The sequence below is a fragment of the Anopheles moucheti genome, chromosome 2, assembly GCF_943734755.1.
Source record: "Anopheles moucheti chromosome 2, idAnoMoucSN_F20_07, whole genome shotgun sequence".
Lineage (NCBI taxonomy): Eukaryota > Metazoa > Arthropoda > Insecta > Diptera > Culicidae > Anopheles > Anopheles moucheti.
In genome coordinates, this window is record NC_069140.1 from 41,365,644 (window position 1) to 41,435,909 (window position 70,266).

The 70,266-nt window shown below is 42.8% G+C and overlaps 7 protein-coding genes across 8 annotated transcripts; 5 read left to right on the top strand and 2 right to left on the bottom strand.

The window, feature by feature from the left end:
* The first annotated feature begins 2,202 nt into the window (after window positions 1–2,202).
* On the top strand, window positions 2,203–7,946 carry LOC128297447 (shootin-1). Its single transcript, XM_053033084.1, has 6 exons — window positions 2,203–2,543; window positions 2,630–3,042; window positions 3,126–3,238; window positions 3,316–3,478; window positions 4,064–4,580; window positions 7,356–7,946. The coding sequence occupies exons 1-6, from the start codon at window positions 2,261–2,263 to the stop codon at window positions 7,700–7,702; spliced, it is 1,836 nt and encodes a 611-aa protein (XP_052889044.1). The 5' UTR covers window positions 2,203–2,260; the 3' UTR covers window positions 7,703–7,946.
* A 1,579-nt stretch (window positions 7,947–9,525) lies between these two features.
* On the top strand, window positions 9,526–12,079 carry LOC128298340 (uncharacterized). The gene is made up of 3 exons (XM_053034089.1): window positions 9,526–10,878; window positions 11,243–11,404; window positions 11,501–12,079. Exons 1-3 carry the CDS (start codon window positions 9,526–9,528, stop codon window positions 12,077–12,079), a joined length of 2,094 nt encoding a protein of 697 aa, XP_052890049.1.
* Window positions 12,080–26,870: 14,791 nt separating this feature from the next.
* Window positions 26,871–30,635, bottom strand: LOC128309989 (endoplasmic reticulum mannosyl-oligosaccharide 1,2-alpha-mannosidase). The gene is made up of 6 exons (XM_053046515.1): window positions 30,188–30,635; window positions 29,952–30,119; window positions 29,537–29,758; window positions 28,873–29,400; window positions 28,620–28,807; window positions 26,871–28,540 (listed from the first exon to the last, which is right to left on the bottom strand). Exons 1-6 carry the CDS (start codon window positions 30,281–30,283, stop codon window positions 27,892–27,894), a joined length of 1,851 nt encoding a protein of 616 aa, XP_052902475.1. The 5' UTR covers window positions 30,284–30,635; the 3' UTR covers window positions 26,871–27,891.
* A 298-nt stretch (window positions 30,636–30,933) lies between these two features.
* Window positions 30,934–31,917, top strand: LOC128310159 (probable peptidyl-tRNA hydrolase 2). The gene is made up of 2 exons (XM_053046727.1): window positions 30,934–31,129; window positions 31,224–31,917. The coding sequence occupies exons 1-2, from the start codon at window positions 30,983–30,985 to the stop codon at window positions 31,593–31,595; spliced, it is 519 nt and encodes a 172-aa protein (XP_052902687.1). The 5' UTR covers window positions 30,934–30,982; the 3' UTR covers window positions 31,596–31,917.
* On the bottom strand, window positions 31,839–39,649 carry LOC128310158 (transcription initiation factor TFIID subunit 1). 2 transcript variants are annotated; one of them, XM_053046725.1, is made up of 4 exons: window positions 36,599–39,649; window positions 34,197–36,534; window positions 32,791–33,255; window positions 31,839–32,607 (listed from the first exon to the last, which is right to left on the bottom strand). In XM_053046725.1, exons 1-4 carry the CDS (start codon window positions 39,647–39,649, stop codon window positions 31,994–31,996), a joined length of 6,468 nt encoding a protein of 2,155 aa, XP_052902685.1. In that variant the 3' UTR covers window positions 31,839–31,993. The 2 variants fall into 2 exon arrangements, with proteins under 2 accessions (XP_052902685.1, XP_052902686.1); XM_053046726.1 differs by lacking the exon at window positions 32,791–33,255.
* A 737-nt stretch (window positions 39,650–40,386) lies between these two features.
* LOC128298590 (uncharacterized) lies at window positions 40,387–41,317 on the top strand. The gene is made up of 3 exons (XM_053034359.1): window positions 40,387–40,537; window positions 40,597–40,840; window positions 40,919–41,317. The coding sequence occupies exons 1-3, from the start codon at window positions 40,405–40,407 to the stop codon at window positions 41,124–41,126; spliced, it is 585 nt and encodes a 194-aa protein (XP_052890319.1). The 5' UTR covers window positions 40,387–40,404; the 3' UTR covers window positions 41,127–41,317.
* Window positions 41,318–42,610: 1,293 nt separating this feature from the next.
* Window positions 42,611–48,424, top strand: LOC128298007 (uncharacterized). The gene is made up of 3 exons (XM_053033735.1): window positions 42,611–42,740; window positions 47,614–47,743; window positions 47,821–48,424. Exons 2-3 carry the CDS (start codon window positions 47,615–47,617, stop codon window positions 47,902–47,904), a joined length of 213 nt encoding a protein of 70 aa, XP_052889695.1. The 5' UTR covers window positions 42,611–42,740; window position 47,614; the 3' UTR covers window positions 47,905–48,424.
* Window positions 48,425–70,266: the final 21,842 nt, after the last annotated feature.

Below are 70,266 nucleotides of genomic sequence, written 5' to 3' on the forward strand. Positions count from 1 at the left end.
TAATATTTTAGCAAACATTAAATCGCGCCCGAAACCTTTACGACGACCCTTTTCGCTTGGTGTACCGTTTCGTTCAACAGCCCTTTAACCGGGCAACATAATTGGTTCCTTTCACTTTGGCATGTTTCTGTTATTAAAGCGGAAAAAAGCAGAAAACGTCGATTGAACAGTTGTGCGTCGTATATGAACGGTTGAACAAAAGGTAAAGTGCATTGTGAGAAAGATGCTTTTCGATAAAACGGATCATATTTTGCATTCTCACTGCGGTTAAGCAGAATGTTATCATCCATTGAGACGTAGGAAACACCGAAACAAGTTGCTTAGCAACCGTGCACATTCCGGTGCTTTGTGCGTATGTGTGTGTGTTGAATGCGATTTTGCATACAATGAGTCATTTGAAGAATTTATGGACGAAAGTAAATAAAATTGCTTGCGAAACGCCTTCCTGTAGTGATTTGAAGGCATACGGCGCATATATCTTTTGCTGTGTTGGTACAGTTCTTGGTAAACACATGTTGAAGAAAAGATAAAATTAATCAAGATCTGATCTACCACTGCGGATCACTTCGGACCTGGAGACAGTGTAGATCCTTAAATGTACATTGCGGAGATCAAAACGTGTTTGCTTGTAACGTGGGTTTACCGCAAACGTGTATTGATAGCGTCAAGAACGGTCGTTCCAGCTGAGATGGACCATTAAATGAAACCGGCCAACGGAAATGGTTTGTTGGTGGCCTGGTCTGGGCTGCCTTACCACAGGACACACACAGGCAAGCGATTTCTTGCATTGCAAACGATCGTGCGCTTTGAGGGGGTGGGCCGTCGTCGTGCGTGGGTTGAACCTATTCGCCTCAAATCGATCCACATTCGGTCATTGAATAATTGAGTAGTTGGAACTCACGGTAGGGGTTGCGGCTCTTTTGTCTTCTCGTTCTCATGGCACGCAAATATTACGCCCAAGAGAACTTGACCACCCATCCGCTGACGCACTTTCCCCCTTTTTAGTCCGGGGGCTGGACATTTGTTAAGTTTAATTTTTGGACTTTGCTTCCGCGACGTTAGTTGGACACCGTTATTGACATTGGACTATCGTTTTAGGGGAACGCGTGACTTCATCACAAATATTCTGCACGACTCGAAAATTGCTCGAAGAAATGTTGGAGTACCGTGGTGATTGATTCCCAACAATATCTTATCTATAATTTTATTGTTTGTTTTGATTTTGGTTTGTTTTGATACTTTTTTTTATTGCAACAACAGGAAGATCGCAGAAAAATGTTGATTCACATCGAAAGGTGCGAAACATAACAGAGCCAATAATTTTGATAACCATTACTCATACGATACTGGTTTTTGATCTGATGCCGATTATGGCCAGTGGTCGTCAATGTTTGTGCCATTTTGTAATCTTTAGTTTTCCATACAAAACAACCTGGTTGAACTGGTGTGGTCAATAAGTTAAACAAAACAAAAAATAAACTTATGGTCCAATTATCTAACTTAAGATATCACCATAAGATACATTTTAATTGAATTTATGATCATTTATGAACAACGCCCACATTGTTTATGTTCAATTCATCAAAACTAATTCATAGATGGGATCATATTGTCAATAAATAAATGTTTGATACAATGTCGTAAAACAGAACTTCGAGTTAATTAAACGAGGAAGAATAAAAAAGGGTAACATCCAAAATAGGTCACTTATGTACCAGAGCATACATTCAATAATGAAAGATCATCGCTAATATATTGAAAAATTGGAAAATGAAACCATAAAGAGAAGTTATAAAAATAGCGATGTCAAACTTAATCAAAGGTGAATAATTTTAAAAAAATGTCCAGTTATTAAAATTTATAGCTAAATTTAATTTTACAGTTTCCTTTCATCCAACACTCATTCTATTTTGCAAACTATAAACCGCTTATGTAAAAAAAAACTTGTATGACTCAGATTGTTACAGCTTTAATTAAATATTTCCATTACGTGCATAGCAAGGGCAGCTCTTTCAGCATTTCTTTAAATAGGCAATGTCTTTGTTTAACTTTACGATGCAAAATATTTCTGTCTGTCGTCTACCTCATTGTTTGTTGCACTTTTTCTACTCATTACTGGCGAAAATGATAATAATTTAATTTGTTAGTGAGTTCTGTGAGTTATTGTGCTGTGTCCAACTTAATTTCCATCTCTGCAGGTGTTTGAAGACGCGCAGCAAAGCAACTCCAATCCCCTGTTTTCAAGTGGACTCCCTCAACAATGGACAGTTCGCAATCATCACCCTCGAAGCGCAGCAGCATTCCGATACCGAAACGCAAAACATCGCTACACCTGTACATTGCCGGCGGTGGTTCATCATCCAACTCGTCGTCGAACGTCGGTTCGGCTTCGGCTTCGATAAACGACGATGAACCTTCGTTCACGCGCAGCATGCTCGGTTCATTCGTGCAGGCAGAATCACCACCCGGTGGAGGCGCCACACCGTCCGAGTACGTCCAGCTAAAGGAAACCCATAACCGGTTGATGGAAAAGTGCGAACAGTGTAAGTTTTATAGAAATCACCTATATCAATAACCGGAACATAGCGTTTTGATAAGAGCATCTCGTTCGAAAATGGCTTCTTTTCAGTGGCGAAGCGAAATGTTTTGCTGGAAAAGTCGAACGAACAGCTCAGCTATAACGTGAAACAGCTTGTTGGCGATTTGGAGAATTCGCAACGCGTAGTAACGGACTTTACGGAGAAAAACCGGCGTCTTAGGCGCAAGCTGTCCGAAATCATTCCAACACCAGCGCCCGGCGAAGAAAGCATCACCGTCGCCGATGCAGCAGAAAGTGACGAAGAACAACCTGCTGCTGCGACCGCTCGTGTGCTCCCGGGTGGTAGTGCAACGGGAGCCCAGGTGGTTGGTACTGAAGCGAGCGGCAAAGGCACGGAGGTAGACAGTCTGCTGAACGAGATGGAAAAGCTTAAATCCTATCTGAACAATGTCGAGCTGCAGCTGTACGAGGCGAACGAGAAAATCTCCGAATTGTTGGAAAATGTACGCTTTTCATGGGGTTTTAGTAATTAAAGTAGGCTGCATAGAATGCTTAATCTGTATTGTTTTCCATTATCCCCCATTAGAAGCAACAGTACGAGGAAACCAATCGAAAGCTGCGGGAGGAAAACGCCGAGTTGAATAAGGTTGCACGGCTCATGTCACGAAACATGCTGGAATCAATCGATACTAGTAAAAGGTACGGTCCTGGTGCAGTAAAAGAACGATACTTTTCTAACCGCAATAAGTAATGTTTATTGTTTTCCAAATTTTCAGACTCGAAAACACATTCATCAAGGTGCAACGTGAGCGTGATCAGCTGGTCCGTCAAAATCGGGACTCTGTCGATTCGAAAACGAGCACAAACGAAGAAATTCAGAAGATGCGTTCGGAAATAGAGCTACAGCGGAAAACATATGAGGCACAGTTTATCGAATATGTGAGTATCTTGTTTTGTAATAACGGTCCGACCGTGTAGTCAAATGTATATAAGTACGAATTTATGTAAGTATATTATTTTGCAAACGTTTGGCAAGAGAAGATACCGCCTACTATAACTCTGGTATACATTTTTACTTCACATTAAAACCATAAAACTGGTGATTGGAATCTAAATCAGTCTGTAATTAATATAACGGCTTGATTAGGCTGCAAGTGTTGTTAAAAAATCCTCTTTCGATGCGCACTGACACAGCTGGTGCTGGTGTACTGATACAGAGAGCTCTAAATTCGCTTCTCCGTAAAGCTTTGCCACCGGCGCATTCTATAGGCTGCAACCAAGGTCAAAATTTTGATATCGATGTTGTTCCCACATAGCAAGCGTAATGTTGTGATTTCGGCTAGTTTAAAATGACCGTGACAGAGCGTAAAATTTAAAGTATGCTTCCAAATTCCCTCTGTTGCAAAGTTCACACATAGCTCAACAAATAGTGTAGCGTATGCGTATGTTTACCACGGAAAAGCATTCTCTCGCTTGGCGAAACTTATCGCAGATTACCTACTTCTCCCATGTTCCGGCCAACAGAAAAGTCTCATGAGCGAAGAGCACGAGCGCAAGACGAACGATCAGATCGTTGCCCTTGAACTGGAAGTCGAGGGACTTCGGCAGCAGTTGGATGAAGCGTTGCAGCGGGCCGAGCAGGCCGAAACGGAGGTACAATCTTTGCGCCAGCAGCTCCGAATCAGCCGGGTCCGCGAGTGGCAAAGTTCCAATCCTGGTTCCGCGAGCATCCTCGGAATTTCCGAAGTTTTGGACAGTGACGATCCGTTGGCGTCTTTGCTGAGGCGCTGTAGCGTTACCGAAGCTTCCCCATCCGGCTCGTCCTGTGTGCCGGTCGTGTCATCCGCACCTGCACTTCCACTTCCTCCCCCTCCACCACCACCGCCACCACCAGCGCCACCGCTGCCGGCTAACATTTTCGCTAACACCAACCACCTAACGACTGGCTGTGACCGAACGCTTGGCCTAAGCGAGGCGATTTCGCAGCAGAAATTAAATCACGTAGCAATAACGAATGTAAATAGCCCGCACCGGGCAACAGGTAGGTTTATTTATCGATTGTAACCGTAGTAACGCTCGTCGGTTGTTTTCGCGCGCTACTTCACACTGCACTTTTTCTGCCATTTTCGCTCTTCGTGTGCCTTTTTTTTGCATGTTTCCCTGTCTCGTTTATTGTTGTTGTTTTCGTATCATCTGTTGTTGTTCTATCGCTGTAATCCCTGGTACCGGCAGTAGAAGTTCCGTGGAAATCAACCACGTGTTTCCATTTCCTTCCTTCACCTTTCGGCTAAAACCTTGACTGCGCTTAGGATAAAAGGGGCACTGATAGTGGGGTAATGCGTACGGTAATCAGTGCTGTTGGCTTTTTTATTTCTATGCTGTCCTATCCTAACACGTACCGGCCATTCACTTTGAAGACCACAACACAGCAGGGGTTATTGAATCTAGCTTCTGCTCCCGATGAATATTTACCATAAGGACACACACACACAGCTAGTAGTGCGGACAATAAACCGGATGGATTGGTAACGAGTGCGACGCTGTTGAGCGAGTGGCGTGTGCAAAGACACTGCAAAAGCCAAACCGCAACAAGTTGTTCCTAGTTTTGCTCAGCATAAAGATCCACCTCTGTGTTGCTATCATCACTATAACCACAACCAGTAGGACGGTAAATTATGTAACTTGTTTGTATAAAGCTTTTCGTTTCACTTTCGATAACTTTGTCATATAGATATGGCAATTATATTTTAAATCGGTTTGCTTCATCGATTATTCTTTTTTTGTTTGTTCAAGAAGAACGGCCAGGTCTTATTACTCATCGATTAATCATACTGATATATAAACTTGGAGTAAAACATACTGCATACCGAGAGTAAGTCGTTTCGCGGAATAAGACATAAAATGTACAAATACATTCTATTTTTTTTACAAAGTTTACGATAGAAAGGCACACAAACACAAACCATTTCCATCCATGCTGCTTCCTTCCCCCATCGGGCGTATATTGTTTCGCAACCGAACCATTCGATTTGCAAATTGATCTATAATCATATTTGTAACGCAAACCCAATCAATTACTCAGCCGTTCGAAGACTCGCACGGCTGTTATTTTTTTGTTGGTTGTTGTTGTTAATAGCTTATGCTTCGCTTGCGATACAGCGATGGCATACCGTTGGCAGACCATCCTCTGCGACTTCGATAATGTACGAACGGCAACCGTTCGGCTGCCTGGCTGACACAGCAGTCACATTTCCACAGCACCATCCTTTGGGATGTTCGTGCCACTGTCCCGTGGTGGTAAGAATGGGAAGCTTCTATCCCACTATCCGGGTACGCGCGAGTGGGTCAGCTAGTAAAGGTATACGGAAAGTTCTCTGCTAATAGAATGTTTTCCAGAAGCTCTTTAAAGAACCGCAGCGTCCGTTACTGGGTGTCGCGTGCCTACCGTTCCTATTCGGTACGGTATTGTCGTCGTATTGATGTCACATTCCGGACGCAAAGGTCAGCCACTCGTACTAGGCTGGAAAGGTCGCTTGAGGATGGAAAAACAAAACGGAAACCCCTTCCTCTCCATCACAAACCCCCCCGCAGTACACAAAATGTTCCTTCGGGCATGCGAAATGTGGGATAACAGCCAGACCGGAAGTGGACGTGAAGAGACACTTTAAACTTAAATCCGTCGCCATTTGGAGTATTATTGAAATGCACGTGCCTCTGTCCGGCCGAAGCATGCATGATTGTGGAGTATTGTTCTGAGGGAGTGTAACAGTAGATGGTAATGCTATTGCACTATACCATAACTCACTTTAGAAATGCATAACAATTATCACCAACCACGTAGATCTACTAATTTTGTTAGCTGTGGCCACTCTGCTGTATTCTTTGGTGTATTTTAATTTGGATTAAATTTAATCAAAAAGCAAACACAAACAAACACACACGCAACACACGCAACACTGCAGAATCATTGCATTTGCTATGGTTTTCCTTTGCACTTTGATGAGGTATTTTTGGGGTTGGGATGCTTTTAAAACGACACGCACACTATACACGCATGGCAACCGTAACACCTGTTGGACACATTGGTCGTTTACGTCCGTAGGTTGTTTTTTTGCTGTGGATCGAAGTTGGAACGGTCGTATCGTGACGGAAGCTCGAACAGAACTGCCTTTGCTGTTGTTTGGCAAAGCAAACACACATTTGCGCGTTCCCCTCATTGGAACACGAAAATCGTCCTTAACGGTTGTGTTCATTTGTGGTCGGATAGTGAATTGACCGAATGAACCTGCTGCTGTTGTGATTGCAGTTGGTAGGTTGGTATCAAGGATTGATGAGGGGTTAGCGTCTGGGGGCCACTCGGAGAAAGGTAATGTTTTTGGAGGATTTTCACATAAGAAATAACTACAAATGCAGTACATCAACGTACGATGAAAGCTGGGTAAAAATATTAAAGGAAGACTTTTATTAAACTTTTTAATATACAACTTTAACAAGAGCGCATTTGAGTGTTTGAGTTGTAGCGCTGTACTCTACCCATCGTGTGTGTACTCCATCCCCTATAAATATTTCATTCTTTGTCTGCAGTGTTCTACAAAAAGAATGTGTAGTTTATGGCCATCTTTATTCTACTCACAACTTCCAAAACCCCAACATGCTAAAACACCACATCTGGTCTAGTTCTTCCCTTTCTTTTATTGGCTCCATGTACAATGTCCATAGTCGATTGCTTGCCTTTCCGGTTTGCCGAATTTGGCCGAATTTAATTCACCTGTAATTACATTCCCGTTGATTGAATTGTTTTTTTTTTGTCCCACAGGTCTAGATTCGGTGATAGCAGATATTAAAAGTGGAAAGGTGACGCTAAGGCGACGGCGTCCGAATCCACCAAAACATTCCGCCGACGAAGAGGCAACCGGTACCAGCAGCAGTATTAGGGATAGTGAACGGGACTACAACCAGATGATCGCCCGTAACCCGGGCCTGAAGGAGATGTACGAAATTATGGCGCGCATGAAACGGCACAACCGGAAATCGAAAATCATCTACGAATCGGAACTTGTCGGACGGGGGAGTGGTGCGGCCCAGCAGGACGCCACCGATGGGGAGGATTGTGAGACACGAGCGCGGCACACCCGTTTGGTGATGGATGTAGTCGATTTATGATGCGCCAGTGTACGAAGAGAAAGCATTTTAGCATTTTATTTTTTTAAACTGCCTTTAACCATGTAAGATAACACACTAGGGGGGGGGGGGATTAGTGTGTTGAGTGTTTAGACGTGTGTATGCTCACCACAATTTTGATGAATTTATAAGTGAAATTTACACGCTAGATCTTGCGATAAAGAAAACAAAACACGGAGTGCTATAGAACTAATATATCAATATACATACAATAATATTTTTCTTATAACACTTAAATTAGGCTCCATTCCATGTACAACTCCATTTTCAAAGAAAGAAAAGAATGCGGCGGAACGTCCATCTGGTTGTATCTTTCCGTTTCCACTGTACCGGTATATTTGTGTAAAGAAAAAACCCGTGTCCCAGTTCTAGTCCAGAATAATTTGTCTGTGAAGTAGATTTCTTTTTGTCGCTGCTACCGCATGTCGTGTTTCTTCTTATAAGCATTTCTCTAGAAAATTTCACTCCGAGCACGGCCTCACCGGGTGGTAAACATCGGCGGGAAAAGTTAGTTCTAATAGGTACAAGAAGAAGGCGGGAAAATGAAGTCCAAAAAAAAACTTCGACTCATAATCCGTGCACATCATAACAAGTGAGTCGTAAGTGATGAAATGGTTTAAAATAATAAATAAGTCGCCGAGAGCTAGAGCGATCAGCAAACACAGCGGCGCGAAACGAAGAATATCACCGATCAAGAAAAGAAGAATAGCTTAGAATAATTGCGCGCATATCAAAGTCTTGACACTTTCTCCCGCTTTCTCCAACACATTGGGACATTTTTTTGATGTTCAATGCTTTTGCCTTAAGGACATTGAAGATATGGTGGCATTACCATCGCATATAACTCATTTTTTGTTTGTGCTTGCACCGTCTAATTCGTAGAACTCGTACTCTTGTGCGCATGCAAAAATGCAACAAAATTATTTAGCATAAAAGAAGTGTTGCTGTGCGATGCAACTGGGCCACGATCGGTCGGTCGGCACTTGCCGTAACTGTGTGTGCTGAAAAAAAAGCAATCACACCTCGCTAACTCATAGTCTTCCCTATTTGCCTTACGATCCCGATGCGTCCTCCGAGTGCGGCACATTGCATGGTTAGTTTTTCCAGTAGCTTAACCTGACCTAACCTTTCATCGTTCTGCTTTGCTTCGGATTTTCGTTTTCCCATCCGTGGAAGAGTGAGCCAATGAAGAAGAACAGGATTAAATGGAACGTGACACGAGTGCGCGGTGTGCAGAGAGGGTGACCCGCGGGCACCGGGCGGGTTTTGTCACAGTCGTATAATTTGTTGTTTGTTACAGCTCGCGCAGTAACGCACCAGGGGTGGTAAGGGTGCGTGATCGACGAGACATCATGTATAGACCGCGGAGCTATAGAGCACGATCTGCCTGAACTACGATGATCCTGCGGCATGCTGATGACGACGCGGAGAAGATGAAGCAACAACCACGATCACACATGGTCGATCTTCGGGAAAACTTCGTCGTGGAACGAACAGTAGAAGGGAAAAAAGTATAGCGCGCGCGATCTCGTTGGACTCGCGATCCCGCGAAGATCCCGTTGGAATCACTGTCAACCGAACGATCGACCGGTGCGGACGTATTTTCCCTTTGCTCGTCCATCGTGCGCATTCCGTGTGTGTGCGAGTTTATTGTGCGTGTTTATTGGCTTAAAGCGTGCTTAGTGTGTGATGCCTGTGGTGTGTGAGATCAGCTCAAGTGAACTTTTAAGAATTCTTTCGTGAAGACTCCTTCCTAAGTGTATTAATGTTGTGCATCGTTGTGTGAGCAAGTTGTACTGATCGTAATGGCACTTTTAACACCGACAACTCCCTCTTCGGCATTGACCGGTGGTACGGTCGATCTGTGCGCGGCAAGTTTAAAACCGTTCGATCTGAAACATGGCTTTTGCCTTACGGACGATACCGCTATGGACGTGTGCTACAGTGCCATCAGCTGTGGCATGAATGATGGGAAGTCCGGTTCGTACGGTGCTGACTGTGGCCGGAACGGGCTGCACCAAAGCTACACGCCAATTTCCGCTCCACCGGTGCCGGGATTTGCGGGATACAGCACCGAACATGATTTTCCTTCCGAAGCGGTACAGTTTCATCAACTACCGCAGGCGGACACGTTCAAACAACTGGGTGGCTTCTATACAACTCCCGCCAAAGGGGACGATCTGTTCTTCAAGTTTGACCCGGAGTACATCGAGAAGCTGCAGTCGTCGTCGTCGAGTATATTGCTCTCGCCAGCTGCAACGATTGCTAGCACACCGCTGACGTGCCAAAGTTTGCTAAGCTGCGCCAGCAGTTGCACCACAACGACGGATTATTACAACTACAACGAGACAAACTGCCAGTCCAAGAATCAGTCGCCCTGTTCCTCGCCGTTTGCTGCCGGTGATTCGTGGATCGATAACGGATTCACGCTGAACCTGATGAATCTGAACGGAGCCGGTAGTTGCTCCCCAAAGCGATCCAACGGAGAGCTGATGGCGATGGGTAGTAGTGATGCGACGTCACCAACAAAGTCGGAATCCACCGTACTGCCCTCCATTCGGAGTGCCTTCAGTGGAACGATCAGTGGACAGTTTGAGTGCATCAATTCGACCTCCAAACCCGATCCGTCGTCTGGCGTGGAACCATCGATGAGCTACATTATGGATTTCTTGGACAGTTCCTTTTTGGAACAGTACAGCAACGGCAACACTGTCGAAACATGCCCGGACGCGGCACTCGCAGCACAGGATTCGTACAGCTACTCGGCGGACAACTACTACAAACCGATCCAGGGTTTGGAGAAACCGAATCGAGAGTTTAAGGACATTTGGAGAAATGCTGCCAGCGTTACCGCAACCTCCCCAAGGGTTGCAAAAGCGGAACCACTGGATATGGTTGAAGAACCGCTCGAAATGGAAGAATCCTTCCCGTTGGCGTCAGCGCCCCGTTCGTGCCTCTGGAGTGGTTGCAACATGGAGCTAGCGGACCAGCAGCAGCTAGTGGCCCACATCGAGAAGCAGCACGTGGAACCGAAGCGGGGCGAAGTGTTTGGATGCCAGTGGTTGGACTGTCCACGGCAGCACCGACCGTTCAATGCGCGCTACAAGCTGCTGATCCACATGCGTGTCCACAGCGGTGAAAAGCCCAACAAATGTCCGGTAAGTGAGGGAAGAACCGAGCGGGTAGGCTTCTCTGAAGTTGGCGTCGGAGTTGGAGAAAGTAATGCTGATGGGGCTTCGAACCGAGAGCGGTTCACTCCTGGCAAACATCTGGTGCACATGGAGTAATGCGAGAGATAACTTTTTAGCCACGAATCGCGCCGCCGGCAATGTTTGCCGGCTTGTCCGGGTTATGGTTTTTGCTTGCATTACGTTAACTTACGCCTTTTCCGCTCTTTCGCATTACGCGTTACGCACATGCATGTGCCAGTTAGCCATAATCCTGAATAATAGCTGGAGTGGAGTGGCCTTTGCGTCTGCGACGATCTTATGAAACCCCGTTTCTGTTTTATTGCGCTTACAGTTCCCCAGTTGCAAGAAGGCTTTCTCTCGGTTGGAAAATCTGAAAATCCATCAACGATCGCACACGGGCGAGCGACCGTACAACTGCCAGTTCCAAGGCTGCACCAAGGCGTTCAGCAACAGTTCGGATCGTGCCAAGCATCAGCGCACGCATTACGATACGGTAAGGCATCTGCTGCCATGTGCGGATGTTGTCTTAACATCTCCGAGGCTAAACGGCCATCACGCTAATGGTTTGCTGTTTTTCTCCTCCACACAGAAACCGTACGCCTGTCAACTGCCCGGGTGTAACAAACGCTACACCGATCCGTCCAGTTTGCGCAAGCACGTCAAGAATCATGGAACGCGCCCAACGGACGTACCGATGCGGAGGAAACCGACACAGCACGACATTCCTGCCTCAAGAAGATACTCCGAACCGGCCCTATCAACAATGGACGCGTTTAACCTGGACCCGTACACAAACGCATCGAACGATTTAATACTGGACGATGTGTTTGCGGACAAACCTTCCAATCTGGTGCAGGATTTGGGTGGGACCAATGGGAGCGAGCGCCGTACCACCATGGATGACTTTAACGATATGTCCAGCTGTCTCATGAAAATTCTTCAACTACCGTCTGCCAACACCGACACGGGCACGGCAGAGCTTGAGAGCAATCGATATCTAATGGAAAATCTGGGACTTTCCTTTGAAAGTGATGCAAACTATTCGAACGATGAAAGTGCCGTGCTGGGAGTTTCTACCTGCCGACTGGCAAACGACACCGATGGTAGTGACGAAAAGACACTTTCCGCGTTTGGTACTGAGTTTGACTATTTCGATGCAATTGTCTGAGTTACTGTACAAACGAACTGGACCTATTGGCAGACATTAGAATTAATTTCGATACAACTTAAGAACTTTTTTTATCTTTCTTTTAGTAAACTAGTGTTAGTTAATCGAAAGTTCGAGAACTGTTACGTATCTCTTATGATCTTCCATTATCTCCATCACTCTGGAGCATAGTTTTAGCCGCATAGTTTGTTGCATTTAGTTAGGGTCGTAAAACTACTTCCAAAGAATTTGTTGCCATTAAAGTTGCAGTAGGCGATGGGTTGGGGAATTTAAGCGTTTTGTCTTCCATCTCCATGAATGATCTTCCATCTTTGTTATGTGCTTTGTTCTAGTAATTACGCATGCTAAAGACATTTCCAAAGATGTGTTAGGTAAGAGAACAATTTTAATATGTAAGCACTGTATTTGTACAGGAAAGCGAAATAATCTTTCAGAAGGGTTTTCAATTATAAAACTTTTTTTTTGATAATTTTTAAAAGACACATTATCGATGTAAAAATCTTCCTCACATGTGACGTTCATTTGAAGCGAATGTGATTTTCGGCAATAAGTGCGAAACGAAGCCAAATTTTTTTGTAAAAAGTTGCTGCAGAAAAAGGAATGGCTGCTGGCCGATTTAGTATTAAGCAAGTAGCGGGAGAGTGAAATATGTTTAGCTTAGTGCAATAAGCCAAAATGCTCCTTTCGCAAAAGATGTATACAATTTGCAATGCAAAGTAAAGAGTTAGTTAGTTTGGTTTGTAGCAGTAGTTTATGTTAGCTTTCCACAACTCCACAAAAAAGACATTAGAGATTTAGACGTGTTGTCAATGTGACAAAGAGGTTCATAATTAACTAAATAAATATAGTTTACATCTAAACGTATTACAATTACTATGTTTTGCTTTAGTCGGTGGCGGTTCTTATGATCGTGTTCTCCTTGTCGCAAGGATGTGGCATCTATGCGTCCAGCTTCCTTACGGATGTATCAAGTTTCTTGCTTGAGAGGAAAGATGACACCACGTCAACAGACCGATAAACTGTTCAAATGCGAAGAATCATCGACTCCTTTGTGTTGTTCGAAGCTGTTGGGTCACATGCAAAAGGGCACAACTTTACCAGTCGCAGGCCATCAAAACTAACGTGTCCTCTTAAAGCCGCACTCTTTAGTGTGGACCAATAAAATGAAGCATTAAAATGGGAAAAGAGGGAATCCTTCCCAACTGACAACGGTTCGTCCCGAGCGGGTCGTCGCTGCGGGCTCTTAACGAACACCATATGTGTCCTTGGTGAAGTTGTACGTTCGTTGCAGTACTAATGCACTTTCGGTACTCAAACATACGCGAGGACATTAGTCGAAGCATTAGACACATTAGCTGGCCCGCTCTCCATGGTGGCGTGATTCGTAATGATTACGTTCACCCACGGGGAGCTAGCAGCAGCGGTTAAGCATGATCGGTTCATCCTTCACACCCATCGTCACCACCGATCGGTTTGGGGGTTTTGGAACTCATTAAAGATCTTACATTTACGACGCACAAGTGCACATCAGCGCAAGCACACGAGGATCGAAACGAATGCTAGATTGACGGTTAGCTAGAGACGGGTAAAGGGTTTAACGAAGCCCAGCACCAGCAGGAACATGCGCTAAGTGAAGATGGAAGGATTGAACCATTTTTCTTGCTTCGCAGCGAGCCACGCTGTGGCAGCATAACGATCATAAACCATAAGGGGGCTAAAAAGCCAAAGAAAAACATTAGTAGAAAAATGTGATCGTCTAGCATTCGGTTGGGTTTGTGCTGCCAACGTGTCTCTCTGGTGCCTCCGGTGGTGCTACTGCAGTAGTTATCTAGGTGAAGTGTCGCCAGTTGTGACATGAACCGTAAAGAATGATTGAGTTTAGATCGTTTGGGTAGGATAAGGAGAAACACAACAACAAAAAATCAGTATGCAAGTGAAACAAAACAACAAAAAAAACAAACTTCCACAAACAGACACGACTGTACGAAGTGGAATCGCTGTACAGAGGCGTACAGAAGGCCGGGATGGAAAGTCAAAGAGTTCAACGGTGGCACGGAAATCCACGGTCCTACGACATGAAACAGAAGTTAGGAGTAGCAAGACAAAAAATCTCCTACTCGAAGGGAATCAAAAGAGTGACACGGGGATATGGGGAACGCAAGAATCGGTTCAAATGTCCCCCAGGTTCGAAATGCCGCGCGTTTTCGTCTATAAATAGTAGTAGGTGCACGAGGATTGGAACGTTTGATTTTTAAAACCTCCGCGCAATGAACAATGACAGCGCATTGGAATAATCCAATGAAAGATGGTTTGAGAAGCAGTGTGTCAATAGTTAATAATAAATATTGGATTGTTTGAAAACAAGAAGACATTGGATAAATTGAAACAGAACATGTGAAGGAAAAGACGAAAAAAAGATTCCATGCCTTTGGTGATCATCTTTGTCTCATAAGTTAACAAGAGATTCTTCAAAAGTTTATCCTTAGACTTCGCGACAGCAACTGGACGTTAATAGTTTATAACTGAAATTAACTCTAAAACTCATCAGTTTATTAGAGAGTAATTCAAGAGTTCATTGTAAAACTTTATGAGAGCAACTGCCCCCAAAATAATTTATATCTGAAAGGTACTTTAAAAGAGTATGAAGAAGTGATCTTGATGATTTCCACCGACGAACTTTTAACGAAATAGAATTGCAACTTTTAACCCGCTATTTGAACCTGCTTCAACATCATAAAAGAAATCAAGAGAAAATCAACCGCAAGCAGCTAAAAAAAGTGCCTCTACCAATCTACTGCGTAACAGTTTCCACCGTACGCCCTGGCTCCCGAAGCTCACATGAGGCGGAAAGGACAGAGAGAGAGCGAAGGCAGTAAAGGAAAACCGTCAGCGGTATAAACAATATCATAAATATTGTTTTTGTAGCAACCAAACGGGAGTGCGTCGAGGACTTCTGCGTTCCCTGTCCCGACCGATGGGATCGGTGGGTAGTGTGGAGTGGAGGTGTAAGAGGCGCAAGGTCCCTGCAAGAAGATACAGTTGCGACGACCTCTTGGCCCATGGTAGGCGAGAACGATCGTGCCAGATGTTCTGGTAGCAGCAGCAGAAGCAGCAATGCGGATTCGGGATGCTGGAAGCAGTGCGGAAAGAGGCCCGGGTAGGTTAGACTAGGTGCGGTTTCGAGTGCACAATACATGTGCCATGTCACAGCACCAGTGACGTTGATGGTGGCATGCGATCGAGTAAAATGTCTTGCTTTTCCTCATATTCACAGGGATCGTCATCGAAGTACACCGGGGCACCGGGTTTGCACTTGTTACCGTGATGGGCCGGAGCAGAGGCAAACAGGATCGCGGGTGAGACGCCGCAAAGGTCATCAACATAATGAGCTATTTTCCCCCCCATTCTGATAGCGGGTGAATCTGCTGAGTGTCGGAGGCTTGTGTTCCGCAGCCGCGTCACGGTAGGTTTGGTTTGGCTTGGGCCCTGCAAAGTACACCCCCTTTCGATCACGTGTCCCAATGTTGATATCCCTTCGGGAAAGCGACAATCTTCCATATCTGCTGGTGGATTTTCTCACCTTCCCTTGCTTCCCTTTATCATCCCTTTAACCCGGCCGAACAGACGCGTATGTTCGGGCGCATCTGAAGGCAATTAAAGTGGCCCCCGCAGGATATGCTGCTGCAGCCACTGCAGCGATGCACTCGCCGCTGCACATTTGCATTTCTGCTGAGGTTCCGCTCCATGCTATCCCTCCGGTTCGCTGGAGTTCGGGCACCAGATGGTAGAGGGTTCCCTTTACCAAAGTGTGTTGCCCGTTCATGTACGTTCCTCCAGAAGCGTGTTGATGACAATCAAAATCGAGAGTTTATCACCCATTGCGATGGAGGGAAGGCGTTTTTCGGTAACAAAATGATCTTTTCGGCATTTTGCGACGGTTTCGGTAACGATCGTACAGACCGACGTTCGGGACGGGGGTAACAATTTGTTTACATTTAACACCACCGCCCGGCTGGTGTGTGGCTGGGTGTTCCATACATTTGGCCACTAAGGAGAATTAGCGGCGCGCCAGTACGAGGTGTCAGAAATTTTGGGTATCACGTGGTGATCCAAACAAACCGCATTAAGGAAAAGGAATAAAAACACAACGTCGAGAGCGATATGTTAATCCAGCAATAACCGCAAAAGCTACGACGGTGGAGGGCAGGATTTGGTAGTGACTCAAATTTTATGCATTTTTTACGAGCTATGAATGTGCATGTTTTTAGTAGTTTTTAAACATTTGGGCATGTCTCCGAGTAGAACGGCTAGGATGGGCAGAGGGCGTGTTTATAAGGAAATAAACTGTCCGGAGGCAAATGCTTTCGGTGGGCAGAGAAATGCACCGAGTGGAAATTTTAATGCCGTTTTGAGTGATTCAAATTGCATCCGTGTGTTGCATTTTGGGACAAATTGATTTCAGCCCATGTCGGGACAGCAGGATGTCCTGCAGTGTACGATAAATTATAGCCTTAGCTATAAGGCTATAATATTATGTTAATATTTATTCTTTAATAGCCTTTTGACATTGAATCACATTGAGCTGCTAAAGGTCCCACAATTTCCTGATCGCTTGGTTCTTAAGGCATCTACAGCTATAAGATATCGTCATGAGGATCTTATATGGTCGAAAAGCTGTCATTAGTTATTCGCATTTGATGTCGACTGAACCATAGATGAGGTGATTTTTGAAGAGATATTCAATATCCTTATCACAAGTTCTAGCTCACGACAGTCTGAGCCACCTCCGAACGTCTGGTCCATCAAACGCACATGCACAAAGAGCTCGAAAAACGCACTCCAAGTCTTTGTACTTAGAAGGGAAAAGAAGTGAATAGGAAGAAAAGGTTTTAGGATAGTAATCGTTTAGTTATGTCGTTTGAATTAGACGAATAAAAGTTATGTAAACTCAGACAATTAACTAATATTCATTTTATTCTTTATTTTCTATATTATAATAATAAACGAATGTATGAGTTTGTTAACTAAGATTTCCATTTGTGTTAGCCATGGAAGTCATGGGAAAACTACGTTTTCCCCCTCATTCGTAGCGAATACGAGTCAATTAGTCCGTCACAATCATAATAAATCGGACAAAACAAATTAAACCATCTGGATAGGATCACTGCACCAGCCAGCCAGCCTCCAAACATGAAATTGAATTAGTCGATCAGTGTTCATCATGCGTCACAAGTTAAACAAACATGCCAAAAACCTGTCAGCGAGCAAACGTTCACGTCTAATGAGATTTTCGTGGTGGTTGTTGTTAACTATGTTCCGATTTTGGGACGTGCCTTCACGTGTTCTTTTCTATACACAGTGATACTACATCTGTTCTTTTTTTGTTGTGCGATTGAATTGACCGAAAGCGTGAGCTCATGAGTGGCAAAAGGAAAATGCATATCGTAGGGCAATTTGTCGCATCTTTTTCACGACTGTTGATCGATCGTCCGTAGGTTAGGGCGGGAAGGTTGGAGCGCATTGATCCTGTCCGCCCCGCAACCCCACGAAAGCATGCCTGTGCTCGATTGTGCATAACGATTTCAAAGTACCCCACCAGGAGCTATGCACTGCACGGTGCAGACAACGAAACGTTACCGTTGAGGCAAGTGCGTAAGTGATCGTCTATAAATCACAATGATCTTCATACTTTGGTGTCTCCGAAAGCGGACCAAAGGGGTGAGCTGCGAAACGGGAGACGTACAACGAGCACGGAGGCATATATCATAAAAATAAACACACGACTTTACCCCATACGTGGCGAACATGAATGAAAATTGATTTTTCTTGAAGCTAGGTTGGAGGTTTTTGGAGATATTTTTTCATCTGCATTAACATGCTTTGAGAGTGATCGTAGCTGTGAGTAAAACAAATTGAATCAAAACACTATTTATATCGTATTCTATTAAGGTAGAATCAAACATAGGACAACCTGCGCCATAGGTTCTCGGTGGTCCTACATTGTAATGGCAATAAGCTCTGATTGCCTTCATTATGTTATGACAACATTTATGTGTTTCCTAATTTAGTGACTCAGACCTCGAATATCATTTTTCACAAGTTAAGTAACACAAAAGGTGATAAAAATACGGTTGATCGAATCTTAAATCACAACTTCATCGCGATAATGTTCGCTAATTCGTTGAATATGAGATGAAAGCCAAGATCTTCGGATCCAATCGAGTACTGACAGTGTTGAAATTATAATCGAAACAGATCGTATGAGGAAAATGAAGTCCAAAGGACTAAGATTGTTCGCTCAGAGGCTTTTCGTATAGACCAAGACAAAAAAGGTGCCTAGTCCTATCTTATAGATTGCTCTTACAAAATGTGGCTAGGACTTCATTCAGGTAATCCAGAATCTAGGATATTCGAGAATTTATAATATATAGAGAATGACGTGAAGAAACATGTAAAGAATCGTTTCTATATCTGAATAAATAGTTTTTTTTCGTTAGCATGGCCTGGCTGTATCGACTTATTTGACCAAGTAGCCGGATAGTCAGAGTCCTTGCTACGAGAATTGGTCCGAATGGGATTTTGGTCCGGTCCGTTCGTGTGAAGACCGGCTCCGCTACAATCATGCCACTGAGACGTAGTAAAATAAATAGTATATAAAAGTAAATAAATAAATAATATTATTAAAAATAGTATTGATTGTATGTATAGTAGTATGAATAAATAGTATTGATTGGTAGATAATGGATCTGTGGCAGATTCTTAAAAATTCCGGGATTGTAGTTATTCAGTCTTTTGGGCTCCAAAGATAGTAATGGCGCGATGTATAGTTTCGTAAACTTATATACCAGGACGAAACACCAGCCAAACACAAAGGAAAGTTATTACAAGATTCCAAACGCTCTCTTGCATGCTTCATCTTGTATAAGGGTCGCTTATGATATAGGACTCCAGATATTATTCTCTTATTTACGTGTGAGGAAAAGATGATTGAAAGGATTTTTCATACATGCGAAAAGACAGCCACTAATAGTTTAGACAAATGTTAAATAAACCCATTATTGTGTAGGAAATTAGGTAATGTAAGTAAAAGATCGTTAAAAAATATGGCAACTAGATCAATTTTATGTAATAAAGTGCAATTATATGTAGGAAGATGTATTACTCTTTTGATATCAAGTATCAGTGCTTATTGCACTTAATATCGATAATCAGCTTCAGCAAAACACATTACAGAAGACCACTTAACTTCAGGCAACATCTTTCTCGCGTGAAAATCGGGAGGAAAATTATGCTACTTGACAAATTGCACCCATCCGATGCGGTAAACGCAGCAAAGCTTCCGTTGCATCCGGTAGGTTGCAACGAAAGCCACTCATCATCCCAAACGTCCTTCAACTCATCCACGAAATGAGCCGATTAGGCGCTCGAACGCGGGCCATAAATTTAGCATCCGTTCGTACGGCAACCACCGTCGCTCCGGAACCGTGTGCAACGGGTGTCACCCGCAGTGTATCCAAATCCGGATGATGCTGGGCGTTTTGTTCCTTCCTTCCCATCCGTTCGGGTTTCGGAGATTCATCAAATTAGTTTATAAACACATTGTCGTGATGTTTTGTAAATAACAGTCCATCCATCTCGGCGCAATCGTTGGCGCTGCCGATGGGGAGAACGAAGACGAATGCAGCGTGAATGCAACCGCACCCGCGCACCCATCGAGGGTGAAAACCTAATTTGAGAAGTGTGAACTTAAAAACCACTTACCGACACTGTCACATCTTAATCATCGCGATCGTTCCATTTGCTGCACTTGCGAGGGGCGTCCGCAGTTCGGCGGGATCGATGCCACTAACGCGGCGACGCTTACGAAACGTGACCTAAACGGTGGGAACCGACGGAGAATAAATAATGCCCTAACATCCTGCCAGAATTGGCACTGTTCAAGGGTTGCGAGGGTGAAACGACTCTTAACGCGGGCATGAGCGGGCATGTTGATGTTGTGCTTGAAGGTTGATGTAGTGGATTTTGTTGTTGCGCTGTCTATTTGACGATCGTGCGCGAACGGATTAAATCCTTTCCGAGCGTTTTAACGACGCTTATTGGGAAAATTTTCTTTTCCCTTTGGCGGGTGTATGGGAACATTTTTCTCACTTATATGTCACGAACGGGTGAACTTGCTATAATCCATCGAATCCCATCAGGATTCTATATAATCATTGTTGCGTAGAAAGATGGACTAGATGAGGTTTCACAGCCAGACGATCGCGCTGTTGTCAGGACCGCCAAGCTGTTGTAGCGTCAAAGAAATAAGTTTGTTGCGTCAGATTGAAACAAACACCTCAGCATTGTGAGCGTGGGAAAATCTTGAAAGATAATTACTTAATTTCTTGACGTTAAGTACCTATTGAGTCTATTGAGTACATCTCAACATAAACATTGGAATCCTAAGTTAATGAGTTAGAGTCATTGATAATTATTTAGTGCAATATACCCTTAACAAAGTAATGCCAATAGGGAAAAAGAGTATTAAATGAACTCGCATGGACGATAAGTAATGGAGAATATCCGCACTAGCTTTCGATATTCTCCTACCCAATCACAATAAATCTTAACATCAACCTGAAGTGTTCTAGGTTTGCCAATTCTGACCTTAATTCTCTCCGGCCATCGGTTACCATTTTGCTAAGGGCCTCGGGAACCTGTTCTGAGGATTCATGAATCTTTTGAGAGTGGGATCTACTGATCTACTTTAAATGATTCCTCGCTAAAGATGCTAGAAGTGAATGACTCTTATCAAATGACTTGTGTTGCATATCTGATTAATTAGGCCTCTGGTAATCTGTTGAAACAATTGGTCCATTTATTTGATAATAATAAATCCCTACACCGGGATGGTGTTTAAAGAAATGGTTAATAAACCTCAAAAAGTTCCAAAATATAAAGACATGAAATACAACTGAATGAACATTACGATAGATGTCAATAAAGCGTGAAAATGATCTGTACATGTGAAAAGGATGCGGGGTTATTTAACTTTAAATTAAAGTTATTTTAGATATCCTCCTTCCTCATCGGCACAACAACCTCAAGTGGCCGGCCATTCTTGGCTTTCTTTAACTGACTTTTGGACTTTTGGGTTTTGAGTGTTAGATATTTCCTACAACTTGGCCCACCGTTCTTTGGAACTTATTGGATATCTTATTTCAAGTGTCACATAATTTGTTCGAAAGATTTCATATTTTCCCACTTCGCTTCACTTTCCCATCAGGATACGGTTGTCCTTCCGCTCGTCCTGGTTCATTTCACGCTTCATAAATTGAACTTTAGGCTTTGGTTATGGTGCGGCATTTCTCACAACCGTACTCACTGATCCTAGCTGCGCCAACAGTCCGTCCAAATCAGTGCTGGATTAAGTTAGATTGAATCGACCGATGCTTCCCATTCATTCGTATCCACTTCCCGGTGACACTTATTCGGTTAGTAGGTTGGTGCTGAGAAAAGGGCTGCGTGAGTGACTTTCGAATGGTGTAACAAGGATGGCATTTTTGTGGAATGCGACAAACGTTGAACATCCCTGAACGCGTAGGCGTGATTCGATGCGCGCTTGTGGCAAATGGGAAAATTATGATGTGTAACGAAATGTTTTCCATGTGCGCGTTTGTTCGCCGGTACCCGACCATGGTTGGAAAAAGCGGCCACTGTTCAAGGAGCGAAGCCGAACCGCGACGCGATCAATCGATTCAATTCACCCGACCATCCCAACCACTGGCGGAGAAAGATTCTGTATGCAACTAATATTCACCCTTGCATCGAGGGGAAATTAGTTTTCGGAGGGAAAGTGTATGGGAAAAGGTCGTAAAAATCTTACCAGGGGTTGTGTTACTGTCGGCTGTACGGCCTGCAGCAAACGTGAGCGGTAGCGGTTTAAAATTTTACAACATTTTTATGTTACAGTGCAACATTGTAACAACAATCGTAAAACCGCTACAATCCGTACGAGCCGCGTGATTATCGCGTTGCGTACGGTTGCGAGCGATTTTATGGCACTGTAATCGAACTTACGTTACGCATCCTTGCGCACGGAAGATGGGCTTTAGACCGTTCGATTCGTTCCCGCTGTAAACGGGTGCAGCTATTTGCTTTTTAAATCCATTTCACGTCCGGTACAGTCAGATACAAGTTGCACAAACCCAATAACACAGCAGTTAATTTGATGTACGATGATCGTAATGGATGGAAAAATGGTCCAATTGAGTGTTTGTTGTGAGTGGAAATGATCGATGAAATGGGCAGTATGATAGTAAAGCGATCATCAATATATTATGAAGGGTAGAATTGCGTTTCTGAGTTCTAATTGTGAAGAGACATCGAGAGGTTGAGTTGAGAAGATTTATAACTAATTTACATCTTGAAAATGAAGTTTTAAAAACAATCGACAAAAGTATGAAGTGTGTACAACTTCAACAAATTTTCGTAGCTCTATCCCTTGCACTCATTTCTTGTCATGAAACACCAATAGATCAAAATGTTACAAATCTTGTGAATACATAACCGAAACTGAACGATCACGATCACGCTTCAGAACGATCACATGCGCCACTATAGTGGTCGAAAAAACTGGTGATGGAGCGTTGTATTTCGGTAGAAAAACTGTTACCAGATGAAGATTATATGTCTTAACTAAACTTTAGACGGAATGCGCAAAATAATCGTTGTAGTGGTGTTTGTGCTGTTTTTGCCTGAATGCAGCCCTTCCTCGCCGTCATTTGTTCAAGGAACATAAATTAGATAAATTTCCTTGTAAATTACATTACAAAAATTGAAAATTAAAAAATATTCTCATAGGAGCTAACTATCTCGTAAGGATTTGAAGTAAAATTCAAAAGACAAAGGTCCATACAGTAATGTTAAGCCTCGTGTAAAATAAGCAAAACGAAAATTTAATTAAAAAACAAAAAAGAGATAGGAACGTTGTAGGCTGCATCTTCAAAGAAACCCATTCTTCTCAAAACAAGAAAGAACAACCGAAAATCAGAAGCTCCGGAAGCTACCGTGGAATTTCCACCAAAAATGATTCGATCCGCTTCTAAAAATTCGAAGGAAATATTTCTAACAGAAATAAAAAAGAACTCACTGTATACTGCTAGGACTATAAAAAAGGCTATGAAAATCCATCATACGCAGAGCGATACGACCCACTGCCAGAGTTGCAGTTCCATTTTCCCATATCGTGTCTGTGTCGTGTTCAAAATTAGGTGTTTTTCCTAACCGATCCGACCACCCTTTTCCCGTCCCGATTGATGCCACTTCCTTCCATGTATCCAACATTCCTGTGCGTCTCAAGTGCTCTGTGAGGTTTAATGATGGTAGGTGCTTTTTATGGACCATTTTCCAACATTTCAACCAACCGATGTTTTTTTATCCTCTCTCCCTCTCTTTCTCTCTCTCTCTCTCTTTCGTCCCTGATTATCAGGTTCCTTTTTATGAGGTCCAAACGTACACTCGTCCCGGGACAGTTTCGGGAGTCAATGCGAGTGTTGTTTTGCTTTCCACCACCGCCCACTCCCTGGAAGATCCTGTGCCGGGAAGTTGGCCTCTTCGCCTTTACGATCGTTTTCATCTCCAAACAAGCCGTTAGGAGCCGTTTTAAGGGAACATTAAAATAATATTAATTATCGCTCTAACGGCCGCAAGTCGATGACATCTCGACGCGATCGGTGCTGCACGGCGTTGATGATGGTTGGTGGTGGTCCTTGATGGTTGTGCATCTAAACGGTGGGAACCTGCGAGCTGAGACTTGATGCACTGAACTGTGAACAGAGGACAAATACAAAAAAAAACCCAACCAGCAAAAGAACGATGACATCGTGTCTGTGTCAATGTGCGGGATAGTTACAACGTGTCGACGAAAAAGGATACCGGTGACGCTGCAAGGATATTCCGAGACAGAGTCTGTTCCGCCGTTGCGTTCATTGACGGAGCCGTGGAACAAGGGCAGGGAAAAGATGATCTGGCATAAAGAGCAACATACGAGAAACAGGATCACGATGTTTGTTTTATTGCTCCTGAAGTACATGAGACGAACGAGGTACGATCGTATGTGAAGGCGAATGTAAAGCTACAGCTAGACATCGACCAGATGAGATTTCAATTCCAAACTATACACATTTACCAGAGTTGACCTGTTTTCTTGGGTGTAGTTGGGGTCCTTTTTTTGGTTAGAAAACAATAAATTTGATTTACTGTAGCTTTTTAAAACAATATTATGAAAAGAGGGAAGCACGCAACGCTCTACAAGGAGTATTCGTTGATTAATGCGTTGGAAGATCAAAAAATTAAACCATATTTTTTGCGTTTAGTTCCAACGTTCCGGAATTGTCGTTTAGACCAAATTCTGGGACATCGTAAAACGAAAAGCCTACAACTGGAAGGGTTCAGATCATTTCAAGAAGCGACTTCAGAGCACCACCATAAAAATTAATGGTAGATTAATGTTCCAGGATATAGCCTTCATAAAGTGGTTTATGGTCACGCTATGAACTAAACCAATATTTGTGCTTGTGTAATGTATGAGTTGAGCGCATCAGCGCTTGTTTGTATCAGAGGAAATCCAGTACGAACTATGAACCACTTGTGAATATAGCTATTGACACGATCATCACTTATCTACCAATCGCTGTCCGCCATTTAAGGATAATAATGCGTTGCAGCGATGACTGTGGGAATTATAACTGCTTTGTATTATATTCTAGCGCGTTAAGATCGACCCAAGATCATCAAAAATATCTACGAAATCTAAGAATTATTTGTTTCATGTAGAAGTAGCTAGGTTATGTTGTAGGACAACATATTTAACAAAAGTAGTCCTAAAGGGGTATCTCTCGTCTTAGAAAACACCCAGTAGATCAACCTCTAGGGATTAGACATAATGATCGTCCTGTGGACGTAGTAAAAATAGGAAACCCACAAAGCCCAAGGAAAAGCAAAAGGGTGCCAAAATGGTAATTCGTGATGTAAAACATCAAAATTTGTCATTTTAAGGTGTCTATCTAGTTGATCAAACCTGACCCGGGTTTCAGGTTTAGCAAACTAGCAAGTTAAGTAAATAGTTTACAGTTATGACAACACTAAATAATCTCCTAAATGTATATATTTTGTTACTCACTTTAAGCATATTCCTGCTTTGCCCATGAAAAATTGACTACCAAACTTCTACCGAACTTATGGAAACATTGCGTCTTCATCAGTGCTTGATACGCTGACACAAAAAACGATGCTGGGTGCAATAAATTTCCCTTCCTTAAGTATAAGCAGCCAGTTTGGCGCACGAAGCGATAAAACATATTCGTAAATTATCGCCACTGACAATATCATGCCCGGTTGCGCATCAGCGCAACTCTGCGCTAAAGAAGAATTTGAATATCTTCAACCAAAAAGAAGTATGAAACCAGTAATACCCGAAAATAAACCTGAAGCATATCATTGTAAGCTATGTGCCGTTTTTTATACGATTTTTGACGCTCGTTTCTATTACATTTTTTTTGCTTCGGTTTTTAGCACATTGCAGTCACATAACATTGGGGCAATCCTTACCGGTAACGGGATTATGTTTAGTTTGTGCGGCAGCTCGACAATATGTTAACGTTAATCACGTTAGGTGGAAGAGGTAAAGCAGGCAAGGGGTGGTTGGATCGAGTCAGCAAATGTACGCTCCTTATGATAAGAGCGCGAAACACGTGCGAGTCGTAGTTTCGTGGTTTTTTTTTCATCCTTGATTTAGCATGCCGATCAAAGAACGGGCACATGTGCGGTGGTGGCGTGTGGCACACGAATTTAAACAAACAACTGTGCGCGACATCAGCGTTGCAAATCCTCTAGCTTGTGTGTGCCATGTGTGCGCGATCGCGCTACGACAACGAGCAATGGTAAAGCGCGAGCCAAAGAAAAACCCGAAAAACTGCAAACTGGAAAAAAGAAAATTATTTTATGCTTTTGTTTGTTGGTTTGTTTTTTTCCTCATCACGAAATTTGTTTGCCTGTATATTTCTAATGAAGAATTTCAAACAAAATTTTAGAACTATGAAGACAGGACGGTCACATTTCCTGGAGTTCCGAATTTTAGGTTTTTTTGTCAGCTTTCTATATTGTTTGCGCGTGCGTTTTGATGTTATTATTACACACGTTGTTTGAATCGTACTCACCTGCTTATCATGTATTACAGTCGCTAAACCGCTTAAGATCGAGCAACGATGCCTACCAATTCAATATACGTGTCTTTCTGCAGGACGCCTGCTCTGACCATATGGCCGGGTGGGTATGAAGCGATCAATTTCATGAAGCCTGATGAGTGTAATACGTTGTAAAATAGTGAGATTGTTGTACAAGTAATAGACTCCACCAATGTAGGGTCTCTGCAGGGCGGAGCTATTCGTCAGCTTTGGATTGATTCCATGTCTCAGAGGCGTAAGCGAACATCACTAACGTCTAAGTCACCAAGTATACTAGGCCCAGCATCGACTTATAGAAGATGAAAGGTGTTACTCATCATAGTCAGTTTAGTCATTGTCATACTTGCTTTTCTGGTTAGGAAATCTTGCACAATCCTTATGCATCCCAAAAGAGCTCTTTCAGAGCTGCTGCTTTGACATCTTCTTAAGTATCTGTCGCACGGTGAAGATCAAGCCAGTAGCTGATTTATTCTACTACCTGAAAGAACAAATGTACTCAACAAGTTATTGTTACATGGGTAATAATTTCTCACATTCAGTTCCCCGGTAAGGCAAACCGTCATATATTTACGACTCTTTGATTGTTTATTCCGAAATATCGCCATTTTCTTTTCCTAAAATTTTGCACAAGGCTGTTAATTAAGACAGTGGATAATATTTAACCGTTTATCGATAATCTTAATGTAAAACAAAAATCTATGATTGTATCATTTAACCATCTATAAGAGTTGCTGTTTGTGGCTAAGTCTTAATCAAATCTCTTTCGCTTTCGGTTCATCCTTAAGTTGAACTTTATTTCGCTACGTTACCACCGAGGGACTAGAAAACCAGTGTGCACGAATGAGAATAAGGAATCGAAATCAAACTCCTATCACTAGCGCTAGTAATTTGTAGCTTTTAAATCGTTCGATTTTTGACGACCGATTGGCGCTGGTGCAATTGCTCGCCAGTGTATTATCTTTGCGAGAAACGCCAGGAAAGTAGAAAGCTAGGAAATGAAAGACAGTGGAGACAGATAAGGGGGTGGAGAGGAAATGTATAAAGTACTTTAGGGGACACAGAAGTACAAAAGGAAAACCGTGCTCGGGAATGTGTTGTCGTATCGTGCAAGGCGTACAAATCGGCGAAGCTCTACACGCCGGCTGCATTTTTGGTAACATTTAATTAAGTGGTTCGCAGTGTTCGTACCCGTGGGCTACAATCAGCCGCAGGAAACCAGCTATTGATATCTAAAATCCCCGTACACATATTTACAACGGCACGCTGTCAAAAGCGATCGATCTACCCAAAGCAATGGTGCCGGTGACACTCATTCTTTGTTTTGGCGCATCATCGTCGAACATACTCACTAAACGAACATTTTAATCCCACCCATTTACTATTGCGTTTCGTTAAGATACGAAAGGAATCTTAAGAAGGTTCATTCTCTCTAACTAATATCGTCTTTTCAGAAGCACCTTCGTGGGGAAATTTGCGCCCACAGCGCCACAACCAGCTAGGTGGTTAAAAAAAACGTAGCGTAACATATAAATAAAATCTTTTGTGTCATTTGCACGCAGTGTTTGAAGGGACATCCCTCCCAATGCCTTACACTTCCCTTATCGGTAGTGGATGGGCTTCCGAATTGAACACATACTTCTCCAGATCGATCTCGTTTCGGTCGTCGCTGAACAATAGATAAAAGTACTTGAGCGTTTCCCCAAGCCAGAAGCTTTCCATCATATCGCGGGGCCGCGTATTGAGCGGATTTTTCACATTACCGATCGAGGTATAGCCGTTCTTTACCTTCGTGTAGCGATTGAACGCTTCAAAGATCGTCCAGCCCATGTCCTGGTACGTACGGTTTCCCGTTATGGCGTAGAAGTAGTAAAGGCTTTCGATGAATTCCGGCCGCAGCAGATTGTGCGCATCGTTTGTCTTTACGTAAATATCCGTTTCAGATTCTCCGTTGACGTTAAAGTACGATATTTCGGGCGCGAGCTGTGTGGGTTGCTTCATATACGTTTGGTAGCATGTTTCTAGCAGATCGGTAGCCAACCGCAAGTGCGTCTTCGGCATGCCATTCTTGTAGCCGAGCAGTAGCGTACCGGGCAGGTAGCACGTGAGATGATCCATCTTTGGTTTGAAATCTTTCCCATTCAGCAGCTCACCAATATAGACGTGTTTTTCGTTGGGAGTCGTGCGTACCAGTTGGTTCAGGACACCGCGCATAGATTGCTGATAGTCCTCGATAAGACTGCAAGGTAGGGAAAATGTCCATTAAATGTTGTTTTCACAAACAAACCGTAAAAGAAGGAACTAAGGGTAGAACTCACTAATCTTCAGCCTTTTTGCCCGTCTGAAGCCACTGCTTGAGCAAATACTCGTAATAAGAATCGGCTCGCGCTCCAAGTGAAATGGTAGCGAAGTTACGAAACTGTCCCGTATTAGCATTGATGAAGATCGGTACTAATCCTTCATTTTTGTCCAGTTCATGTATTTTAAGGTTTACCCTGGACGCTACCTGTAAACCAATTCGAAACTTATGATGTAATATCCTGCGCGATTCCCTTGCCAGCGTTACGTTACCTTTTCGAAGACGGGATTCTGCGAGCTGCGCGACAGGTCACGGAATTCAAGCTGAATTGTCGTCACCTCGCTCGTTGAACTGTCCGGTGACCATTTGGGTGCGTGTGCAGCCAACGATCCGATGTTCACATCCGAAAATGGTATTCCCGACGGTGAATCAAAGCATGGCAGCAAACGATTTCCCAGATCGACCGCCTTGTCCAAGAACATGCGATCACCGCTCAGATGATAGGCACTCAGTAGCCCACCCACAACACGGATCGTCACTTCGAAAAGATTAACCTCACGATTAACGTCAAACTTTAAGTATTTCTCGATCCAGCTGCGCGCCTCATCAAACTCGTCCTGCAGATCCATAATGTAGAGTGTGTCGAGCGAATCTACCAGCGTTAGACCGAGCCCGAACCAGTCGGAATAACCCATCGAAATGGGTTTCAGATTATCATGACCCCAGGCGTATTCTTTGTAGCCCTTCCAAGAATGTTGTACCGCTTCCACTACGGCCCTTTGCCGATCGTTTGTTGGACCCTACAACAAAATATGATCAGTGTAAGTCCTAACATTTCTGCCTGATAACTTTCTACACCCAACCTTGAAGAGGACGTCACGATTTACAAAAGCATGCAGGACGAACATACCCGGTCACCAGAATGCACACACATACCTTAAAATCTTTCGCACCAGCAAACGGCATGCGTCGATTTTCCTCCAGCACGTTCTCTTCGTTGTCGACGATCTCTTTCGGTTCGTTGTGCACAATTTCGAGCTGCTGATTGACTTCCGGTTGCTGAGCGACCGGTTTGGCAAGTGCTTCCTCCGTCGGAGGGTTTGCTAAACTATCGGTAAGCTTAATCTCTTTTACCATGGAAGCTGCAAATCGCTCGTGCTACATTTGGTTTTGTAATTCCGGCGATTCGTATAGCCGTACAGACAACATGGAACAAATATAGCAAATAGCGTACAATAGCGAACATAGAAAGACGTAAGGCGAAAAAAGACAAGATAACGGCGGAAACGGACAATTTAGAGCTCAGTTTGTATCATGTGGACAGACAGGTAAAAAGCAGTGTGTATATTACCCTTTCCTTAAATGGTGCTATCTGGATGTGCTCCATCGGATCAATCGCATCGGAGCTGCGGGACGGATCGTTGAATGGTAGCACAAAAAATATAACGTAGAAAATGCACATTCCGGCCAGTAGGATACAAGCTAAATTCTTTTGGAACCGGGATAACTGGTTCCAATGCTAGAAAAACGAGAAATTGATCTATTATTCGTCCCATCTCGATCCGCTTCGTGGCTTTGCATACATACTCGTTTCAAGCTTTTCCTAGAGCTAATATTTCCAACGATTACCGGATCATTGCTGACGGGTAGAATCACCGATACATGCTCTATTTTGGCGTCCATCGTTGCGTTGTACTCGTATCTGGCTTAATGCATATATGGGACACAAGCGTGCCCGCGTTGCTGCGTTGGCGACGATGGTACGCACCGTCAATTTTCAGTCGTTTCAATCACTTTTTATCTATCGTGGCCCAGAAAGCTCATCGTGGATTGTTGGTACAAGTGCACACGGATACACACGGATCACAGGAAGAAGGAGTAGAGAAGGGCTCGGTTGTCTAGCCGGAACTTTAACCACACAACCGTTGCGGTTGCTGGGTCGCGGGAAGAAAGTGTATTGCGGATGCTACATGAATTCGGCCACCTTTTTTTGGCTAACAAACTGTGCGAATATTATTTATATCTTCTGCGGTAGCTGCTGATGAAAACGTCAACAAATATTGGAGCTGACGTTTGTGCTTTGGTTTATCATCTAGAGATGAGTACTGAAAGACCATCATCCAAATAAATTGATGAAAACTATTTGAATATCTGATACAATCAAATGGAATATTGTTTTATGGCTAGTAGTATTAGGTTTGTATATATATAAAGGTTATTTAATGAGCAATGCATAACAACATTTTAAATGGCGTTCCTGCAACCAACGGTTATAAACATGTACCACATGATTGGAGAACTGTCACTGCCTATTGCAACAGCGAACAAACATTCTGAACGCGTTGTGTGATTCGAGAGACCGGTAAACTTTTACCTGCGAAAATGTTAGATACGACCGTAGTCTTCGGAATTACTGCTAGCATCCTATCGTTTGTGGCAGGATACACTATAGCTAAATTACCACGCCCAGGAGATAGTGGCTCTTCTTCGCCGAAAAATAGTTCTTCGCCAGATGAAGGCACTGAGAAGGTAAACAACTATGCCGGTATTTTCCTGAAATGCAACATACACGAACGGTTACGAATGAAATTGTTGAATAAATGTAATTCAATTTGCTCTTTAGGTGTTTGCCGATATGGGCGGCGAGTATAAAATGGTGCTGGTGGTGCGAAATGATTTAAAGATGGGGAAAGGCAAAATAGCGGCTCAGTGCGGTCACGCGGCCGTTGGTGCGTTTGAGAGCGGACTTCGTAACACGCCAGCAGCAATCAAAAAATGGCAAAGTAGCGGACAGGCAAAGATTGCTCTGAAAGTGGAAACGGAGTTGGCAATGATGGAAATCTATCGTACCGCGAAGACAAACAAGCTTAATTGCTGTTTGATACGTGATGCCGGACGTACGCAGATTGAAGCAAACACCAAAACCGTGCTAGCAATCGGACCAGCACCCATTGCGGTTGTGGACGGTGTGACGGGACATTTGAAACTGTTATAAGGTCGTAGAGTTGGTAATGTACCATTGAACAACAGTTTCAGTTCGTTTACACATAGCCTTTGGGGACCGAACCAACCCGATGTACGGGTTACAGCTACAGCGATCCAAGTTACTAATAATCTGCCCTTAGTGCTCGCTGGTCAATACTCTGACAAAGAATATTGAGGCAAATATGAAGATAAGCTACTGATAAAAAACAAGATGCTTTCATAAAGCAAACCAGAGAAAATCGTCATCGTTGCCTTTCTCTTTTGTAGAGAACATTCGAACATCTAAAAGTAGCTTTAGACATACTTTATTAAATATAAAATTCCCCATTGCAAAGCTAAATCTTTGCATCTTGTTTGTGGATACTTCACTACCTTACTGTAACTCGCCTTAAGCTCACAGAAGTTCGTCTAGAACCAAAGATCTCCACCTTCGTCATTATCATCGTTCTCGTCGCGTACTTCATCCATTTGCAAGTTACTCTTTTCATCATCACTATCGGAAATAGCCAAATCCGAGTGCAGAGTTTGTAGTGCCGGAAGGGCACTTGTTGTTTGTTGCTGTTGTGTTTCATTGTCCGGTGTATGAGATGCATCCAGTTGGTCATGAAACTGCTGTTCCAGCTGCTGCTGATCTTTACCCTCCCTGTCCTGTCTGCTTTCTTGAGAATATTCACTGTTTAGGTTGGATTGATGATCGATCGAATAGTTTGCATCCGAGGATGGTTGATTGCTGCTGATTTCGTTGCGACTCGTGTCACCTGTTTGCTGCCGGTTTGACATTCCCAGGAAATCGCTAGGATCGTAGTTGGGATCGATCTCCATCGATTCATCCTGCGCGGCGTTGTAGTATTGGGCACTGCTAAGCTGGACCATCGCTTCGGCTGCTTGCTGACTGTCGTCCTCGCTCTGTGGCGGCATCATGCTGGAGGTGGTGTTCGATTGTTCCAACGTTACAGAAACACCCTCATTGTCACTTGTACCGACTTCCTCGAATTCTTCATCATCCGTTGAATATTGATGATCTGCTCGTACAAACAATGCATAAGATTAATTTTAGATAGCCTTACACGCACCGCAAATATAGTAAAAAAAATATCCATAATTGTGTTTATGAACCGCTCTAGTAACATCATTGCTTCACATCACATTTTCCTAACGAAAGTATTGAAAATTAAGTTTAAGTTCGAAAGCTGTGCAAAACTTACCTCGCTTTCTAGTAGTGACCAAAGGTAAGGGCTGAAACAATTGATTCTGTTCATCATTAGCAACGTTTGCCGGATTTTGCGACGGTTGTGTATCGTTAAATCCGGTCGGCACACCACTGCCACTACCATATTCGTTTCCATACTGATTAGCGGCACTACCGTACCCGGAAGGTCCAGCCATTTCGTCATAGTTCTCTGCGCCCAAATTCATCCAATTCATTTCGTAAGCCGAAGCGGCCACATTGGCATGCATCATTTGTGAGTTTTCGTGTACCGTGCTACTGCTGCTGCGAGATATCGCACCCGTAGGTATACCCATACCGGGCATAAAGCCACTCAGTCCACCCATGCCCGTACCGATCATTGACCCGGACCGATGGAAAGCAGGATTAGCGCTCGGGCGAACTATCGGGAATGGCATTGCCGATTCGGGATAGGACGAACCGTATGGTCGTCCTGCAAAATCTGACACAATTTTGGGAGGAAAAATCTTGCTTTAAATATTGATTCGCAATGGGGTACACTTATGCGTTGACACATTTGTCATGAAAATGAAAATGGATATCGCAACCCAATGGAAACACGCGGTGAAGTTGAGATGCATTTAGTAACGCGGATTAACCAACAGAGAAGAAAGGAGCAGAGCGAGCAGAAACAGATGGCAGGATAACGACACATGTGTTAAAATGGACAAATTCACATGTAATAAATGGGAAAACAGTGTATGAACTTTTATGATACATGTACGAAACATAATAGAGATTTTGTATCACGGTGTGTTAAGTACAGAAAGATATATCTTGGATTAGAGACTGGGGTAAACACCAGTGATCAGTACGTTATCACCATAGACGTAATTTCACTACATTGTATCATGGGATCGCCATGCTTATTTACTATCTTTCGGTTTAAATAATCCTATCTCCAGTTGTAATCGAAATAGGAATAATGTTACAGAATACTTACAATATAATCAACACATTGCCCAGCAATTAGTCCTTAAGAGATGATCTTTAGCAGTACAGTTAAGTTTTGGTTCAAGTTCAGAAACATGAGTATTGCATGCTTTACTGCTAATGCAGTATCACTGTCGCATGTATACTGGTGAAATCGCGAAAAAATGTTCACATCCAAACAAACGATTAAATCAAATCAATGCACGTTACACATGGTATGGAAGAAAACATTGGACAGATCGTCAGAACCAACGATGAATATATGTACATAAAGACATCCGCCGGATGAGTCGAGATCGAGATCGTAAGCATTTCAGCAATGCAGATTCCATGATTAGTAATGATGTTATCAGACACAACAGTTCACAAACACACACACACACACATACGCGCTATGGTACATAAAAAATGGAATGTAAATTAACATGTTACTTGTTACATGCTACTTACCATCACCCTTGGTGGCCTTTCGTTGACGAACACGGGCACGCTTCGCCTCGGATCGAGCCGCCCTGGAAGCGTCCGTAGATGAAGGTGGTCGATCAGGATTGCTATCGTTACCACCATCGTCCAGGTCGGGTGAAGATTCCCGTGAACCACCAGCACCACCCTTCATTTCCTGTTCATCGTCCTCCCAGTCCATGTCGTCATCTTCGTTACGTGCCCGTTCCTGTACCAGGGCAATATTCTTCTCCAGCTGCGCTACGTTGTGATCCATCGAGTCCAGCGCCACCCGTGTAGCTTCCACCATTTGGCGTGCTTGTTTGGTGAAGTTTGCTTCCGCACCATTGTACTGTTCGCTGTTATCCGCGATCAGTTGCAAATCGATTAGAAAGTCGGCCCTCGAGTGATATTTGTGTGAGGCAACCTTCTTCGACACCTTTTCCAGATCCATCGGACGTCGAATGATGGTGTAGTAGTCTTTCACTAATCGCTTGTTCACCGGTTTCAGGAATGGCCAACTCTCGGGCATCGCCTTCAGCGGACCATTCACGTATTCTCCAAGGATGTACGACAGCGCGACCTGATCATCATCGTCCAGCAGTGGGTTGATGCTCTTTTCTAGCCGCGTCAGGCGTTCCTCGCGTTCCTGCACACGCTCCTTACACTTTTGCAGCATGCGCTGGGCCGCAACCGTGAGCGAACTCTTCGCCCCATTGTAAATCGAAGAATTCTCCACGATTTGGGTGATGTCCGTCAGGAACTCTTCGCGTGTTTGATATTTCTTCTGCCTTATGTTGTCGCGAATCGTTTGCAGATCCATCGGCTTCTGCACAATGCGATGATAATCGACCACTTGCTTGGCGTTGACCGGAAACATGAACGGCTGCACGTCCGGCATATCACGCAGCTCGTTTAGGATCTGTTCCAGCACGGACGAAAACACGACGACTGGATCCGTACGCTGGCGGTTCGTTGTTTTGTTGTGTCGCTGCAGATAGTCACAGTGTGAGTCACCGCCTACCCGGCGACGCTTCTTTCCCAATGCTTCCTTGGGCAATTTTAGCAGCAGTGTACGGCGCTTCACGTCCTCGTGACGTTTCAACAGTTTGCCGCTCAACTTTACCTTCGTACCATCCACGTTCACCAGATCGCCTTCATCGTCCGCATTAAGCTCCTTCTCGATCTCCTCCTCTTGCTCCTCGGTCATTGCCACGTTCAGTGACGGTGTCGTCAAGATGCCCGAATATTGCGGACAGGCTTTGTTAGTACGCATATGTCCCACCTGTCCACAGGCACCACATTTGAGCTTTAAGTCTGGTTTTATCTTAGCCTTCCGGCGGGACGATGATGATGGGCTATGTTCCTTGCCTGGTCCGGACAAACCTCCGGAACCAGACGCAGCACCACCCCCACCGGGACTATCGAGATTGCGTCCCGATATATCAAGCAATCGGTTTGAAAATGGTTTCGGAGTGTTTGTTTCCCGATCCCCAAGGCTGATAGGCGTTCCAACCGAGTTATGTGGGTTCTGCATTTGCAAACCGATCTTTTGCTGGTTACGCTTGATACGCCTCAATTGCTCCTGGATGCGCCGCTTTTCACGTTTCATCTCCTCCTTCTGGGCCTCATCAAGGGTCGCAAACTGCCGTATGAAAGCCTCATCCTTCGTGGTACGTATTTTCACGTACGCATCAATTACCGGGCTGCGGCGCACCAGCTCAACACGCGTATATTCACGCCCTTCAGCATTCTTGAACGTGCGCGTTATTTTCAATATCTTCGCCGTACTCGACTGCTGTTCGTCCTTCAATCCTTCCTCATCCTTTTTCTTCTTCTGTCCCGATCCGCCCTGTTCTTCCATGATCTTGCGCAACAGCTCTTGACGTTCCTGCTCTTCACGCTCGAGCGATAGCTGCGTGGATGTTTTCTTGTTCGCGAGCATGTTTTCCAGATTTTTGCCCAACTCTTCCAGATCGGACTCTTCCGATGCAGTCGATTCGCCTTCGTCTGTGGAAAGCACCTCGGACGAGGCCAGCACTCGGTTCTGAAGGTCGAAAATCCGCTGACATTCCTCTTTGTAACGTTCCTGATGTTCGGCGATCGAGAATCGATTGCCGCGTGAAAACTTGTCCATTCCTTCTTCTCCGGCCTTCGCTTTCTCGGTCGAGAGTGTACGCACTACATCAATAACCTCCCAGCGGGACAGTTTTTTGATCTCCTCCTCGGGCACTTGGAATTTGCGCAACAGCGCTTTTGCGTTGTTTAGTGACAGTCGGCGCAAATCGGCATCCGTACCGGTAACGGTGCGTTTCGGTTGGCTTTCCGTTTCCTCTTTATTTTGTTGCTGTAATATCAATTAGAGAAATTAGGATACTCTTTCACAACAGCTGGCTGTAAACTATACTCACCGTCGGTTTGTTTGGCATTCGAACGTATGAAAACCCTTCACCACATCCGGTAGGATCCGCCGGTCCATTCAGCTGCAGTATACACTTTCCGCGCATTGCCTGAATGTAGGCACGGGTCGTGTTCCACGGTGCTACCTTTACCTCATCATCCATCTTCAGCTGCATCTCCTCGTCGTCGTCTTCCTGCTGGGCGAAGATAAACTTTTCCCCATAGCCAGCATCCTTCAGCCGCTGCTCGGCTGCGATCATGCTGAAGTACGCGCAGCACTGTTCCGGCGATACCATCGCCCGTATTTCTTCCTCCGACGGTAAACGAAACTCGGGCTTGATGACCCAAAAGTTGGAATCCATGCCCGTTCGCTTAAAATCCGCACACAGCTTCAAACGCTTCCGTATGCTGCTTTCCGAATGTGCCGGGAACGCTTTCTTAATGTCGTCCATCCGAATCTTACGCGGATTGTCCTTACTCTTCCAGAACAACCGATAGATGAACACTTGCAAAAAGTCACGCACGAAGTTGTTCGCACGCTTCGAGTTTGGTCCGGGCACTTCGTACAGTGGACACTCCTGGCCGGCCGTGAACAGTGCGTCCACTTCCCGCACGTGGTAGTTGTTGCGGGTGCGTATAACAAGGAAATCTGTTTCATGGATCGTATGCGGATAGATCGGTGCCCGGTACATGTTATTCTCGATCGCTTGTATGCACTGGCCGTGATGGAGAATGCCGAGAAAAGGTGACGTGTGTGCATAATGCGTCTCGCCGAAGCGGAACTCGGGCGGACCGGAATCTTTCCCCATTTTGCGCTTGTAGAAGTTTTTAATTTTCGATGTCATTCCGACCTGATTCATCAGTGGCGGATGTTCCTCGCAAAACTCTATCAAAATCAGTTCCCCGTCGCGACCGGTCAAATCTTCGGGGGTACGCATGAAGAACACATCACCACCACCCGATGCAATACGTTCCAGTTCGCGCTGTTTTGCCTTTTTCTTGATGTGCTTCTGTAGCGGCAGAACAGATTGTGGATTGGCCGAAGCGAGGGCACCGTACGAGTACTTCTTCATCGGCAATCGGTGGAACATGCGTAGCTTCATCGGACCCATATGCGTCGGGACGAACGGTGCCCGAAGCTCTACCGTCGGTGTTGAATGCTGCAACAAATTGCCACCACCCACCTTGATTTTAAGTGTCGCCTCAGTCGATTTTGCCATGTAGTACACATCGTTCGAAATGTTGTACGGATCACGGTCGGGACTCTTGGGCGGTGGTGGTGGTGTGTCTTCGGCCAGCACATTAATCACACCCGCTTTGCCGAGCAAAATCTTCGATTTCTTTACGTGCGGATGGGGGATCTTTACCTTCGGCTGGGGGCCAGTGTTGCGCACGATTTTGGACGGATCAATATCGTCCGGAATGCAGAGAATAATGTTCTCATCGTTTGCATCCAGCGTCAGTACCTTTGGCTTGGGGATCTTCGTTACTGCTTCCGCGTCCCATATTACATCATCTTCCCATTTGTCGTAGACGAGCTCATCGTTCTCCACCGGGAAAATGCTGTACCAAGCGTCTTCGTTTTCTTCTTGCGCCTTTTGTGCCGCATTGATGATCATTTGCGTTTTGCTCATCTTGCTCGCGGAGGATGATTTCGTTCCGGTACTTGCCGGTGAGGCCGGAATAGTTTTTCCCGGCTGGCTGAAAGCGCCGGCCGTTCGCGAACCGCTCGACGGTAACCAACCGGCAGCGTTTACCTTCGAGTTGAGCTTTTGCAGTACTTTGTGCTTGATATCGTTCCCGTCCCACACCACGTCATCTTCCCAGTGTAGCTGGGACACCATCAAGAACGCGTCATCCGGAAAGGTCTTGTCTGTGACGGACGTTACCATGGGAATCGCTTCTAGTTTGACCGGATCGGCCTGCTTGAATCCGTAGTTAAAGTCCTCCCCCGTATCGGGTACATCGAGCATGTCATACCACTTTTGAGCCGGACCGTACCGCCAGTCGGCCACCTTCGGTTTCGAATCACCCTTGCTGTCAGATTCTTTATCTTTCACTTCCTTTTCTTCGTCTGCCTCACGGCTGGTAAAGCGCACCTCATCATCCGATGCCCACATATCCTTCGGAGGCAGCGGTGCGTACGTTGGTGTGAAATACTGACGACGTCTCGGTTCGTCCGAATCGGACGTGGAATCCGACCCGTCGCGTGGTTTACGCGAGGATGATTGAGACTTTTTGTTTCGACGTCGCCTCACACTGCGCCAAATCTGTGGCAGACTGGAAAGCTTGCCCGGTCCAAAGAGGCGGGAAAAGCGCAAAACCTTGTCTGGCCGAAAATCTGGGAAAAATTCGCGCACGTCCACGTTCTGATACTTGGACGGTAACATTGCGGCCAGAGGGGTTTCAAGCTTTTTCGGCTTATCTTTTGACGCTTCGTCCGTGCCTTGCGAAACGTTCGGCGCTGTTCCGTCGCCACTTACCGGTGCCGTCGGTGGTGGCATAAGTTCCTTATCGTCCACCCCATTTCCGCCGATGTTCTCCTCCTTGACTGCGGACTGGTCAGAAGCCGTTCGTGCCTCAACACGAGAGCATGGAATGGCTGCTTCAATATCATCTACGTCGTCTTCGACTTTTATGTCCTTTTTCTCCTCCGCTGTAACTCCATCCGATTCTTCCTTCTTGATGACAGACGCTGGTGCGACGGCCGATTCTTCCGCAAGCTCTGTTATGTCGGAATAATCCACTGCACAGTCGGCTTTTACTTTATAGTTTGTACCATCACTATCGTCGTCGTAGCGACGGTGCCTGCGGTCGTCATCACTGGAGGACGATTCATCGCTATCGCTGAACGCACGGGAAGGCTTCTCCTCATCGTCATCCTGCAAAACGTCGGCCAGGAAGGACGATAGACCCATGCGCGAAAGTGATGATAGTTGCTGTTTTGCTTCCTCGTCGAGAAAATCGCCATCGAGATGGCCATGTTCGTCGACGTTACCGAACAGGAAACCAGCCAAATTGAGGCCACCCTCATTCTCGTTGTCACTATTACTGTTGCTCATGCTGGAATTCGACGGAGGTACCACTTAAACCGAAGCGATAAGTTGTTGAAATACTATTTATTAACAAGCCCTGGCATATTGCCGGCTTCGTAAACGTCGACAAGCGTTCTTTACGCAATGACGGAGTTTCCGAAAACACTACACGGGATTACACTGTATCGGGATGGATAGAACACAATGAGCCGGAAATTCTATTGCACCTACTGCAGTAAGCTTTCTTCTTTCAAATGAATCTGTTTAAAGCGATTCTGGTTTTGTTAAACATAGATATTTTAGCAAAATTACTGCAAGGAAATGCAAAACAAGTTCACTTGTTTTGAAAATGCTACAACCCACAACTACAAACATGACCAGTTGTCAGCTTTCGGGAAATCTTCGGCTGATTGTGTGCAAATGTCAGCACTGCGTCAACGCTGTATCAATCTTGTGAAGCATCAAGATTACGAGATAAATACTCGAAATTAGTTTTTAATTGCATAAAATGTTCCTAGAACAACTGATTCGTGTTAAGAAACTGTGGTAGGTAGTATCTCAATTATGCTAAAAATCGCTAAAACTCTGAAAATGCTTAAGATTTGTACGATTTGATACGCAAAATTGCTCAGAAAGAGCAATGCTGTCAAAAAGCAAGCAAACTGACGGATGTGTCAAATTTAAACATTTTCTAAGCTTGTGTTTACATCGACAAACGGCATACGGACAGCAAAGAAGGACGCCGAAATAAAACAATACACTCGCCAACAGTTTCTCCCACAATGAAACACAACGACAAGATAACGTTTGCTGAATTCCACCAGAAACTCTTAAAGTATTGTTCCAACGGTGCTCATTGTTCTGCGGAAGAGAAAGATATTCGTTTGCGCTTTGAACAGCTGATTGTGCAAAGAGGTTTGTTTTGATTGTCGTTCGTATATCATACCGGAAGAATAATTGTTTTTCTGTTTTAGATGCATGCCTTGGACAGTTAGTTAAAAAGAGGGAAGACGAAATGGTCTGTAACGAGGACATCAGTGATACAGAGCACCAGCTTGCGGAACTCGTGAAACGTTTGGAAAGCATTGAAAAGAAATGCAACGTTCTTTCACTAGAGCAGCTGTCGATTGATGCTGAAGAACGACCAGCTAAGCAATTGTCTCGGCAGGATGCCGTTGAACCGATTGTAGCTGATAACACCAATCTATTGAATGAACAGTTAGTAGTACAGCAATTCTTTTGGTTTTTTGTGATTTTTTGTTGTTGTAATATTGTTTCATATCTGTCCGATTTTAGGATGCTCAACAGATTTCTGCGCAAGTATTGTAATATTTATGTTCAATTCACCAATTGCGATGATACAATACGGGTGTTTTCCTTAGCGGATAATCAATTTTATGAAATTAATTTGAAAGGCAAAAACGAGTCTGAATTGAGTGAAGAGATTTGGTCTAGTTTCGCTGCCTCCAGTGTACATTTGAATGCTTGGGAAAGTATGTTATAATGCTCCGCTTGAACTATGCTGACGAAGAAAACCATGTGCTGGGAGTATTGGCATTTACGAGCGGCGGAAGCTGCAGATTAGATATCGCGTCGCTTGTAAACTGGGCGTGCGGAGAAGGAAAAAACACCGCACGCGGAATGTCGGCATCCTTGGAATCGTTGGAAGGATGAGGTGGATCTTAACCTATCAGAGACTGGATGCAGCTCATGGCGAAGAAGTGCAGCCTTGAACCGAGTTTCCTGGAATCGAATTGGAGACGCGGTCATATTAGCATGGCGTGCTCAATCGTGATCGGACCAAGAAGATCATTTTCTGTTTAGGTTTAGTTAAGTTCTTTTATTTGTTTAGCAGTAGCGTGTTTCTTTGATGTTCAATATGTATTTTTGCATTTGTATTTGTAGCCATTGCATCATAAAATGCCTTTCTACGACTACACAGTTATAATAGTTTTAATTTGCCGCTATAGAAAATACAATGCCCAATGAGAAAGACAGTCGGAAGTTAAGCAAAGACGAGCGAGAAATGTAACTAAGGACGCAACAAATCTTTCTAATGATGCATTTTCACTACTAATCACGATAACGAGATAGGGCACCCATTCTTTTGTCCTGGTGAATGCAGTTGAATGCTAATTTTATAAGCTGAAATAACAATTCTACAATATACTGAGTATAACTGTATTAAGAGTGTAAAAGTTAGCCTATTACAATGTTTGTAAAATTACACATCATCTTAAACAGCTCTTTTTTCTCGGTTTTCTATTTGCTGTAGATTGAGCTGAGTGGTTATTCTTTGCGCAACTTCACTTTCCTATCTATATCTACAACCACGCGCTTATCTTAATTCGCTCCGGTTAAAAGTAGTAGGTAAAATAGCATTAAATGTCTCTGTCTTACACGGATATGCAGACACACGTTTATCAATTTTTGTTTCGCTTTTTTTTAATGTTCTTCCTTTTTGCAAATATAGGGAGGTAGCGTGATCGTTTTTCCTCCACCAAGCTTAAGCTTAAGTTGTAGAATACATATCGCATGTATGTAGCATAAGCATGTCGATGGCAATAGTTCAAACAGTATCTATGTTGTGTATGTAATTTTGTTGTACGTTGCTTAGATAAACTGTTCAGCCACCTTTAAGAACGATCCCTATCCCCTTCTCACCCTTATTCTGTAAGGGAAAATAAATACCCACACCAGTCAAGAGGTTCGATTCCCGAGTGCGTTCGTCACGGCCCACGCTTGCGCGGAATGGTGGCTTGAAGAAGGGTATGCTGTTTACACATCTATCGGGACCGGTTCTCGTCTACTCGGCCAGCCCCGCGACCAGTCTCGCTTGCCTGCCCAACACATCGTCTGCCCGTGTGGTCGTGTGCGTGTCGTGGCGTACAACTACCTCCAACGCGAACCACACCACGATCCGCATAAAAATCTCGCCACCATCCCCTGTGGAGTATCAAAACGCGCGCGCATCTTATTCAGTGTGCATGTTGACGGCTTTGCGAACGGTTCGTGTTTTGGTAGTGCGGCCAAGTGTCTACAGAAAGAAACTACACGCCATAAGCGATCGGTGCCCGTGAAAATAGTAGCGCAATCGAAAAACAACCGACGGTTCAAGGTAACTTTCACCACTTTGCATAGAAGGGCGTAAAGGGTCTTATGGGGATTAAGGGTAGAGAAAGTTTAGAAACAAAACGGCTTGCAGTTGGTGATCGTGGTTCAGGTGTTGGGAGCCCTAAGAGGAAAGCAAGATTGGCGGCGATGGATGTGGCGCGAATGTGTGAGATTTGTGTGGTTGCCCGGTGTGTCCAAACTGCGGCGCGGAGGACAGGAAAATTCTGAACGATATCATGGCACCAGTCACATTCTAGAATTTTGAGACCGGAACACCCCTATTTCCCACCCCTAACCGGCATGACCGCAAAGCAGGGCCTTACGGTCACATGAACCGGTAAGGACGCTATCTGTTATCAGACGGCATAGAGCTGGATGTGTGCAATGGTTGAGATTGAGCGTCGGAAATGCCAAAGTATTTCGAAATTATTGATTTCATAATGTGTGGAAGATAACGATAAAAACGCACGCGCCGCTCACCCACTATCCCACGCGCAAATTAATCTCCGTTTTCGCTGTTCGCGGTTTAGTAAAATCCGACCGGTTATGTTGACTTCGGGGCGGGATACGCCTATGCGGTCTATGTTGGACCTGACGATTGGGGCGTTTCGATATCAGATCGTATATATATCACCGCCGTGATCTTCAGATCCGATCTAAACGCACACACGCGCGCGCACACCCGTAAGCTCCATTTCCACCCGTTGTTTCACAAAGCGCGCCGGGGTCAAAACGTAGCGTGTGATGTCATGTTATAATATTCATTTGCTGTTTAGTGGGCTGCACCAGGCATGCTTCGCGGGTGACATCATTTTGAAAAAAATAGTCCCAAAGACTTAAGCGCACGATGCTGGGTTTGGTGCTATGCTTAGAAAGAAGTTTGGCGCTACGCGTCTCGCGTTTGTTTGGTGGTTGATGATGATCGTTTTTCCGTTCGCCGCGATCACTTCTTCGTTTTTCTCTCGTTCTTCCCTTTCGGGTGCTCGTAAACGCGTGTGGCGATCGTACCGGTTTGTTGGTGTGTGCGTGAGGGGTTGGTTTTTTTTTCTCGCGGTCCGTTGTTTTCATCTCCAATAGCGCGGAGAAAGAGACAGAAGACATTGTTTTGGATGATTTCTTTTCTCGTCCACCTCTTAGGGGGTGCCTAAATTTAACCTCCCCGTGTTTGCAATGGAATGTGTGATAAGGATGGAAGCGAATTAATTTAATTTTATTCCGCAAAACCACAACACGGTATGGTACGACTACACCAGCAAAGTGAAGCAAAAAGAGTGAAAAATCGTATAAAAACTAACAGGCTGTTGATGACCATTCCTCACGAGCTGAGCGCTGGAAAGCACGTCAGCAGTGCAAAATGAGTGCGGTTTGGCACATATTTTAGGATTGTTTCGATAGGCTAATTGGTAGTTCAAATTCCTAACCGCCCGTAGTGCGATAAGAGTGCCCTGGACGATTCACAAAGCTCGTTTGATTCTATTACAACCAGCACATCTGATGCTTGATACTGCTGCTACGTGCATACCGTAAAACTGCTCTAAAGCAGGGGTCACGGTGTTGTGCAGGTTGAGATCATAAACAAACTGGAATCGGGCGTTGGGATGACGGCATCCAATGCCTTTTACACGATCACGCTTTTGATGATGGTATGACGGTGGCACGCCTCTCGCTAGGTTCGGCCTTTGGGTGACTCTAGCGCTAATCATCATCGAGTATCGCTCGCATGATGCACACCGAAATCTTTCTGGAGTTGTATTTTGAAGTGAGTTTCATCGTTATATGATTCTCACTGTGATACTTTATCGTACTGCAAAAAAACTAACAGTGAACGAACAGCGTGAAAGTCATTGTAACTCATTCGTTACGCACATTACAACATCTCCGACACAGAAATGCTGATAAATAGTATACATACTTCCCGTCGACACCCTAATTGACTCGTTGCCCTGTAATTGTTTTTCTGCATACCGAACCACCAATACCAAGCAAACGGCGCTTCCAAAACATGTGGGTCACAATTGGGCCAACGCACGCCGTATTCGTCGACAACGTGCGCACGTTACAAACGATCTTCGATGCGGTTTCACCCCTTAAAAATACGCTCCCTTGTATGTGTGTGTTTGGTAGCGGTGCAACCCCATGTTGATTGTTGTTGCACTTTACATCCACCCACACCGCCAAACGCCAGGTGATTATTGAAGAACGGAAAATAAAAAAAAAAAGATGGGCCATTCCTTTAAGCACTGGCTTACGGCGATGATTTTCTTTTAACACAACATTCTTTAAAAGTGTATGTGTGTTGGTGTGCGCGCGCGCGTTTGTATTTGGAATGTGGTCTCGTTTAAAGCGCGATTTGTATTTTAACAGACGGGGAAGCATTGTTTAGTAAATGCTTTGCGTGAACCAACCCATCTCACAAGAACAATAAGCCCAGCCAGCCCACCCCGAAAATGGTGGAAAACTCATTCTTATTCTTCGCTTGTACGCGATCACCGGTAGCGGATGGTCAGAGGGGTTTTGTACATAAAGGGATGGGAGTTGATCGAGGAAATGAGAGAACAGGGTAAGGGGATGCCCGTTGGGTGACGGGCGAACCTCGTCGAGGGTGGGTGATGGTTTTGTTTTGATCAAACGTTTCGCTGAGCGTGGTCGTTATGCGGAGGCAAGAATGGATTAAACCCTTGGGTGGCTAGTGTGAAAACGTAAAAGAATCAGTTGATCATTCAAATAAATCAATCTAAAATTTATTGATGTCAAGACTATTTATTTACACACAATAAATATACTATGTGTAATAGAATTAGATGTTTCAATAGATTACATAGATGTACATTCGATTGTTCTTCAAAATTTATTTTTTCCATTCTTCTTCAAAATTTCCTAAAAACCTGAAATCTGTTTCACTTGAATTAGTGTTTATTACATATTCTTACTAGACGAGATCGTTTAATTTTCATGTGTTTCGGGTTTGTTTTATAATAACAATATGGCAAACTTTTTTGTCGTTAATTTGTTTTCAATAAATTCATGCACAATTAAAGGTTTTCAAATTTTGCATTCTTTTCACTCTTTTCTCTCAAAAATGTGTTTTTTTAATTCAATTTGCAAGTAAAAATTCATAGTTGACGTTAGTAATAATATCAAAAAAGATCTTTTATTCGAAATTCAAAACTATCCCCTGGATTAATCAGTAAATTCGTCTCATGGTCCGGTCAAAGTTGCGCATGTCGTGCTGTTCTGGTGAGAACAGGTAGCCTTAGGTAGGTCAACCATTTTTCGATTACAATAGAACCAGTTGCCCAGTGGGGGTTAATCCAGCGGACCAGATAATAATACAAAAATTAATTTCAAAAGTTAATAAAGAATCATGGGGATGCCTAAGGGTTATTTCACAAGATCTTAGCAACAGATTTATGGAAGATATTAATACGCGCATAAATTCCCGTATAGATATGAGTGAAAATAGGATTCTTCACAGGGTAGCGGAGGAGAGAAGAAGGGTTTGGGGTGGGAGGAAAAAACAATAAATACCTCCAATGTTACAAGAATGGCGCGAAACAAAACCTCTCCATTTGAATGAAATGCACTTGCCTGAGCAACTCTTCAACAGGTCCCATCAGCGCAAACGGAACAAGCGCCTGCACTTTGCATTGTTGTGTTTTTAAAATAGTTTCTTCTCCGCGGTCTGTTAATTCATCTGCATCGCCTAGAAATACAAAACGAAACGAAAAAAAACCTCATATGGTTGCAGTTTCTTGGCGCTCGTTCGCTTTCCCCTAGTACTCCACATTAAAGATACGGGGGCACAAACACGAACCACATGGTACTGTCGATATCTGTCTTCTAGGCGGCATGGTCAAAAATAGCCTGGTAGGATATATTTTGTGTTTGTTCGGCGTTCATGGCGTCTTGATTCTTTATGTTTGCTTTTGGACCCCTTTGAGTGGGGTCCTGCTTTCCAGTCGGGCATTTGTGTTCGCGTGTGGTGCGGATGGTTTCGAGGAGATCGCAGCTATGCCGTTGTTTGCAGTAGATTTGAATTCAACGACAATGATTTAGTTTTTCCCCTTGCCAAAGCTCTTATTCCGCTTCTAAATTTTATATTTCTTTGATGGCCATGGGTGTGTGCGGGAGAGACGGAAAACGACCGAAGAGACCGGCGTATTTCCGGTGGATTTTTGGTGTGAATGCATTACAGTGTTACAGGGGAAGTGAAGCAACTTCAAAGCCAATCAATTTAAATTAATTGCTTAACTAAAGCAAAGTACAGATTAATATAGTTACTATTTTCCAAAATTATTGATATACCTTTTATTAATTATTTATTTATTAATTCAAATACAAATTTCGAAGAAAGAAATACACCTCTTGATAACTAAATTTATATTTGATAAGTCAATCAAAATTTTTGTCGTTTATCACATTTTATCAAAAATCAATTTGTATATTTCACTATTGGTAAATTTAATCCATAAACTAGAACCCATAAATATTACGTACGGCATTATACGGCGTACGGCGTACTTGTCTGGCACGTTTGAAAAAGGTTTTACATGCAAACAAAAAAAAATGTTACACTGCTTTTGTTTCAGGCTTTGAATGGGGTTGAAAGTGTAATGTTTCACTAGTTTACTTTATTTATATACCTTTCCTCCCATTCGGTCAATGTATAAAAAATGAGAAGTAGAAATTTATTGAAATCATATAGTAGTTGTAAATAGTTTAAACTAGCTGCAGGTCTTCAGTTGCCATTTATCTCTTACGATCATTAAGTGTTCATTAACATTGAATTAATTGGTGAATTAAATAACTGTAACTAAATTAATTAATTTGTTCATAAAAACCATAACCTTACGTTTCATTGCTCGATATCACAACAGCATGGGAAATGTACTGTGGTCTGTCATCTGGCTAATCGTGCTGATTGTGGTCGGCTTCGCTGTGGCATTCTTCTGCGCCGGCTGGTACGTTGTCATCTATCCGCTGACGGTATGCGTGCCGGACATATCGGTAAGTAGAAACCACGAAAAAGTGTTCCAAGCACAAGCCACATCCTAACACTGTTCGAATTTCTTCTACTTCTGCAGGCCGTATCCGATTTCCTTCTACTGGGAGCACAGTTTGCGCACTTCTGTGCCAAGAGCATGATGGAGGGCAAATCTCTGTTCTAAGGCCGTGGTAGCGGTTGTTCATAATTTTGTTCATAATTTTGAATGCGTCAGTGCGTGGCCGTACATCCCCAGCGTGGGTGAGAGAGCGTTGCCGACATGCCGACCTACTGACCGGTTGATTTAAATTTCTACAATAGCAGCATTAATTAACATTATGTTTTGTAAGTTTAAACGTCTATGCGTCGATGAGCAATAAAATCCATTGTGTTCACGGTTAGTTTAGAGCGGGTTTGATCATTCCATTTCGTTTGCTGTACAGCATGGTAATGCAAAAAAGAAACACGTGCAGGTTCACAATCCAGGATCATCAGTTCATGCTAAACTTATTACAGTTGCACGATTCATGGAATCGCCATTCGATTTTCATTACGCGCAGCATACCTCTGCTAACTGAATCCCCTCGATTGTGGCTGGTGGAATTAGTATGAAATTGTATGAACGGTAAATTCTGCAATTCGAGATGATTAATTCGTGTCAATAGAGTAAATGTTATTGGCTGGTCAATAAATCAAATTTTTTATTTGTGTTGTATATTAAATTAACCTACTCGGGAACGCCCTTTTGCTACCGTTGTGTTACATCTGACTGCCACTTTAATGCTGTGACATATCGATTTAAAATTTGGGTGGAAAATGTTTCAAGCTCGTGCCGTTGAAGTCTGAAGTTAGATCGGAAATTGTCATCGGTTTGGGTTTAAGTCGCTCAATTCCCACTCGGTTTACCCTTCTACACTCGTGGCCAGTGATAAATAAGTTTATCGTTTTCCGAAACTCGCTCACTGACCTCAAAAGACCATTCGGACCGGAGGTTGCATCGTTGCATAATAACTAAATCGAAACAATCGTCAATGGGGAAGTTTTGATAGTAAAACTTTTCATTTGACGTGCATACTACCTCAAACCCCTTTTAGCTCGATGTGCCGATCCACACGTTAGGGTAGGTGGTGCATTATTCTATCACTTTTTTTTTTGCTGGAGCGTAAAAGGTTTCACTCAAAAGCGGGTGTGTTTGTTGCATCTCGTTAATTGAATTCGTTGTGCATCGGTTTACATTTAAAGGCAAAGGGCAGGGGCAGGGAAACACGACGGAGTTGGTGGACGGCACCATTATTCAAAGGGAGAAATAATTAAAATTCATCACCGGTAGTGTGACAAACTATATTGGCTTGTTGGGTCTGCATAACCATCCTTTTCGGTGATGGAATGTTCTGGCCGGTTGGGGTTGACGCAGTGGGGAATGAGGTGGAATAGACCGGACGACGGATAGAATAATCTGTCCCTAGCCTTTCCTTTTTCCATCACTAGCATCAAGTGGTGGAAGTAGCAGGAAGAGACTTTGATAACTCATGAGCATGATGTGGAGGAAAGTTTTAGTTATGAATATATTAAATATTGTTGGAGGTTACTATACCAACTTATAGTTAGTTTGTCTTTTGGTACCGTGAGCTTTGCTGTTTTGGTTGTAAACATTACTTATTCTGTATTGATTTTTAAAGAGCTGCTTACATAAGAGAGGGAACTAGGAAAAAAATGGTGAACAGGGATTTATTTATCATGATAAAAAGTATTCAATGAATGTTCTTGTTGCCTGTGAGATATTCCCCGGTATGACTTGGATTCCTTCCCTGGTTACTCCGCAGATTTGAGCCTAAGAAGCTCAATCACCTGTTGTTTACAGTAGGGTCGACAGCTAATGGTCACATCACCTCTATTTAATGAATGGATAGCATTGTTGGTTATTTATTTGCTATTTATGTGAAACGTGCATGCGGATGTTCTAATAAATTTATTCTCATTACATTTATTAGTAATATGTATCAAGACGAATAGAATCTTGGAACGCGTGGTTTTGAGTAATCGTTTTCAATCGAAACTCCGTTTTTATTAATTTCCAGTAACATTTCGATTTTTGCATGTTTTTATAAGACTGTGAATGTCTACTTCGGCCAAGATTTAGGCACCAAATTGTCTAAAACATTCTCCAATTGTGCAAATCGTATTATACCATTCTCAAGGAGGACCTATTTAAAAAGCAATGTTTAGCAATGGAAAAAATAGAGACAAGGTAACAATGTTCATCTTTTGAATTTTCTATCTTTGTCTTATGTTTTGTTTGTCTTATATCTTCAATATAAGTATAATTAATAAAAAAGTATAATTAATATTGGTGGCAGTATAGTTACGTTTTGCACAGTATTATCATTAACATTTAAATTGTTTTGTGACAAGCTTAACAGATTGATACAAATATCAGAATGCGTTGAACCCAGCTTGACTAGTTCATATCTTGTATTAACTCAAACGCTGTGGAAATTCGGAGCGATTCAATATTGAAAGGGTTTATGAAATAGAAAACTAAAGTTTATAAAACAATAAAAAAACGTTAATGTGCAGATGTACGGCTTGGCCATTTTTTTTATTTATTCAGGAACGGCCAGGCCGTATTGCTATGGTTTGGCCATTTAACCGTGACTAAAATAAATGATAATATGATGTTATAAAACTGATAAGCAACATTTTACCAATCTTCGAGGAAAGCTTTGAAGCACTAACGTGAGAGATAACTGAAATATTGTTAATTTTTGTGGCATAGTTTATTTAAGTTGTTTTAAAAACAAAAAAAATGAAGAGCACCATTTTATATTCCTATCCTCGATGAAAGCGATGCCATTCTACCCTAAGCGATAACCGAAATATTGTTAGTTTTCTGCAGTAAAACCCATTCCTTTCATGTAATACCACCATAGATTGCAGCAGAACTCATTTGAAACCTACTGACTGAGGGGGAACGATCTGTCAATTTCTATCATCAATCAAATACTCTTTTCTATATAATAGTTTTTTTCGGGCAGTCCCTTAGGCCACACGGCTCCAGACGGCCACCATTTAATCCGTGTGTACATAGCGTACACACTCGCACGTTTGCTTGGCTCCTTTCCTGGAAAAAGATGATAAGTATGATTCTGTACATCGTCCAGATATTTGACTATATTTAATGTTTAGTCCCATTTCTTTTCACACATAAACCTTGTTGATTGTTGAATGATGCTGGTAAAATTTTAAAATCGTATGTTGCATTGAATCGTTATATTTAATAAAGGATACAGCAAGAAGGCCGATGATGATTTTGTATACAGATGAAACTAAAATTGTATTGTTTCCCACAGAAGAATGTCGGCAACGCGTTAGCAATTTAACTAATACGGAAAATCGTCCATTAACTTCTTTTGAGGAATGGAATTAAGTTATTCGAACAACGAAAGGCAATAAATGAGAGCTTAGATCAATTTTTACAAAAAATATTTAACAATAAAACAAAGCATTTTAAATACTTCAACCATTTGGCATGGTTTTGTTGATATGATGTTTCCTGGGAATGCTTAAATAGACCAAACAGGAACCGGCACACGTTGGGGAATACACCGGTAGTATCCATCAGCGGCATACTTCAGGAGCTGGTTTTATTGCGAAAGTTTATCCGCCCATCCGGATCGTGCACCATTCTGGCAGGCAAAAGGGTAATCGAAATGGGCACAGTCAGCTCTACTTAAAACACTCTGTCGCCCTGGTCCTGCATCCAGTCTTCCTTCCCGGTTTTCCACAAATCCCATTTACCTTTGATAAAGTGCATTTCGATCGGTAAAGTATCGGTGCAGATCCATCTGGCGCACTCACGAATGCCACAGCTGAGCGGTGTTATGGAAATGTTTGACAGCAAATAAAACCGAAAACTGCAATACGAGTGAATCGGATGGTTTATGCTGCCTGTCATATAGTGAAGGGCGCATAAAAATTGCATTACACCTTGCCACGGCTGCTGTGTGCTGTTTTGCAGTGCAGAAAACAATACAGAAATAATGCCGCAGAACTTTCCCGGTTTTTATCAGCTAGCATCGAGTAAACGATGTAATGCAACAGATTGCAGCCGGGCACAGGCGGGTACACCCACCCCCATCCCCACTGTACATGTTGAGTATCGCATGTAGCGAAAGATGGAATTCGTTTCATGCCAGGGTTTTCGCATTCGTCTGCTCTGATGCTTACCGCACGATATCGCCGAAAAAATCTCCCACAGGGCTTTTACGGGCTTATAAATATTTGTTTCCACACTCGCCTCTCGCCGGGTGGGTGGATCACGGTACATCGGGCAAAGCAGTGTGTACGTCAGAGAAAAAAAAAGTAAAGGCACAAAAGTTGGCGATGGGTTAGGTTCGACGAGTCGGTAAAAACAAAAAAGCAAGAAAAGTTTTCACATTTTTCCCACAACCGATTTGTGATTTTGGACAAAAAAGGAATAAAATGAAACCGAAGGAAATTTAAATAAAATAAACAAACACACACACATCCATAGAGTTACAGATCCAACAGCCGTTGTATTGATAGTACAGAAAAAACGAACAAACAAAACAAAACAAAAACTCAAACGTAGCACACGAATGTCAGAAGATCGCAATGAATACGATTGAACGGAAGTTGAGATTGTAAAATCAAATAGAAAATGTATGGACAACGAACGCGGGACGACGGTATGGAGCCAACGTTCCGGGTGACGTGATGTCAAGGATTTGGAAGGAAATGGGAATCTGATAACATTATACATGTATGCACCCCGAGCGTGTATACATATTGCCATTGAACCCTGGCACAGGCGGAAGTGTCTTCGGGCGTTGGAGCTAACGAGCGACCGTGCCGAATGGGTCCTCGCGGAACAGCAGGGCCGGCATTTGTTTTGTTTCTTGTGACCAGTTTTCCTGTCCTTCCCTGTTGGCAATACGGTTACGCTACGGTCCTGTCACTAGTTGTTACGGGTGAGGTTAAATGAATGTTTTTTCTGCTTCGTTTCGATTTCTGTCTGTTGTTGTTTTGCCTATTCGGCTTTCCAAATTTTCCACACGAATGATTTTTCCGTTACTTTGTAGTAAAGATCTGAAATGTGTGTTGGAGATGCGAGAAGCACTAGGAAAGAAGGGAATTGTCTCCCAGGAACTAAGGTATAGAGGGGCAGCGTTACTACTGGTTACTTAGACAGTTTCACATCACTTGGTACACCACCGTTCCATCGCGCTTTGTGGTTTAATATTGGTCCGAATCGTGTATCAGAATGTGAAGTAATAATTTTAACAATTAGCAGTAATCTTGTTTCAACACGTGACTCATGTAAATATTGGCTATGAGGATTTGACAAGCGTTTGTTAAACATTTTGTTGCACGTAGGATCATAGTTTATGTACTTATTTAATCAGTAACATTTGATGGACATCTGTGATCGCAAGTTTGGCCATAGACCTAGTTATGCAATGTGTTACCGATTTTCCATTGAAGGATAATAGAAATGCTTTGGTTTTTGTACATTTTGAATAATATCTTTATTAAAAAATAACATACGCACCTTAATTAAGAATGTATAAATGCTGTTAGGGATCCTTGGGTCGATACGAATTAATGGGGTTATGCGGTAGTTAAATGTTTGTTTAAACAAATAACTATTCATTAGTTTTTTTTACAGTGCAAGGTTTATGACTTTGTTCACTTCTTTAAACATCTATTTAGTTGTTTGGTTATTGCTTTTGTACCTTCATCTATTTATAACGAAATATAATGCACCTCGCTTGTTTTTAAATCGAAAATGTCCCAAATCATGCTATGCCGCTTGCATACTTTTAGGCGGGAGATGCCTTTTGAGGGTATTTGGATGGGTTCAACAATGCGGTTTGACTGTTGTCAGGAAAGAAAACATAAAATTTTACATAACATTAGAATTACAATAAATGACTGACTACAATTACAATAAATATTTAAAATAGATAGAAAGTAGCTGCCGGCTAGGGTTCCAGAACTTGAAGAGATCAACGAAAAGAAATATTATTGAAAGGTTTTTATTTTAGGTTAAAATCCAATCCGGACCAAACCTCCGTAACAAGGACTGACTATCCGGCTACGTGATAATAAATAAGTCGATACGACATGGCGGTTCTAACGAAACTAAACAAAACGAATTTTTGGGGACGTAATTAGATAAAATGATAGGTAAAAAGGGTAAGATCTTTTCCTTTCTGTGCTATAGTTTGTGATCAAGAAGTTATAGTTTAGTATTAAAAAATCATTATTGAGTTGTTAAAGTTTTACGACAATTTTTATGTATATTTAGTTTTTTACGTTTAGTGCTTGCTGTACATTAGTAAAAGAAGCTAAATCATGATGAAATTCTGTTGGTTAACATCTTATTTCTACTGGCTGGAGAGTGTACGCTGGCCTTGTTGATGGGCAAGGTTCTACACTACATAAGATCTGCCCCCATAAGCCAAAGGGAAATACGACAGTTTCTACGAAGCTGGCTACAGACGAAAAGATGTTGCGATCCACCAAACTTTGTACTCCTTGATGAAAGTCGTACCGCTATAGACAACATTGTCACAGACAGTGTCGTGAAATCAGGACGAAGTGTGCCATCGGTGGGGATGAGTTTCGCACCGGGGATGGTGGTTTTTTCGTGCTTCTTCTTGCTGTCTTTAACAAAATTTCAACCACCTGCCAACGACACTGCGGTGGGAGGTATCAAAGTTCCAAGGAATACCCAAGTCCGCAGACCATCGCACGGTACAATGTTTGAACCTGCTGTACCATTCTAACCGGTGCGACCAGTTCACGAGACATCGTTTGCCGACGGGTTTCTCTGTTGGTTCCGCTTTCCGACAGCAACCTGTAACAGTTCTCACGTGGTGCAGGTGGGGTGAGCAAATTTCCACAACCCGGGAATGGGTTGGACCGTTGGTGCCTCCGGAGGCTGATAAGAAGATTGGTATCCTGTTGCGCGAAACACGCTCCATGTTCTGTCATCGCCGTGCTTTTGACTTTTACATTAAATACATTTTACGAATCACGAATTTTGCACCGTACCGTGCGAAGAGGTTTAGTGGGCAACTGTGTTGCTGAACACATTTGAAACCAGGGCTTTCATATGCTTAGCATGGTAAGACACTGGTAGGCATGTTTTTAAAATTGTCTGCTCCATAAACGACTGCAATGAAGATTGGTAATATGCGAGCTTTTGTTTTTGTTTTTGTAAATCATTTTTCATGTTTTGTTACATGTGTGGGTTGAATAGTGGTTCAGGGAATTAAATTGATGAAATAAAAGAGGAAATAAAACAGCGGTTCACATGTCTTGCTTTGATACGCAAAACATCGTGAGTGAAACACCTTCAGTTCATTTTAAACGTAATAATGTTACTGTAACCATCATGTAATGCAATAGATGTAATGGGTTAAAAAGATTCGAAGGAGATTGCGGTGTAAAATGACTTGTTTAAACGGGTCACGTTTGAGGTGAGCTATGCTTCATATTACCCGGTAAACCCACTATTCTCTAAAGTCTATTTTCTAGGCAAGGGTACTTCAAACTTTCAGAACTATCCTTTGTACAGCTTATTACAGAGCAAATAATGCTTCATAATCTACTCGAATAATGTTCTGAACAATAGAGACCCCTTCTCGTTTCGTTTCTCTTACACCTTGGTTTATGATTTGGATTAATGGAGCTTTCGAAAAAAAAGTAAAGTCTCATTCATTGTACGAAACGAGTTGTGAACATGGAACCGTGTTAAAATTGTTAGTTATAAAGAATAAAAGAAATAGTTTCACCATCATATTCTTTACCAGAATGAGTATTTATTCGGAAGATGAAGCATATCGTCGGTAAGAGAGTGCACGCGCACGTCTAGATGTTGGTTTTTGGTGACCACATGCACCAAACTGCGATGCGATGATGACAGACACTTTGATAGCGCCCTTTCGTCAGCTTATGCTGCTGGATCGCTCACTGCACGAAGGAACACTGACACACACGCCGGCCATCGTATGAAATTAGCGGTACGTTGTTCAAGCAACGGTATGCGAAACAATGAGGCAATCTCTGCTCCAGAAATGCTACCTCGGTTTCGGTTGCGGTGGTTCAACACTGGTACGGTCGAATGATTCTAAAGTGCCCAACGAATGAACGACTCGCTTTTCCGTTGTATAGCTCGAAGCGTGGAAAACGATTTCCCAGTGATGTGAACTGGTGTCAGGCACTAGCTCGAAAACTGCCGGATTTAGAGCGTCCGAAAAGGTTGCAGTTAACTGGCAGCCCAACGATGGATGACAACGTGATGAGTTGGTTAGCAAAATTTCCGACAAGGAAAAGCTGTTTCCACGTTCCCTTGCAATGTGGAAGATCATGCAGCTGCAAACAGAATGGTCAAGGAGTGATACGGTCAGGCATTGGTCTTAATTTGAACATCCCCGTCCGGGACGATCTGTTCAACCGGGAACTGTATGCATTGATCAGAAAATTTGTGCTACCAACCGATATGATTGAAGGAACATGTGCTTCTCTAAGTAGATTTGAGTAGATCAATTTAATAGATTTTTCAGTAGATTTGCAAGGTGGGTTGTCTTTTCCAAGGTTTTGAGGGAATTAAGAGTAAAGAACTGCAATGTTAGCACAACCATGTTTCCAGTCTTATACTTAGTGCTAATTAAATGTTGTAACGGGTGTAACTAAATAATACCAATATATTTTGTATTGCTAACTATATAGCAATACCTTGAAATGGTTGGACTTGCCTCAAGAAATTACAAATATTAATAAAAGTTATAAGTCAATTTTTTTCGAAAACGTAAACAACTTTGAACTTTTTACTTATAGAAACAAAATATCATTTTTATATCAGGAAAGTGATTCACATACGACTACGATGACTGAAGATCCATCAATATGGCTATAGATTAAAATTGATGGTGATTCACTGTGGATTTAAAATCGTTTATTCAAATTATGAAAAACAATACCGATTGCATACCTGTAGGTGCTGCATGTTTAATAAGACAACCTTATGAAATGTACGAATTTCTCACAGTATTGCGCGGATCAGTTTTCGATCGGTGTTTATTTTTCTGTAAAATTGTGGTTAAAACACGGAAATTTTGATTGTACATAGTATCGTGTAAACAACACCCCGAAGCACTGAATTGCAAAAGATACCGTTAATAAACAAACCCAAAAAAACTCCCACAGCCCGCCTGCACATCACAATTAACATCCGCTTTTACCGCATAATAATATTCAATCTGGCCATTTCGCAGAAAACGATTGCAATACTGGTTTCAGCAAACAGGAACCATCTCCAAAAAAAAGGGACGTAGTGCTATAAAAAGCATAAACGAAGAACAAAAACCCATGATGAAACAACGAACATGATTAAGCTTTGCATTGTTATTGCGAAACGCACTGCGATGAAAATGTGTTCCTTTTGGGATTTGAGTGAAAACATTTTCAGCCAGTGCAACTGATTTCCGCCGCTCCATAAGTGTGTGTGTGTGAGCGGGTGTGAAAGAGTGGCCTTACAGTTCATCGCCAACGGGTGGGATCGGCCCGGAGCGAACAGATGCCAGTTGATGTGAACAGTTGCATTATTGATTTCGTTCGATCCATTAATCATTAATGTGTTGGAATGTTTGCATGCCGGTTTGATCGGGGATTTGGGACGAGTGCCTCAATTTGTCGCTCATTCCCAGGAACAGCCATTGAGTCGTGAGGTGAGTGATGGAGAACGCACACAGTTGCACTAAGGAAGTAGCGACAAGATGAACTACCCATCCCCGTAAAAGCCAAATCGTTCTCGTCAATCCTTTTGTAGATTCTGGTTCTGATAGCTTAAAAAAGAGCTTTGGGCATCGGTTTGTGGGGAGGTGATGCAACCGAACTGTGCCTTAATGGTTGGACAGGATAAAACACGCTGCGTTCAACACGTTCCTCCATTCATTACCCAACTGCAGTAATCAGTATTTGCGATGATTACGATATAAGCCGTCGAATTCGTGCATGCTTTCAGCCGTGGAAGGAGAGCTTTATTTTAGTTACAACCCACCGGAGAAGAATATCCCATCGGAGAGATTTCAATGCCGCAAACCGTGAGACAGACGCATTCCGCAACGGAACCGCGGAGCTGCGGCGTGAATCCGAAAGACGGTCCGGGATATACCGCACTCGTCCGAACTCCCCGTACCGCGGGCAGCGCAACAAGCAGTGCAAATGGGTCAGCAGATTTTATGAAATGTGATTTCATGAAATTATCAATAATTGATTTATCCAATTATTTTATTTCACTTTTATCACTTGATTATCCGTCGGGCGTGTTTTTGGTGTCCTTTTGGATGTTTGGGAACGTGGTGCGGGATCGGGTAGGTGTCGCTACCAGTAAGCGTGTGCTGATTTGCGATTCGGGATTGAGCAATGAATAAAATTTCGTGCACGATACGAAACGAACGCTGGCTGGCAACTGCCGCTCGGCGCACATATAAATGGAAAGGAATGTAAATTTGAACCCCCGCTTCCACTGCCAACTCGTGCACGGAAGCGCTCGTACGGTTCCGGTGTGTTGGTCTTTGCGAAGCTTTTTGTGCAGGCTCCATTCGAAAGGTTCAATGCCAATGGACCGAGGGAAGGCAACGAAAAAAATCAAGTCCACCGTGAGTGAGGAGAATTTCGGTTCCATACATACATCGCGCATAGGAAGGCATATATTAGCATTGAATACGTGAGGCGAAGTCATTAAATTTTAATTCCCACCGTTGCTTGCGCTACACGTTTGCCGTACCGGAAGTGCGAAAACGAATTCGACATCCGGCGCGCATCTGGCAGGTAGATGAACAAAGGTACCGCCGTAGCGGTAGATATTCGTCCATCATCCAGTAGCATGGTATCGATTTTTAACTAAAATCGAACCACTTATGAGTTCGCTGTTGGAGAGACTTCTGTTAGTTGCCTTTATGTTGGCAGTGGGAGGTAATTTGTATTTACATGTATCTGCTTGTAACGAAAAATTCTAACCATAGGATTAGATCATCTGTACTGTAGAACTGCAGAATGTTGTACTGGCCATTTATCATGGTTAGTATATGTAGAAGGACAATGGAGGAGCCGCTACAATGATGAGCTCTATGAGCTGTACGGTGAACTCACTGTCGGACAGCGGATTAGACTCGCCAGGCTCCGGTGAGCTGGTCAAGTCATGAAAATGTCTGGATCGTCCCAGTTTGTAAAGTCCTTTTAGGTCGTCCACATGAACAGAAGAGGCGTATTAGGCCCAAATTGAGATGGAGTGTTGGCGTTAATGCATCCGCCAGAAGGGCCAAAAGACACAAAAGGATTATGGATTCGCAGACAACGGTGCTCGACCGTGAGCGGTTTAGAGAACTCCTGTAGCAGACCAAGATCGCGAAACGGTTGTAGCACTAAATAAGTAAGTACCGTATTTCAGCGTGTATAACGATCCCCGAGATGAATTATGCAAGATTTTTGGAAAAAAAGGTTTTATTTATTTTTTTAAACAATTGGAACAATTTTATTGTTACATTTAATATTGAACATTACAATTCATAATATTCTTGCATATCGTCCTCACTGGTGTTTTCAATCACATTTTCATTGTCATCATCCCCGGCATTACTATCTTCATAAATTGCATGATCCTCAGTCCCATCAAGATTGTTACTGATTTCGCATTTTTGAAAGGATTTGACGACATTCGCTTCCCTGACTCCTGGTCAGACCGCTGGAATGGTGGGTTTTTTCTTATTCTTCCTGAAGGAGTCAGATTCGAATCAGTCGAATTTGTTTAACTTCTGCTGGAAGATGACCGCTAAATGCATCCAGTACTAGCATTGCTGACTTTTCATAAGAGCTGCAGGTCTCTTGTTCCAAACATTTTTAAACCACAGATTCATCCTTCTCATATCCATCCATCCTTTTATTTCAACAAAACGACCTTTAATCCATAAAGCTAGAACGGAAAAGTTACTACCCTTGTATAACAACCCCCTTAATTAGACTTTGGCTATTTTTAATCTAAAAGGGGTCGTTATACACGCTAAAATGCGAAATGATGTTGTTCATGCGAGATGTGTAAGTTATTTGCATCAGCTTTCAATTTTCATTTTCGGATCATAACCTTTTAGTTCTGATTATTCCTATGAAATGTATGTAAAATTTTGAGAGTAGTTATACATATAGTATAGAGAGTGGTGATCATATTTGACAAATGAAGAGTTGCGTGATGCAAATAAAGAGAGAATGAACATTGCTCAAATATATATGAGAATTTGTGGTCGGCTGCTGAAAGATTTTGATCTGCAATATAAATACGTTAAGCATAATTAAAATAATTTAAATAATTAAAATAATTTAAATAATATCCAAACATAGGAAATAGAGTATTTTTACTAATGCAATTAACACAATGTGATAAAAAATGTCATATATGATTATGTGTTGTTGCTTTATTGAACTCTAAAACCAGATTTAGGTTTAACATCTTGTACAAACGTAGCTAACCGTGAATACAACTGCTAACTTGCGGAACATTGGACCGGTGTTGTTGTAACGGGAGTCGTAAGAAGTTGTTACTGGCAGGAAGTTGTAATATGACATCGTCGAGAACAATGGGGAATGATGTTCTAGCAACGCTGCACAACTCGCTCCGTAATTTTATATCTGCTTTAGTACTACAATCAAGCATCATACTGTAAAAGACATCAAAGTATCGCGTTCGTAGTGTATGAGAAATATCGTATACTTACCATGGCTTTTCATTACATTTACACTAGCTCTCCGAAGCGAGTCATGTTGACTGGTACACCTGAGTTCGAGTCACATTTACTTTAAAAATCATTCTACTGTAGTTGACACATGCAACATGCTATGTGAAACCAGCTCTAAGAAATTGTTTTTAAAGCAACAGCCAACTAATCATGTTCAAACTCATGCTGAAAAGCTAGAACAAGAACGGTAGAGTTATTTTTTCATACGAGTAGACCGACAATAAATATGCCCATCCTTAGAGTATCAATAACTCCGGCAACCGGTAAACATTAATTTGCATACTAAGTAGTACGTGGTTTAACATCGATTTTTTCGTGCAACGCGTCATAATGAGCACGGATTGTCTGGGCGTACCATTTGAAATTTAATACGCCACACGTTAAATGCTTTCCGTGCATAATGCTTGTTAAGGAGAATGGAATAGCGTGAATTTACATTCACCCAAAGGACCCATCCCCAATCCATTGGGGATCGCGGGGTAACGCGCACCGAAAGGATGGTTTGGTTTGCCCAATTGTCTCACTCATTGATGATTCCCATTATTATCCGCAATCATCTACCAACAATACGGCCTGAAATCGGATACTATTTTGCGCGGCATCCACAATCGACGCTCGTTAAAGGTGAGACAATGTCAGCTTTACAGCCGATGCCATTGATACGCATCGTAGCAAAACAATAAACATCGCGACCGTCGCGATAAAGCCGCGGGTATAAATCGTCTTGAATTGTGTTGTCATTTTTCACGGATTGCACACAGTTCCAGCATTCTCTTGCCATCTTCACCATTGTTTCGGGTCGGAGTGTATTGTTGTGGCATTAAATGACCAGTGGTTTAATGACCGTTTGGCATAGAACCGTTAGAATTCTACAGAAATTCCTCGAAATAAGGCGATCTATCATGGAGGTGCGGACAATACAGATTGTTATTTCCCATCAAAGTCTTCCCTAGTAATCGATTTCGTTAGTGACTAGAAGTTTGATTCCTTAGCATTAGCATACTATCCATTATGATCTGAAGAGGGTGGACGATTTGGGTGGACGAAGTGCTGAAAATGTTTGGAATTTGTGGAAACTGTGAACAAACGCACCATTGTAGTGAGATGGGAAAATTTCCATGAGATGACAACTATGTTTAATGTTGTCTTCGGCTTTTACGGAACACCTGTCCCCGTAGGCGTCAGTATCGCTTCCGCCGCATAGCATCCGCCTCCGTCTTTCGTCGCCCCATTCCATAATGCAGCAAAGCACTGCATGTGGTTCAATTCTTAGACGTGTTCACAACTCTATTTATTAGTGTTATCACAGCACGGTCGCACTATCTGCGCTTCACACGTCGGTTGAAAACTTTAATCAAAATCTAATTAAACGATCCACTCGACTTAACAAAGGCAATATTGTTTCGGCCCGTGACTGTGGCCGTGCCATGGTAGGTGAACATGTGGCACGCACTCAATAAAGGCCTTTTCGTTGGTATCGTGTGTTTGAATGTAGTATGACGCTGTGGGCATAACCGTGGTTGCATGTACGGTTCTTCCTTCACCACCGAGGACACGTTCAATCGATGCATTGTTTACCGTACCGGGGGTACGCAGGTTAACCGTAGCGTATGAGCGGCAAATGTGGCCAATGCGTGCGTTCTAGCGATAGTGAATGGTAAGAGACACTCGATCGGTGGTTAATGCTGTTTGGAAAGCTTTTGTGCTCTTGCTTGCTGGTCAGGGATTAAAAGTAGAATAGCTTAATTTTGAGTTTAAATAAGCGAGCGGGTCAACCTATTAATTACTATCAAATCGTAGGTAATTACCGATTGCAGAGTGGATTTGAATGGAATTTAATAGTTATTTACCATATTAAATGTTTATTTGATAATTATGAGTATAAATGATAGACCTTGCTTTAGCTTTGCTGATACTGTATGTGGCTGTATTGCAAATATTAACATTAACCTGTACTCATAAACGAACCCGCTTAGGTATGTAACAGTGATGCGTTACAGTACGACATTATCTAGCACACACTGTACCTCGCTAGTGGATATATATTAGTAGTCTGCAGCGCTCAGAGCCTATTCTGGTAACCTATTCTTTATTGGATGTTTGCATCGGTGGTTCGTGCAACACAGTTTGCAGTTTCAATGGTACCTCTTCATTGTTCCAGGCGTACAACACGCATGGTCCATAGCAGATAAGAATAGTGACTGCACAAGCAGAATGGCTATATGGTTCGCAATTTAGAGCCCACGAAAATACTGACCTACTGAAAGAAATTTCGAAACTGTAACAGTGACGCGCTTTTAAACTTGCTTCAAACGTGTATAAAACGCAGATCCGATGAGTTTATGTCTTATGTTTCCTATGCAATGAACCAGAAAACTATGAATATTTAAGGATTTATTTATTAATTTTCTTTTTATTCTCACTGTGATTTAGATTGTAAGGTTTTGACAATACGGCAATCACGGCATCAGTAAGGTGAAATTAATAAATAAATTGTGAGATTGTGAACAGGAACAGGATAGGGTCAATTTTCTAGCTTTTTTTGACTTTATTTACCCGTAACTGGCGATCCGGATGGGATTATGAAATAGTCCTGCTGTGCGACGACCGGTACCGCAACCAAATAATCTAGCCGTCCCTGGATTAAATAATAGCTACAGATATTTGTTTCATCCTCTAAACGTCCAAACTGATACTATAATACAGGGATAGGAGTGAGCTTATTGATTGTGCTTTTTTATCAACTTTTATCAAGCTACAAGCTCCACTCCATATATTCATATTGGGTTTTATTTTCACCAGCATTTAATTGCTTATTTTAGCATATTTTTAATACTCCTCTAACAGCTGGTACTGCTGCTTCAGCTCATGCGTGCCGTAGGTACGAATGGAAAAAAAACTGCAGAACAAGCACAATGGAAAATTTGTAAAAGCACATCTCTCTTCACCGATCGGAAGTGTCATCTGAAATGATATCCTGCATGTTGATTAGACGTTATTTGAGTTGTTTGTTTGCCGGAGAAATGAAAGAAAAAGTGTTCAGCAAGCCGGAAAACCAACCGGCAGCAATATGAACTCACCGACGAGCAACGATATCGAGGCGAAATTTCGTACCGAACCGGGATGTCGCTTTGACTAACAGGGACTGGATGATCGTGGCTAACAGGCGAAAGTTACAGGCCTTCCGTTCGGGGGGATGTGCCCGTACGGCGAAAGGCAAGAATCGGAAGTTTTGGTCTGCCAAACCGTTCCATCATCTTCGTCATCATCGTCAGCTCGTTGGTAGAACAATTTCAACTGTGTCGTCGACTGTGTTCCGTAAAGCTGGCAGCTGGGTTTGATGGGAAACCGAAGTTCAGTACGATTTGCGTACGTCGCTAGGCGGATTTGTGGGTTTCGATGGACGGGGGTAAGCCAACGGTTTAAATATGATATAAAAGCTTACAAATGATTTCCTTTGCTGGCCCCGGCTGCTGTCTTTGCTCAACCATTGCAGCCAGCATGTGTGTCTGCCGGTGCTCGATTTGCATATTTCAGCTGCAAAATTCACAATCAGCAAAGCAACATTGGCAGCATGTTGGACTCGATGCGCTGCACGTGTCCCTGGCCGGAACGTATGTGTTTTCTGCCTGATTGTCAGGCAAGCTCGTTTTTGCTGCGAGGAGAGTCCTCGCTTCCGTGGCAGGAAGTATCGGTTGGCTTTACTTTCTGCAAAAGCGTACCATTCAGTGGATAACATTTTGCCGGAATAATCATTTTTCATGTGTTATTTATCGACAATCGCTTGGCAAAGTTTTGTAAGCTAAATGGAATAATAGCTATAATAACATACGGACTCAACAGTGCTTCATCAAAGTCGGCAGGTATACGGCGGGGTAACGCAAGATGGTGGAGTAAAGTGTTTCATTAGTGGGAGAATCAGTTGGGCAAGCTCTTCCGTACCAGCTGCCGTACAAAAACCGTGAGTTCGATAATCAATGCAGAGCATCCAGCATACTGATGCTGTTGGTTTCGTACGGGTATACAGAACGATTTGTGGAACCGGATCTTGCTCACATGAGGAAGACCGGCAAATGATTAGCAATTGAATAGGCTAGCTCGAAGCATAGCTTGTAGTGAATCTATGCAATGCCGTAAATACCTAAAGGTAGAAATGGATACCATTACTGCGTGTAAAGATCGCCTGAAGTTGTCCGTAAGTGATATTAAAGTGCAGTCAATTTCCAAGAAACTTTAACAGGATTCAGGCCATAAATGGATTCGAGTAGCTCATAGACGAAGTGCTGATAGGCTCGTATATTTTCAAAGACGTTTTTTGAAGTGCGATGAATGTGTCAAATGTAAACATATTATTTATAAACGGTAATTAATAACTGTTGATATTGATTGGATTTGATTGGTTTTATTGGAATATGATTCTATACCATTTGTCGAGTCCAGAGGTTCATTTTACTCGACGTTCAGTGAGCATATAGTTAAGGATAAGGACTCCAACTGCGTGCCAAATCAAACAACCGAGGTATAATCGAAATGAATCTTCGTAATCAACTTTTTTCATAGTACTTTTGTAACACTTTTGTGCTTGTTACGTTAATGCTTGATGTACTACGTCAATGAGTGTCGATAGTCGATATTGACTTTGGCGAATTTGTTTGGTATTCCCGTTTTGAGTTAGGTTCAGGTAATATGTTTTGGAGTAAAGTTAAAGGTAATATGTTTTGTATTTGATCTTAAACTTAATAAAGCATCAAACAAATAAAATTATGCTAATCCATCAGATGGGCTACAACGAGGTAGATGCACTTAGTTATAGACAGGGTGAGCTTGATTGAAACTAGACAAGAAAATATACAATCGAAGATCACAATAACACAGCTAGGTACGTACGTAACCGTATGTGAAATGTGTTTTTAAACGACAGTTAGAAAAGACGACGAAAAGCAACATATCCGTCCTGTTTTAAACTGTATTGGCAAGTTACAATTAATGCCTATCTTCCAATGACCCGGCGTAATTAAGCAACTAGCATAAAAAAAATCATAACAATCGTCTATGAAAGTGATTATATGATCTGATTCCGATAAATCATCAATAAACTTAAACAATACTTTATTTCATAACCGTTCACTTGAACCCCAAACAATTGGCTTACGTTTGCTGCGGCTTAACAAGTTCCACATGCCAAGAGTTAAACTTTTTGAATGCATATTGAAGGACAACATCAATCACAGACTGGCGGTGGTGTACGTGGTGGCTGGTGCAACGGTTGGATTCCACAAGCTGGTATGGTATTTGTGAAATATTTCATTCATTACTGCCACAAAAGCTTACCACCCCCACAATGTGGTCTGCCAGCTGAAACATAATTGATTTATTTGCTACTATTTTTGTGAGCTTCGAAAACACGCTCGACACGCAACAATGCCGCATGGGGATGCCCTAAAACATCCATCGCCACGGGTCGCTTTGTACATTCGTTTGATGAAGCATTGCATTGTTTAGCATTGTATGGCGGCAACAGTCGTAAATGTTGTTTAAGTACAATAAGCCAAACATGCTCACTATCGCTAACGGCAAAGCTGTTTGTGTTGTTGTAAAGTAACGAACCAGCTCCGCAGTAGTGAAGCAAGTTCAAATTTGTGAGACCATTTATTTTGCAGCAAATAGTTTAATGTTTTGTTTCGTGTGCTTTGAAAATGTGTGCGTACGTGTGTGTATTTCTTTTTGAGTGGCAAAGACAAAGTGCGCCAGATAAAGTCCTATCACCATCAACATGATCATCATCATCCACATCAAAAACCGTGGACAGATTAGATGGAGTAAGCGTAAGTTTGTCTTTTTTTCATGATGTTTCTGTTCTTCGGTCTCACTACCGCTCAGGAACCGTGGCGGTCGTAACTGTTCTACCGTTTTTTTTTCAATCGCGAGTGACACATACACAGTGGACAGTGTAAAATGTGCTGGATAAGTAAGCCGCTGCACGGCTTAATCACAAAATGCACTGCAATAAAACTTTATCTGGTCACTACCGGTGGGTGTACCATCCCCGGAGTTTATTCTTCAGTCCGACCGAGCGCCCGTTGGTGCCACAATTCCCAAAAACATTCGCCGCGTGGATTTGGACGCGGACCGAGTGCAGACTCGTGCTTTTTCGAAAGTGTTTTTGTTTCCACAAGCGAACAGAACGACACACAGGTTGTTGTGCATCGCTTCGTTCGGGCCAGTGTAAAGCTCGGCAATAATCTACGGACTGCTTCCTGGGTTGATTGCTGAAAATGTAGCTTACCTCGCACAGCGCGTCACAAACAGAGCAGGGCTGGTGTTTTATTTGCACAGTCGCCGAAAAAACATCCACACTTCATCATTATCAAATTACATTGTGTTTACAATGTTGTTCCAAATAAACATTTATAAGCTTTCGCGAATTGGTTGTGTTACGTGAGGTGAGATGAGGGCATATGTTTCGTGATTGGGGTACGGCAACCAGAAGCGAATGCCAGTGCAAGTGTGAACCGCTTGCGGTGTCATGGGATTACGGCGAACCGAATGCAACAGGGTAGCTGCCGCTGAAACCTGACGTGCTGTAAAAGTTGGTGCTGCATGCAAACAAAAGTTATCCGCTGGTTATGGTACCACATGCAGCATTCTGAGGAGAAGCTACGATGATAAAGTATCTTAATTCTTATTTTATTAAAATCAGTAGTTTGGAAGACATTTAACAACTGTCAAATGCCGTTTTGTCATCAATTAAAATATAATAGCTTTTAAAAACATATTGGCCAATGTATATGGAGTCACGTATGTCCTACTGTAGATTAGTCGAAAAAAGTCCTACTGTCGATTAGTGGACAACGCAGAGGCATTCGTAGAATTTATTGCTAATTTATGATTATTTCAGTTTCAAATAAAATTCCAGTTTATTTGTTAATTGAATAAAACAAGAATGAAGTGAAACCAAGCATCTAACCTAAACCTAATCTTACTCTACCCAGAGACAAATTGTCCAGCACTACGGGATGTTTTGGTACCCTTTCTGGTCTATTCCTGATGATGAATAACCGTGGGAATTATCAACAGAATTCTGGAACTGTTGAGTTGATATTGGGTGATGAAAACACGTGGAAAATACTCAACAAGCGATCAAGTATCGGTCATCTAGGATGAAAATAATGCCATGAGAATAAATATTCAAGCTTAAATCACACTTCGAATTGAGGCAAACCCGTAGAATCAATGTTTATACTTTACATTGTTAAATAGATCGGAGAGCAACGCTCACAACCGTTTCGGAACTAGATGTGATTGTTTTACGTGTTTAAAAAAGTAAGCTCCTATCCAACAAGTACTAAAAAGTAATCGAACGATGTAACCACAAATTATCAATTAAAATTACAATCAATTTCCATGAATGCCCGTATCATTACCCGAGCAAGAGCGACGGAAATTTTAGAACTCGCTTGATGCACAAACTTTCGGAATCGGTCGGAGTCGTAATCCAACAGTGGCAGTAATCGATGCAGTCGAACGAAGTCGTTCATTTTACGTCCTAACGTACAAAGCCGTCGGTGGTCCTGTGCTACACAAAATTCCTTTCCAACTGTTGGCTGAAACACTTTCTGGTGACCGAGATTTGGGGTGTTGAAGTTGGCACCAGTGTGCCTTTCATTCCGTGTGTTACCTTTCGTCCGAACCGGAGCTGACTGGTGGTATCGTCAGGTTTGGTCAGTTTTGTAACGTGGAGTAAATTGAATTTGACCGCAGACCGAAGGAAAGTCATATCGAGCGTGGTGGTGAGGCGAGGCGGGTGCGAAATGAATGAGAAAAGTTGCGCCGGAACAAGTTGGGCGACCGATCAATCTGGCCGTTGGATTTACTTTGCCGTTGGAGGTTACATCCCGCCGGCAGAAGTATAATGGAGATAAATAAAGCTGTCATTTGGATGAGTGGAAAGTCGTTTTGACATCTCGGTAAAGGTTTACTTTGTATTCATTATCCGAATGAGGAATTGTGTTGCTACGGGCAAATGGAAGGTTGGAACAGGATGGCGGATGGACAATTGGAAATGATTTAGGGAAATAATATTTAGTTTGAAAATAATCTGTTGCGCTTTGTTTTAAAGTGTTCTGACGGTAATTATTTTTATTGTTAAAGAATGTGATTCTTTCCCTATTTCTATTTCTCAAGAATTTTTTAGCTGATTGTTAGAAAGCTGCTTATCATGTACCAGTCGAAACATTGTACAGTATTATACGTTTTTTAAATAATATTAAAATTCTTAAAAAAGTATTCAAATTCCACAAATCCAAAGCTTCCAAAGTCCACAAATTCCACATAGTCTAGGTCAACTTGAAAAGAATCCAAATATTGTGATTCATTTCGGAAATATTCTTTGAGTGTAGAATCTTTTTTCAAGTTTTGAAGTTTTCGAGTGTTCGAAAAATTTCATACATAATCGATCTCAACTAGTTTGTAATACATCTTGTTCAGCTTATTAATTAATTTGATTAATAATTTTAGAGCTAGTATAATTCAGAGCAAAGCAAACACGTTTTTAGTAAAATGCAAAAATCACGTATTTTTTTTTGAAGCAGTTAAATGATTTGAAAGGAACAACTTTATGTCGTCAAACAAACGCCACTATTAGACTAATCAAAACAATCGCCACATACTGTGCAACAACAGTCAAATCATTAGGTAAGCTTACGATTCACTCAGATCTCATAGAGAACGTTTATTTTCTCCCTCACTGCACCAACTCACCGCACAGTACATTATTCAGCCGCGCGAAACTTCACCGACGGCCGCACAAAAAAAACTTTCCGTGGCGTGAATTTTGCCTCAGAACGCACGCCCATCATTCACGCCTCACAGCCATTGCCAGTGGTCCGTACCGGTGCTTTCCGCAACGGTTGGATTGCGGAATAATGTAATCCACGGATCGTTTTGCAGTTGGGTCGGAACGTTTTTACTCCCGCAAAAAAGTGCAAAGTGGATGACAACAGCGACCGCGAGCTCCCGCGGTACGGTAAGTTTTGTCCGGGTAGCTTCTTATCTGATTATTGTTTTGGATGCTTCTTTGCCAAACGGTACGGGGTGGTTGTGGTCGTTTCGTTACCGCGCCCGAGGATTAAGACGCTAAGCGAACGTAAACACATAAACAAAACACTGTACCGTTGCGGTAAGTTTCGCTTTCAGAAGGCACAAAACAAAACCAGCAAAGGGAAATGAGAAAACACAACAAACGATAAAAAAGCACACTTCTGCACGCGCAGTCAAACCATGATAGCGGAAGCAAAGTTTGGTATGTCGACGGGCGAAAAAGAAAAGCTCCCTCCCTTCCACCCCCCGGGGGGAGCGATGATTTGGGCCGAGGTGTTGGACGGTTGATTGTTATTGTTTTGATTGCTCGATTTCTTGATTCTAATCTCGGATTAAGTGCGGGCGGTTGTTGTGCTTACAGTGGGATTATCCTGGACACCATTATTCGTGGCAAGCAAATTTGCACATCCTTGCATCGGAAAGCAGGTTTAATTTCAATTGGTTGAATTGAGAGGTTCTTTGCGGAACCGCGGGGGCTTTCAGACTAGATTGAATTTTCATTACTTTTTTTTACTATAAAATAAAAAACCGTTTTGAATTTGTTAATTACGAATCAATGGTGTACGAATAAGCATAAACATTGTCATAAAAAAAATATTTCCTGATGCTCACAGATCACAGCAGTA

Excerpts from the sequence above, each read along its gene's own strand:
- LOC128297447 (XM_053033084.1), top strand. The coding sequence starts at position 2,261 with ATGGACAGTTCGCAATCATCACCCTCGAAGCGCAGCAGCATTCCGATA. Across the intron at positions 3,043-3,125 it reads TCTCCGAATTGTTGGAAAAT|AAGCAACAGTACGAGGAAAC; the intron begins GTACGCTTTTCA and ends ATCCCCCATTAG. Across the intron at positions 3,479-4,063 it reads AGGCACAGTTTATCGAATAT|AAAAGTCTCATGAGCGAAGA; the intron begins GTGAGTATCTTG and ends TCCGGCCAACAG.
- LOC128298340 (XM_053034089.1), top strand. The coding sequence starts at position 9,526 with ATGGCACTTTTAACACCGACAACTCCCTCTTCGGCATTGACCGGTGGT. Across the intron at positions 10,879-11,242 it reads AAAAGCCCAACAAATGTCCG|TTCCCCAGTTGCAAGAAGGC; the intron begins GTAAGTGAGGGA and ends TTGCGCTTACAG. Across the intron at positions 11,405-11,500 it reads AGCGCACGCATTACGATACG|AAACCGTACGCCTGTCAACT; the intron begins GTAAGGCATCTG and ends TCCTCCACACAG.
- LOC128309989 (XM_053046515.1), bottom strand. The coding sequence starts at position 30,283 with ATGGACGCCAAAATAGAGCATGTATCGGTGATTCTACCCGTCAGCAAT. Across the intron at positions 30,120-30,187 it reads CTAGGAAAAGCTTGAAACGA|CATTGGAACCAGTTATCCCG; the intron begins GTATGTATGCAA and ends TCGTTTTTCTAG. Across the intron at positions 28,808-28,872 it reads AGAATCCCGTCTTCGAAAAG|GTAGCGTCCAGGGTAAACCT; the intron begins GTAACGTAACGC and ends ATTGGTTTACAG.
- LOC128310159 (XM_053046727.1), top strand. The coding sequence starts at position 30,983 with ATGTTAGATACGACCGTAGTCTTCGGAATTACTGCTAGCATCCTATCG. Across the intron at positions 31,130-31,223 it reads CAGATGAAGGCACTGAGAAG|GTGTTTGCCGATATGGGCGG; the intron begins GTAAACAACTAT and ends TTTGCTCTTTAG.
- LOC128310158 (XM_053046725.1), bottom strand. The coding sequence starts at position 39,649 with ATGAGCAACAGTAATAGTGACAACGAGAATGAGGGTGGCCTCAATTTG. Across the intron at positions 36,535-36,598 it reads GAATGCCAAACAAACCGACG|CAACAAAATAAAGAGGAAAC; the intron begins GTGAGTATAGTT and ends TTGATATTACAG. Across the intron at positions 33,256-34,196 it reads AAAGGCCACCAAGGGTGATG|ATTTTGCAGGACGACCATAC; the intron begins GTAAGTAGCATG and ends AAATTGTGTCAG.
- LOC128298590 (XM_053034359.1), top strand. The coding sequence starts at position 40,405 with ATGAAACACAACGACAAGATAACGTTTGCTGAATTCCACCAGAAACTC. Across the intron at positions 40,538-40,596 it reads ACAGCTGATTGTGCAAAGAG|ATGCATGCCTTGGACAGTTA; the intron begins GTTTGTTTTGAT and ends TTTCTGTTTTAG. Across the intron at positions 40,841-40,918 it reads ACCAATCTATTGAATGAACA|GATGCTCAACAGATTTCTGC; the intron begins GTTAGTAGTACA and ends GTCCGATTTTAG.
- LOC128298007 (XM_053033735.1), top strand. The coding sequence starts at position 47,615 with ATGGGAAATGTACTGTGGTCTGTCATCTGGCTAATCGTGCTGATTGTG. Across the intron at positions 47,744-47,820 it reads TATGCGTGCCGGACATATCG|GCCGTATCCGATTTCCTTCT; the intron begins GTAAGTAGAAAC and ends CTACTTCTGCAG.